Source organism: Punica granatum, chromosome 6 (genome assembly GCF_007655135.1).
Source record: "Punica granatum isolate Tunisia-2019 chromosome 6, ASM765513v2, whole genome shotgun sequence".
Taxonomy (NCBI): Eukaryota; Viridiplantae; Streptophyta; class Magnoliopsida; order Myrtales; family Lythraceae; genus Punica; species Punica granatum.
In genome coordinates, this window is record NC_045132.1 from 13,843,162 (window position 1) to 13,914,940 (window position 71,779).

General features: G+C 35.3%; 5 protein-coding genes, 2 long non-coding RNA genes and 1 pseudogene across 10 annotated transcripts; 2 read left to right on the forward strand and 6 right to left on the reverse strand.

The window, feature by feature from the left end:
• Nucleotides 1-4,768: 4,768 nt before the first annotated feature.
• LOC116211364 (8-hydroxygeraniol dehydrogenase-like) lies at nt 4,769-6,639 on the reverse strand. Its single transcript, XM_031545719.1, has 5 exons — nt 6,472-6,639; nt 6,207-6,320; nt 5,543-6,056; nt 5,255-5,408; nt 4,769-5,130 (listed from the first exon to the last, which is right to left on the reverse strand). The coding sequence occupies exons 1-5, from the start codon at nt 6,567-6,569 to the stop codon at nt 4,925-4,927; spliced, it is 1,086 nt and encodes a 361-aa protein (XP_031401579.1). The 5' UTR covers nt 6,570-6,639; the 3' UTR covers nt 4,769-4,924.
• A 5,012-nt stretch (nt 6,640-11,651) lies between these two features.
• LOC116211366 lies at nt 11,652-13,488 on the reverse strand. The gene is made up of 3 exons (XR_004157651.1): nt 13,338-13,488; nt 12,585-12,652; nt 11,652-11,880 (listed from the first exon to the last, which is right to left on the reverse strand). It is a non-coding gene; the product is annotated as an uncharacterized LOC116211366 (long non-coding RNA).
• Nucleotides 13,489-19,163: 5,675 nt separating this feature from the next.
• Nucleotides 19,164-24,981, reverse strand: LOC116211363 (8-hydroxygeraniol dehydrogenase-like). Of its 3 annotated transcripts, none has more exons than XM_031545718.1 (6): nt 24,964-24,981; nt 20,874-21,018; nt 20,618-20,731; nt 19,973-20,486; nt 19,684-19,837; nt 19,164-19,577 (listed from the first exon to the last, which is right to left on the reverse strand). In XM_031545718.1, exons 2-6 carry the CDS (start codon nt 20,969-20,971, stop codon nt 19,372-19,374), a joined length of 1,086 nt encoding a protein of 361 aa, XP_031401578.1. In that variant the 5' UTR covers nt 20,972-21,018; nt 24,964-24,981; the 3' UTR covers nt 19,164-19,371. The 3 variants fall into 3 exon arrangements, with proteins under 3 accessions (XP_031401578.1, XP_031401575.1, XP_031401576.1); XM_031545715.1 differs by lacking the exon at nt 24,964-24,981 and adding an exon at nt 22,926-23,028; XM_031545716.1 differs by lacking the exon at nt 24,964-24,981 and adding an exon at nt 22,633-22,682.
• A 294-nt stretch (nt 24,982-25,275) lies between these two features.
• LOC116211365 lies at nt 25,276-27,795 on the reverse strand. Its single transcript, XR_004157650.1, has 3 exons — nt 27,648-27,795; nt 26,278-26,345; nt 25,276-25,907 (listed from the first exon to the last, which is right to left on the reverse strand). It is a non-coding gene; the product is annotated as an uncharacterized LOC116211365 (long non-coding RNA).
• A 1,620-nt stretch (nt 27,796-29,415) lies between these two features.
• Nucleotides 29,416-31,410, reverse strand: LOC116210569 (8-hydroxygeraniol dehydrogenase-like). The gene is made up of 5 exons (XM_031544474.1): nt 31,191-31,410; nt 30,935-31,048; nt 30,288-30,801; nt 29,999-30,152; nt 29,416-29,892 (listed from the first exon to the last, which is right to left on the reverse strand). The coding sequence occupies exons 1-5, from the start codon at nt 31,286-31,288 to the stop codon at nt 29,687-29,689; spliced, it is 1,086 nt and encodes a 361-aa protein (XP_031400334.1). The 5' UTR covers nt 31,289-31,410; the 3' UTR covers nt 29,416-29,686.
• A 14,178-nt stretch (nt 31,411-45,588) lies between these two features.
• Nucleotides 45,589-47,529, reverse strand: LOC116210568 (annotated as a pseudogene).
• An 8,294-nt stretch (nt 47,530-55,823) lies between these two features.
• Nucleotides 55,824-57,717, forward strand: LOC116210572 (probable mannitol dehydrogenase). The gene is made up of 5 exons (XM_031544478.1): nt 55,824-56,036; nt 56,183-56,296; nt 56,440-56,953; nt 57,076-57,229; nt 57,356-57,717. Exons 1-5 carry the CDS (start codon nt 55,939-55,941, stop codon nt 57,559-57,561), a joined length of 1,086 nt encoding a protein of 361 aa, XP_031400338.1. The 5' UTR covers nt 55,824-55,938; the 3' UTR covers nt 57,562-57,717.
• A 5,810-nt stretch (nt 57,718-63,527) lies between these two features.
• On the forward strand, nt 63,528-71,279 carry LOC116210570 (methylcrotonoyl-CoA carboxylase subunit alpha, mitochondrial). Of its 2 annotated transcripts, none has more exons than XM_031544475.1 (16): nt 63,528-63,964; nt 65,090-65,211; nt 65,560-65,707; nt 65,968-66,105; nt 66,750-66,845; nt 66,920-66,979; nt 67,191-67,283; nt 67,371-67,482; nt 67,870-67,974; nt 68,195-68,331; nt 68,838-69,072; nt 69,155-69,321; nt 69,469-69,588; nt 70,140-70,385; nt 70,491-70,586; nt 70,661-70,970. In XM_031544475.1, the coding sequence occupies exons 1-16, from the start codon at nt 63,611-63,613 to the stop codon at nt 70,676-70,678; spliced, it is 2,247 nt and encodes a 748-aa protein (XP_031400335.1). In that variant the 5' UTR covers nt 63,528-63,610; the 3' UTR covers nt 70,679-70,970. The 2 variants fall into 2 exon arrangements, with proteins under 2 accessions (XP_031400335.1, XP_031400336.1); XM_031544476.1 differs by lacking the exon at nt 70,661-70,970 and adding an exon at nt 70,993-71,279 and having other exon boundaries at nt 63,529-63,964.
• Nucleotides 71,280-71,779: the final 500 nt, after the last annotated feature.

Genomic DNA, 71,779 nt, shown 5'->3' on the forward strand with positions numbered 1-71,779 from the left:
AGATGTGTGATGATAACATGCTGTCATTATAATGTGATTGGGATTGTGTTTGTGTATGATGACATATGAAATGAGATGGCATGGTTGCAATTAATTATGCTTGTGTTATTGTTTGACTATAGCTATGGGACCGCTGGACCCGGCGGAATAGAAAGTGGGGCACAAATGGCCGCTGGACCCGGTGGAATAGAAAATAGGGCCCAAATGGCCGCTGGACCCGGCGGAATAGAAAAAATGGGTTTGGATGAAACGTGCGGGGTCACAGTACCATCTTAAATTGTCGTAAGGGAATGCAACCCTATGGCTATAATGATTGGTTTTGTTGAATATTGTTTATCTTGTTTGATTGCTGGAGATGTGATGATTGTTGAAATTGTCTGAGGTTGTTCTGTGAAAATCGTGTTGTTGCTAAAACTTGATCCATCAAGTGATTTGCTATGAAATGCTAAATGAATGAATATTTTATATTTATGTGCTATTGGATATTAGAGAAATGGTTGAAAGAGTAGTGTGTATTTGTTAGTAGGATTAATTTAGTTAGGATAAAATTATTCTTTATATAATATTTATACATATATATACCGTATATGTGTGCAATGGGTTGATAGTGGGATTGGATGTGATTGTATTATTTATTTGAATATTTAGTTATTTGCAATTAAATATTTATTTAATAATAGATCATTTTGCTTTGGAATATAGTACTCACTGAAATGCAACTCACACCCTGCATATATTTTTCCAAATAAGCTTCTAGCTGCGCGGAAGAACCACCTTTTTGATATCAAGGATCAGCTCGGACAACTAGATAGGGACCTTAGTTATGTGATAGATATTCTTTTTGTATAGAAAGGATTTGAAATGTTACGATCTGAAAATTTTATTTAATTGTATTACTGATGTGGGTGCGAAAAAGTAATTTCTTGAGAAGTATATATATATATATATATATATATATTAGAGTTTGCTGGATTTGTTATATATATATTTTGGGAGTTATGAAAAGCAGGTTTTCATGTGAATAGTTTATGTGATAATGGATATCAAGGAAAATTTAGGAGAAACTCTGCTGAAATTTTGGGTCGTGACATCAGGTCAGGTCCCCGACTGTCAACAGATTAACGCCACAGCTTAGCCACAAATCATGTGCTCCTGCAACGTCTTTTGCGTCTCACCAGTGGCCGGTTCTTGATTTTTTTTGCAGCTTATTCCTCTGGGAACCATCTGCTCTGGCATGACTCCCTCCTTGGGAGAATAATCACATAAAAGAGGTACTCGGATCATTCGATTGTGAACTTTTCCTTCCTTAATCAATTGAGATTCTGGCAACTGAGTATGAGTGCGTAGGATCAAGCAGACATGGCAAGAAATAAAGTCCCAACTTTTCTATATTTTTCCAAGGTTAGAAAAAGGTAATTGAAAGCTTCCCTGATGGATATTTTGTGTTCTGCTGGGATCCCCTGAGATTGCCGTGGGGATCTTCGTCGATGTTTGCTATTCACACGATGTGGAGTGGCAGCCATAGCATGTTAATAGAAGAAAATTAACCAGGAACCTCCCCCCGATAGCTGCTTCACTGCATTTTGCATTGACTCCCGGATGAAAGGACCACTAATCGACATTGTTGTTCCATAGTCGCTGCCCAGAGGTTGAGGGATGCTATGACAAAGCGATCACAGGGACTCTGCTGCTTTATGTCTGTGTCCTATCGTGATGAAGTGGCGTCTCATCCATGCATACACATTGATCGTCGTCCAAGTCATCATGAGGGTATCCAACTCCATACATGAAGCTGATCATTCTCATGGCTAAAAATTCGTGGCATCCATTCTTCTTTCCTCAAATATTACCGCCTATTCTTTCGCCAATCCATGCTAGATAAGTCGGTTTAACGATTCAAATATCAATAATGGCCTTTATCTTGCCTCGTGGGGTTCGCTATTACATATGCTTTTGATTGAAGCTCACGTGAACAACAACCATCATTGTGGTTTCATAATTTAGCTTTATCATAACCTATGCACGTATATTTTCTGCATTCCATCAAGACCTTGGTTAATTCAATTTGTTTAAGAAATCATGATCTAAGCAAAAAGATGCCAGCAAGAGAATAATTGAATAATCTTCCTGAAGAACGTGAAAGCCTGTATTGTCGGCTTGCTGCACCCGCTAAGCACAAGCATAGAGATCGATGGTTGTCCCGAACGTGTCTCTACGGCTGCCATTCGACGACTGTTGCTGATAAGCATGACCATGATGGCAGGCCGATGGGCCGGTACCCCTTGGGAAACGCTCAGCGCAGAATTAGGTCTTGTTAATCGCAGTCAACCATTCGTTTTTGTTCTCTCCTTGATTCTCAGTGAGAAAAAGAACACAATCAAATATAGAATACTGGAGATAAGCTTTCGATTTGAGAGCTAGAAACATGAATCTGACACTTTGCCGAAAGAAAATAAATTTACTTCCTTCCCCTTATTTTCTTGCGAGAATTTTATGATACTTGAAAGCGGGAATTAGAAAGGTTCTCGAGAAAATCCACCAAATTATTGGTGGAACTCTCGATCTGAGTGCTCAAAAAGTTTTGATTTATTTCCAGTAAACAAAGGATAGAGACTTAGCTGGTTTTGGATATGGAGTCAAAACACCGTATACCATTGTTCAAAACGTAGCCTTTTGTTTCGCATCCCACAAAAGGCGCCAAATGATGGAGTCTGGATTCGAACTTCAAGTCTCGATGGTCTTCATGATCCTAGGTCTTCTTCCTTTGTTGCCCCAAAACTTGCAAACAAGGGGAGATCGAGCCATTTTCCTCAATTTTCCCCTCCGATGCTTAAGTCAACATTGCATATTAGTGAGAATAATATTGCTTCGAATGTAATGACGTACCTAAAGAGATTTATATAAGAAGGGGTTTGAGGTGATATATTCGGGATTTGATATATTCTAGAGATATTTGATGCAATCTTCTCCAAGACATATTAGGAAAGTGGATATTATTAGAGATAATTGTCACTCTTTACTCGGGCTAGGCGTGCGGATATTAATTAATTGGCTTAGACGCATGCCTTGTTGGGCCTGCATAGTGGGTCCTGAGGGCTGACTCCATCACCCACCTGGTTCAGAGATAATCATAAACCCCGAGTTTACAGGTGCACGATTTAACGTTATTCCATCCGAAAAGATGGAACATCCCACCGCTCACGAATTTGTTCGACAGGACAGCAGCTCAGTAGAAAACGTCCTCAAGATTCGTCTATCACAGAAAGACTACGAAGACACAGCTATTTTGGACCCCTGCAGCCTCAGGGAAACAAACGGTGAAATCATTCTACTTGAGAAACCAACATGAACGTTTCCAAAGCAACAGCAGTGGAAAGCAATTTACAGTTTAAAAATAAAGAACGATTTAAAATTCATTTGTGGAGATTAGTTAGTGAATGCCTCCCCTAGTTACCCGAAGAAAAGGCACTAGTTGCCGTCTTTGTCGAACCTGCTCCGATAATCCAGCCATCTCTTCAGCAACTGTCTTTTCTATTGTATTGCTTGGGGGAATCACCTTGGGATATGCCCACCTGCTACTCTTTTGCGTTGTTCATTGGATAGATTGTCTTTCTCCCTTTATGGGGCTATTGCTCTGTATAAATTGTGGAATCTGAGGAATGAATTTTTATTTGCAGGAAATGGCTGATCTCAGCAAAAAAAAATTCATGGAATCAAGAGAGCATTCGAGGATCACAGGGGGACGGGAAACAATTGGCAACAGGAGGGACTACTATCAGAATCGGCGAGAACAGCTGCACCCACGCACAACCCAGGCTCAGACTGGTGCATTGTCAACACAGATGCAGCCCAGAGTGCCTCCAAATCCTGTCTTGCAGGCACACTGCAGCAAACTGACCAGTCTATATCGTTATCCTGGTTCCAAGCCTCAAACGAATCAACACCGCTGCAAGCTGAGGCTAAGGCAGCCTACCTACCTCTGGTGATTGTAGCAGATCGAGGTTGGCAGAAAATCTGGCTGAAATGCAACACTCTGCTACTTGTCGATGCTATTCTCTACCCAAACACTCACCTTGGGAAATAAGGAGCTTAATCTCGGATATTTTTAATTTGCTTTCTTTTTTCTCAGATTGGAAGTGTACTCGGATATAACGTTCGGATAACTTTCATTCTCGTGACTTTGGCCACCGTGGCTTCTTGTCCAATTTTCAGACTCTCTGTATGTTCAAAGGTTATCCGAGCTTTGATGTAGTTCCCAATAGTAATACAAGTCTTAATTCGAAAAAAGTATTCTGTTTGAATTAGAACGTTTATTTCAAAAATAATTCAGTTGCTTTGAGAATGAGGGTGTGGTACAATAGCAAATGCTCTCGGTTAGAGTATATTGCAATGTCGGATAAAAAAGTGATCCTCTTCTGCCGCAAACACTTCCCTAAACGCAGCCTAAATTCCATTTTCAAAGAATGTATGGGTTCATAAGTGAAAACAAAGAATGGTAAGATTATGGATTGTAATTAGGATTTTACAGTAATTCTGTCAGAATGGTTGATCCGGGATAGTAACATAGAATGAAGATCTAAGCACATTACAGTATCCCATTGGTATCATTAACTCAGTTCGTCCAGGCATGTCTAATAGAACTGTATTCACTTATAAATAACCCGATATGCTAATACGAAGAGTCGAGGACTAATGGTCTAACAAGATCGTAAATATTAACCGAAAAAAGTAGATTGTAAATCCTACCGCTTGGAAAAGTTAAAAGAAGTATATGAACATACGGATAACATCCATTAAATATTGTAGAAATTACAACTGGACATATTTCGGAAAATTTGAAAGAACAAGTGAATGTGAAACATCAAGGAAAATGTAATGAACATCATAGGACATGTGAAAAAACACGGAAAACCAATGGATAATCCTAGGCAGTAGGCTTCAGTGAATTCCCAATGTCAATGACGAATCGGTATCTGACATCCGCTTTCTCAAGTCTCTTCATGGCAGTATTCACATAGTCCATCTTGACAAGTTCGATGTCCGCCGTGATGTTGTGCTTGGAGGCAAAATTTATCATCTCCTGCACCTCCTTCAGCCCACCCATTAAACTGCCCCCGACGAGCTTGCGACCTGCAATTTATTGCATATTGTATTGTTAGCTCTGCATAGCTGATTACATCAAAAGTCTAATATGGTCTACTTCATGAAATTACAAATTCAAAGTAATAATAATTTGCGATAAGAGCAGGCATACCTTTCAGCAAAGGGAAGGCCGGTAACTCGAGTGGCTTGTCTGGTATACCGACCAAAACTAGCTTTCCGTGCGCCTTCAGCAGGAGAAGCAAAGGTTGGAGAGCATGAACTACCGGGACTGCATCAATGATACCGTCCAATGTTGCTATTCTAGCCTGTATTCATAGTAAATGTAATTAGGCATCTATACACACAGTTTAAAAAGGAGGGAAAAGAAAATTTGTGAGGATATATGTATCTATATATATGATGATTGTAAATTGTTAGGATGTTCGTATCATTCATGTACCTCCATTTGTTCCTGGTCTTGACTAAGGAAGAAATCGTCAGCCCCGAGGCGCTCAACGGCCTCCTGCTTTTTAGCCGGGTCGACATCGATGACGGTCACCTTCATTCCCATGGCCTTGGCGAACTTGACGGCAATGTGGCCCAATCCGCCAAGCCCAACCACCGCAATATGAAGCCCTGGCTTATTAAGTCCATAGTACTTCATTGGACTGTAGACGGTGGTCCCAGCACATAGGAGTGGAGCCACCGCATCGAGCGGCAGATTGTCAGGAATACCCACCACGAAGTGCTCATCCGCCACCATCATGTCGGAGTAGCCACCATAGTTCATGGTGCCATCATGGTATATGCTATTGTAGGTGGGAATGAATTTAAGGCAGTAGTTTTCAAAATCACCCTTACAGCTATCGCAGGAGCCGCATGACCCGACTAAGGTGCCAACACCAACCTTGTCACCAACCTTAAACTTCGTCACCTTGGAGCCCACTTCTGTCACCACTCCCACAATTTCATGCCTACACGAGCAGATATTAAGTACACATCATCGTTAGGCTTCAATCGATAAAACGACTCATTCCACCCCACCTATTGAACTTATACTCACGGATTTAAAAAGATCGGTCATGTCAACAGACCAAAAGACATATTTTCGTATATATACATACCCGGGCACCTGAGGATACATGGCATCTCCCCATTCGTTTCTAATGCTGTGGAGGTCGGAGTGGCATATCCCACAATATAACACCTTGAAGGTAACATCCTTCTCACCCGTTGCCCTGCAAAAAATAAACCATACAAATCAACCAGATTATCCATATATACAATAATATAACTACACCTAATTACGCATCGACCGCGCGCGCAATGAGAGATCGAAATCAGATTTCTAAAACGGTCGGGTATAAGGACCAATGCATGAAAAAGTACCTTCGAGAGAAATTGAAAGGAGCGAGATAGCCAGAGGTGTCCTTGGCAGCATAGCCAAAGGCCTTGACGGGATGCTCTTGCTCGGGGGACTTTGCCATTAGTGATCGGATGATGTTAGCGTGCTCCGGGAACAGAGATGCCTGCTTTGGTGATATGAGAATGTACAAGACCAGTGAAGAAGGGTGAGAGGCAGTATGCGCGCATAAATAGTGAAGGGAGGTGAGCTAATTATGGTAATTACTTAAAAAGAAAAAGAAGAAATTACTATTTTATGTTATCGATTAAACGGTTTCCTCGTTGACCATGCACAAAATTGGGAGAGAATTTTCGCATACCCATTCACACAAGAAACACTTGTCAGTTATCAAACAACTAACAAAATCTTCGACCATCCCTATCCACCATCTTATGATGACGACGGCGATTGAAGGGAAAATACTACAATTGATACAAAATCTCTTTGAAATGTAACATTTGCATACAAAAATTAAAAATTATAATGATTTTATAGAAAGCGTTTATATTATGTTTCAATGTTTAATAATTCATCAATTTATGCTGCCGTGGCTCTACGGTGGCTATTGACATATCCAACAATGCTGATATGGCGTGCCACAACGTTAATATAAAAATTTTAAAAAAAAAGAGAAAATACAATAGAATTTCCGAAAATGATAAAAAAAATTCGGAACATATAACAAACTCTAAGAAAAATAACTTTTTTTTTTTAAAAATACTAAATTTTTTTAAGAAAATTTTTTAAAAACTCAATAAAATTTCACGAATTTTTTTTAAAAGTGCCACTACATATTGAAAATTCAATAAAATTTTCAAAAAATAAGAAGTTAAAATACATCCTTTCAGAAAACTTTTAAGAAACAGCACTAAATCTAAAAAATAAAATAAAAATTTATGAAATATAAAAAAATGTAAATATACAATAAAATTTTAGAAATATAACAAACTAAATTCGGAAAAATACAAAAAAAATTCAGAAAAATAACAAAGTTTTTCAAAAAATATAACATTTTTTCTAACATTTTTATAATTAATTTTTTAATATTAAATTTCCATCTACTTTCACATCTATATATACATATATATATATATCCTAAATAAATTAACATATTTTTCAATATTTACAATCATTGTACAAAACCAAGTTGAGTTGAGTCATTTATTCAACTCGAAAACCAAACACAAGCTTAGTATTTTTCAAAAGTTTTTTGTTATTTTCTAATATTTTATTTTATCTTTTCAATTTTTGTTATTTTTCTAAAAGTTTCATCATATCTTTAATATTATGTGATCTTTTTAAAAAAATTATAGAAAAAATTTCTTTAATTTTAGTATTTTTCGAATTAATTTTTTTATTTTAAAAGAAGTTTTGTACTTTATGGATACCGTGGTGATTTTAAATTTTCTTTAAAAAATATTTTCATTTAGCATTTCAGGGATTTTTTATATTTTTGTGAAGTTTTATTGATTTTTTTATTTAGTGGTGTTTTTAAAAATTTTCTGAAAAAATAATTTAAATATTTTTTGAAAGACTTTTGTTATTTTTCTGAGATTTTATTGTTTGTTTCAAAATTTTTATCATTTTTCTGAAATTTTATTGTATTTTCCCAATTTTTTATTTTTTTAATATATTAATGATGTGAAACTCCATATTAGCATTGTTGGACATATCAACTGCGGCCATGGAGCCACGTTAGCAAAAATTGGCGGCTCTTTCAACATTAAAATATAATATAAACCTTTTGTATAAAATTGTTACAATTGTTTTACTTTTTGTATGAAAGTATTACATTTCAAAAAGATTTTGGACCAATGGTAGAATTTCCCATGATTTAAGACAAGCAAAAAAAGCAATTAGAGGTGGATAAACATTGGAGAAATCAGAGGGGGTTTTTCACTGGAGAAGTCAAATATCATAGATGAGTAAAATTTTCTTTTACACCCGCACATGTAATATATGAGCCGCTTTACCCATACTTTTATGCGAGTTGTTATTCTTGATCAAGTTAGTATACTATATTTTATTATCTAAAACCGATCTTCATAAATAATTATAGATGATTGGTATAAGAGAATTATTTTACATGATACAAATTACGACATAATTCATAAAATATAGTGAATTTTCATATTATTCTCAAATCTATCATGAAATATATCATTTTTATCTGTAAAAACGCCAATTTCTGTGTTTATTTCACATCTATCATACAATTACATTTTTTTTATTTTTTATTTGATGTGGCATTGCCACGCCACTAAAATATAAAAGAAAAACTAATTGCAGGGGACTAAGTGCTCACTTCCCCTATTTCTTTCTCCTAAATTTCAAAATAAAGATTATTTATTTCCAATCAATTATACAGAATAATAAAATTTTCAAAGTCGTTTCAACTTTCAAATATAAAAACCTCTATAAGATAATTATTTTCAGAATTAGATAATTGGCCCATGCCACCATTGTTCGCCAGTGAAACTATGGCTAAACGCCATGGTGGCATAGGCAGAAAATAGTTACAGAGGCGTAAACGCGGCAATCTCATACATATTCAATTGTTTTCAAAATTTACAAAATTTCATGAAATCAAATTTTTCTGGACTTTTTTTAGTCAAAATGTTTTTCTCGATATGATTTTACTATAAGAAAAGAATATTAGTCTTACATTTAAAAAGAAATCGTTAATTACTTTATTACAATCACTTTCGAAAGCGACATACCAAAAATACAAAATAAAATTTCTAACAAGTTTTGATTCTGGCTATATTTAGGAAAGGAAAAGAGGGCAGAGTTTAGATCTTCTGGAATTGGCCTTAAAGTATATGATAGAACGGGTGAAAGAACAAAGGTTCTCAACCATTACAATACTATACAATACATAAGATCAAAGAAACGTTGTGAGAAAAAATGATAAGCATACGCACATGCCAATATGGTGAGATCTTCTTAACGGAGAAAATCAATAATGTGAGAACTTTATTCCTTTAATGGGCCGACTGGTTTGATTTAAATTAGTTGTAGGCCTATTGGATTTTTGAATATCATGGTACATACAAAAAAAAAATCGTCAGATCGAAGAGCATGAATAAAAGGGATGCAAATACTTTGTTCCCAATTCTTGTCCCCTTCACCAGGAGATGACATGTGTCCTCTCAAAATATCCATGGTGTATATTTTCATCGAATGCATACGGATGCACATATGAGATTCATTCTTCTTTTTTTTCCCTCAATGAAGTAAAAAATTAAATATTTATTCAAAAAATCTTACATTAATTCAAAAAATAACAAATTAAAATCTAAAAAATACTAACAAAATAACACAACATCAATTTAAAATTTCAAAGTAAAAATTAAAAAAATTAAAGATTATTAAAAATTATAAAAGAATCCATAAAAGTATCATATTAAAATCTGAAAATCAAAAAAGGTACTAAATAAATAGACAGCAATATAAAATTCATAAAAGTAAATGGTAAATTACAAAAAAAAACTCAAGTTTTGTAAAATATCTCAATTTTGTCCTAAATTTTGTTTTGTAACAAAAAAACCATAAGTTTTCTAAAATGTCTCAAAAATGTCCTCCGTTATAACTTCCGTCAATTTTTGCTGCTGATGGTGAGTCCCTTTAACAGTCCACGTAGGTCACACGTAGGCTAGTGGGTCCCTTTAACAGTCCACGTAGGTCACACGTAGGCAAAAATTGACGGAAGTTATAACGGATGTCATTTTTGAGACATTTTAGAAAACTTATGGTTTTTTTGTTACAAAACAAAATTTATGACAAAATTGAGACATTTTACAAACTTTGGGTTTTTTTTTGTAATTTGCCCAAACGTAAAAATATGAGAAAGGTTTATTGCACCATATAGCTTAACGTTGACAGATATTCTTCGATCTATCCCAACGTCGTTTTTTTGCCTGAGATATCCCAACGTTACTATTTTTGTTTCACCAACTATCCACTGGGACTAGATGGTGACATCAAATTAGCAATGTTGGGATACCTTAGGCAAAATATTGATGTTATAATATATCTAAAAATATCTGTCAACGTTAGGTTATATGGTGCAATAGATCCCATAAAAAAAAGTTATATAAAAATAAACGGCAGAAACAAAAAGTTAAAAACATTAGAACACTATGAAAAATTGTCATTTCTTAAGTAATGTTAGAAAATTGAGAATAAATTTAAAATAAATTTTTGAAAATAAGTGAAAATTATTTTTGAAAAGTTAAAAATTTATAGTAAAAAAATAAATGGAAATTTAGCCTAATGAAATAACAGTAAAAAATAAATATAATTTTGGAGAATAAATAAATAAATTTATGTGTGCATCATATTTTTCCTCTTCCTCACTCTCTCTTTTGTTGTTTATGATGCCCATAAATTAACAAATCAATTCTATATAATAAAATAATATTTATCTTGCTTTCTTATATGAACTTGTAGTCATTTTCCTGAAACCAAAAAAAAAATTCCACCTCTTTTCACCTAAAAAAATTCAATGTTTTCTCACAAAAAAAAAATCAATCTTTCACCAATGAGATGAAATCCTAGAAATTTTAAAAAAAAAATCATCACTACACCAACTAATGGAAGAACATGAAGAACACTATAGGGACCATTCTTGCACACCATGTCAAGGTATGCCTTTGTTTTCCTCTTCGTTGAGTTGCTTTCTTACGAGCAATATTTGTATGAAATTTGCTAGGTCATAGTCGGATTCTCATATGAACTAAGCTATAAAAATATCAATCCTAATGTGTACATGGATGAACTAAAAGAACAAAGTCGATTTTTCCATTTCTTAAGCTTTTTTATATAATTAAGCTCGAAGAGGCTTTTTTTTTTTTGGGGGGGGAGGGGGGGGGGTGGTGAACCTCCTAAAGTTGGTCTTCTTCTTAGCATGAAAAGAGTTGATTAATTGTGCGAGTCAATCCTGCAGGAGACTTGATTTTGACTTAAAGAAGGAAGACATTTCTATTAAAAAGGTGATGATATTCATTTCAATGTCTCTAAAAAAGACATGTCATGACCCGAAATTTCAGCAGAGTTTCCCCTATGTTTTCTCGATATCCGTTATCACATAAACAATTTATTCATAACATGTTTACCACCTCCCAAACAGTTAACCAATTCAGCAAGCTATACCAAAAGTATATAACCAATTCAGCCGGTTCTGATATATATATATAACTCTCAAGAGAGTACTTTCCACAACCATATCACTAACCCAACTAAACAAAAGTTTCAGGTCGTAACTTAATCATAACATTCTACAAGAACTTACTACTTATACTAGGAGTGGGCCCTACTGCAAAAAGATCCTCCGCACTGATCCCCGTTGTCCAAAAAGATATCCTGTGCGGTTAGTCTGGCTCCTAGCTCATCTGGAAAAATATATGCAGGGGGTGAGCTGCATCTCAGTGAGTATGAAATTCCACAATAAAATGAAGTATTAATCTTATTTATGCATTCACAGCACTGTTATAGTAATATTATCTATTTTAAAACTTCTAGTGGTATATGTATCTACTTTCCAACTTGAAACATTTCTCTTATCGACCCATTTAATATCACATACTTCAAACAATCATTCTAAGCAACAAGCAATAGTAGCCATAGGGTCGCAATCCTTGCGACAGAATTACGACGGTACCGTGACCCCGCATTCATATCCACAAACTCCTCATTTCATTTCTCATAAGCGGGGGCTGCCTTTTATCCTCCGGCAGTAGGAGTCTAGGCGTCCATTTTGTATCCCGCCGGATCAGCGGTCTAGGCGTCCATTTTTATATCCCGCCGGATCAGCGGTCTAGGCGTCCCTTTTTGTATCCCGCCGGATCAGCGGTCTAGGCGTCCCTTTTTGTATCCCGCCGGATCAGCGGTCTAGGCGTCCCTGTTTATATCCCGCCGGATCAGCGGTCCCATGGCTACAAACAATAATTTCACCACATCGCAATCAACCGAATTCATTTATAACAACTCCTTGAAATCCTGATACTATCTTCATTCAACTTATTTCAATCAAGCAAGCATTCATATAATTAATTTAAGATTTAGTTTCATTCTATAGTGGAATAAAAATACTCACAAAGATCCCCCCAAACATAACTCAACGAGTTGAGCTTTCCGGTTGTATATTCTCGGTCTCCTCAGCCCCTATTAATGTTCAAGCATAATTAGAACATCCAACATAAATAAATAAATATACATATGCTTATTATTTTCAACTTAATCTAGCCATGGATTTCTCATGATGAAATACAACTTAATAAGGATAATTCACACCAAAAATGGAAAATCTCAATCCAATCAATGTTAGTACAAGGCAGCAAACCGGCTCTTGAGAAGAAATGACATACCAGTATATATATAAAACAAAAGTCAAGAACAGGAGGTATACATCTGTTTACATGTGTACATATACACGGCGAAAGATACCCAAATCTCCACAACGTAACAACTGTCAAAACAAATGCAAGCTTAACAAACATGTCCATCCCATTTCCTACTTAAAGTTAAAAGAGCCTACTGCACATTTCAATTAAATTCGCAACATGAAAATGCAATCAACTAAAAAAGAAAAACGTACATACAAGTCCAGCTATATATATATATATATATATATATAAACATGCCAGCCCTTCTATTCTATTTCTATTCTGCTCCAACCCATGTTACCACCAAATTTCAAGGAAAAGAACGAAAAGGAAGAAAATCGAACAACATCAGCTCAACAATACATACCTAACACGCCCATTAATTAACCAATTGCAATCTAAACTCTATCCTTGGAATAACTTCAAATTTCCCAGCCACTATACTGTCGGCATAGCCATCATACCTGGGGTTCGTTTTTGTTGTCACCCCGAATTCTTGCTCCCCTATCGTCCTATCAACTTAGCTCCTTCTTCCTCTACCGTAATCCAGCCCAAACTCTCGATCGAGTTCTCACCTTCCCTCTTCTACTCTATTTCTTCTCTCCCTCACTCTCTTGTGCTCTGTTTCTTTTCGTTTTCCTCAGCAACCCAAAACAGAATAAGAAAGGAAGATAAAGAAGTCAATGGCGGTGGGAAAAAGGGGTTGTTGTGGGGGAAGAAGGTTGGACCAAGTGGGGTCCATGCCAATTCCTTTCTTTTCTTTTCTTTTCTTTTTTTTATTTTTATTTTTAAAAAAAAAAATTCTCCAGCCACAAAATTTAGTATATAATATGCATATGTATATATATGTATATATATGCATGTCTTAGAAAATAACCCGTGTCTCACAAGACATCTCAAAAGTCGATATGGAGTTCGGTAGTGAACAGGAAGCATAGGATATTTACAACTATGCTAGGAAAGTTGGGTTTAGTATTAGAAGGAGCAAGGCACACAAGGACAATAATCACGGCCGGCTGAAGGATCGATTGTTTTGTTGTTCTTGTTAAGCCACGCTACTGAAGGACAAAGGAGATGTCGATGTCCAAGTGTCCTCGAACAGTGACCAGATTCGATTGTTTAGCGCAAATGAATATTCATATACAAAGCAATGGTAAGTTTCAAGTTATCAAATTCGTTCTCAGCATACTCATGTTTTGGATTCTCCCAGCAAGCGCATGTTCTTAAGGTCTCAAAGAGCTATCAATCCTATGCAAAAAGTTTAAGTAGAATTAGTCGATAGTTCAGGAATTGCACCCAAGGCCAGTGTATAATTGATGTCAAGAAGGGTAGGTGGGCTTCAAAACCTTGATTTCATTCCAGAGGATTATAATAATTACTTACGAAAAAAGATAAGTAAAGCGATGAAAGTTGGAGACATTGGTGGAGTGCTTGAGTACACGCAAAAGAAGCAGCCAGAAGATATGAACTTTGCATATGCTATTCAGGTAGATGTTGACGATCTTATCACATATATTTTTTGGTTAGATGGGCGAATGAAGTCAGATTACGATTATTTCGGTGATGTGGTATGTCTTGACAACACATACAGAAAACAACAAGATGGTAGTCCACTTGCATTTTCCTAGAGTGAATCACCATAAGCAGAGTATATTCAAGTGGTTATTTGATTCTTGTTCATCTGGCATATGTACCAAAACACAGCAAACCATCCTAGCTCTGTATTTGAGAAATTTAGTAGTTTTGTAAAAGATTTTAGTAGTTGTGTGTATGACTATGATGAGGAGGATGATTTTGTTGATGCTTGGAATGCGATGCTTGAAATATTTAAGCTTCATGATAATAGCTGGTTGCTAACGTTGTACGAAATAAGGGAGAAATGGGTATTGGTTTACGGGTGAAAAACATTTTGTGCCGACATGTCTTCTACTCAAAGAAATAAGAGCATGAATAAGCAGATCAAAACTTACATCAACTATAACTCCAATCTTTTGCCTTCTTTCATTATTTTCATAGATTTTAATGATATATAGACATTATGCAGAGAGTTAAGAGTTGCTCTTAGAGCTTCTCAAAGTAGGTCATTCTTACATGAAAATGTGGAGATATTATAGCATGCAGCGAGACAATACACTCCAGAGGTGTTCCAGTTTTTTCACTGGGAACTGTGGCTTACATGGAATTGTGAATTGCATGAGGTTGAACAGTCAAGAAAAGTGAGCACGTATAAAGTACTTCGTCCAAGTGAGACTCACCCTCATATTGTTGTGTTTGATTCCTCCTATTGCAAAGTGGAATGAAGTTGTAGTATGTTCATTTTAGGTGTATTATGTGCTCATGCGTTGAAAGTTCTTTTAGTTCCGAAATATCAAGAGGGTTCCTTATGAGCACATTTTGAAGAGATGGATTTGAAGAGATGGACCAAAAAAAATGAAAAGTTGGGGCTATTGTTGCTTTTAGTTTGGCGCTCTCACAAGATCTGGATGTCAATATCGGTCATAGTTACCAAGTGTCGGCCAAACTTTATGTTTATATGGCTATGAAGGTTTCATTGACAGAGGAAGCATTTTTTTTTCCTTTGTTAACCCGGGTTGTCGAGGCTTCACCTGACTAATGTCCGGGGCTCCATGAGCCTTTGGCAATGCACGAAGTCTGTAATCACGTCAAAAGCACTCCGGTGGTTCCAATGGGTTTCGAAATCGAAGTTTGATGGATACTTGAGGTCCTCCTTAACTACTATGCCAAACCCCTTGTAGTTATAGAGGAAGCATTTTACAATATCACAAGGATACACTAAGTGATATTGAAGCATGCTTGATGATATTATCGCTTGATGAATGCAGTGGAGGTACAAAATCCTCCAAGAAAGATGAGGTTGTTCTCGATGGTAATGGAGATAATACAATTAGAGGCATAAAAGTCAAAGAAACAACTAGAGGACCGCAAAGGAAAAAGTGGGCACTAGAGAGAGCTATACATAAGAAAAAAATTGCTGAAGGTACGCAATTATGTTATGTTTTATGTTCGTTTAGTCCTACTATTAGAGCATAGTAATGTTATATGCAAATAACTTTATGTAGAATCAACTGCAGCGTTTAAGTGATAATGCTTGCAATTCTGGACCTGCCTTTGCTAATAGAGCCGCCCAAATGACTCAATCTTCGCGATAGTACGTAAGGTCAAATGATAGACATTTTTCTATGGAAAAAAAATTATAGACATTTTCCTATAATATTATATAAACTTTACTTCTATATGTTGAATTGGCTTCTTACCAAATCTTTGTAGCATTCAAGTGATCACATTGTTAACAACTCAAGACCAGAAGCTACCAATGGGGCCACTCAAATGATTCAATCTTCCCAATTCAATAAGATACAAAAGCTAATATCTTTGTACAAACAATTACTATGAAAATTTTCCAACTTCTTTATTTATATGTTAATTGTGAAATTTTTCTAGTTTCTTTGTTATGAATTGAATATTTTATTTGAGACCAAGAGCTGTCTAATTCAATTGATGACGGCATGGATACAGTTAGTTTCACTAAAATGCCTTTGTCACCTTATTTTATGGAGGTGAACACTATTAACTATGCATTAGCCGAAGAAATTAACCACTGTTGTATTATTCTTTTACTATAATTTTTAATTTATTTACTTTTTCCTGAAATTTTAAATGGTGACACCAATATCAGCTCTTCAATGATGATGACAAATCAGTCCAAGAACACATTTCATATGGACCAGGTATTAAAGATTTTTTCTTTTTAAATTTAGTAGTTTATGTTGAAGTACTGTTTTTTAATTGTCATTATAATTCCCGTATAGGAACACCCTTACATCTGGAGACCAAAGAGAACGCATTGGAGGAGGTACGTAAGAGCATTGAGAAGGATGGATCCGGGACGTAGGAGTAGGGATGAGAATTATTAATATTAAAAAATAAAATGCTGGAACATATCTTCACCAAAGCAAATTTTAAAAAACTATGGCTTGTTTCCCTTTTACGATGAATTCAGATATTCGAATACAAGTTTACGTTGAATTTGCAATGTTAGATTTCATTTTGTCTGAGAATTTTATCATGTAATGTCGTTAAATGCCCATAAAGTATTCCGTAATAGTGTTGATTTTGCAATATATTTTTTTCGATTTAATTGCTTTCATTTTAACCTTTCATTTCAATTTTCAATCATACTTTAATTTTTCTAATTCTCCTTCTTCTTTTTTTAGACTTTCTGAATTATATGTTAGTTTTTCCTTTTGTTATTTGAATTTTTTTAAAAATTGCTTATTTTTTAAAATTTATGTTTATTTTATTTCGAATTTGCTCACATTTCTTGAGCAGTGATAATTTTTCAGAGTTTTATTATATTTTTTGTTTCAGACCTTTTTTTATTTTTAAAATTGCATTTAAATGTTTTGAATCTTCCTTGAGTTTATATTTTTTTACCCATTTTTTAAAGTTTATGTTACTATTTATTTTTAGGGTGAACTATGTCACTATTTATTTATTTATTTAGTCTCTATTTATATTTTTTACTTTTTGAATTTTATATCACTATCTAATTATTCAGTATTTTTAAAAATTTTCAGATTTTAATATGTTACTTTTATGGATTGTTTTATAAATTTTCTTAATAATATTTATTTTTTTATTTTTTTTATTTTTTGTTTGAAATTTTATATTAATGTTGTGTTATTTTGTTAGAATCTTTTAGATTTTAACTTGCCAGTGTATGAATTTTTAAAATATTTTTAATAAATATTTAATTTGTTACTTTGTGGAGAAAAGAAAAAAAATGAGAGAAGAAAGAATCTCATGTGTGTGTCCCTATGCATTCCATGGAAATATACACCATTGGTACTTTGAGAGGACACAAGATGGGGACTAGAATTGGGAACAGGGGACCTGCATTCAAATAAGAGATTGTGAGAGCTATCCCAAACACTAAAAAATGAAAAAAGAAAAAAGAAGAAATAGACAAATGACACCAATGCATCTCATAATATGCAAAAGAGATAAATAGAGCAAGCACTACAATTTGCAATTGCGAGAAATAAAATTAGTTGTGCAAGGATTATTCTGTTTATATAGAGAATTCAAAATCATTCTATGAATATTTATAGGCCATATTCCTTGACGGGGTGCGACTGGCATCGCATTAGATGTAACAAATTAAAGGCAACTAGTTAATATCCACGGGTTGTTATTTTTTTTGGATCAAAAGTCAATAATTAATAAATATGAAGAAAAACTATATTATTAAAAATAACATATATTACCAAGTAGACTTAATAAATAATAGAAATCATTAGTGCAAACAAATACGTAATCTTTTGGTCAAAAAAAATATGTAATCTAGCCTAGTAAAAATGCGAATAACAAAAATTCTTTAATATAAATCCAATAGGATTGGCATGTTCGTAATGCATATGCGACTCTATGCTTTGCTAGAGAATACTCGTTGTAACTTCATGGATCAAAAATTTTATAGATAACTCCATTTTATCAGGAAATATTGATTGTAAAATTCAAAATTTTGTGTTACATTAAATAGTATCATAAAATCAAATATAAAAATATTTTAGTATTTTAGATTTTTAGATAACATTTTAAAATATAAAAAAGGAGGAAGATGGAGAAAGGAAGCAACTTAATCAGTGAAGATTCAAGAATCTATGTCTTGTATTTGTAGTTTTATATTGAACTGAAACAATTTCATATAGATCGATGAGTTTTTTAAAATTATTGAGAAAATTTATAATTTTTCACTAAATTTAATTATACATTAAGGACATGTAACTAAAATGCATCAATGCACAAGCAAAATATAGTGTAAGTTCATTGAACTAAAAGTGAAAGGTCAATGTAATGTGCACTGACAAATTTGTAATTCTATTTATGTGGCACTTTTTCATCTACACATCCGAACTTTTATATATTATAATTTTTTGATAGATTTTCATATATTATAATTGATAATTGACGTAATTAAGTTCATTAATTAGTTCAGAGTTACGTCAATAGTTAATGCGAGAAAAAATTGACCTTTCATCGCCGTATACAAGCAGGTAAAGTATAAGAATGAAGAATCTTTACACCTTTCCGAAAAAAATATGAGAAGAATCTTTTCAAGAAGAAAGGTGAAAGTGACCTGTAGAATGAAAATCTAAGCACATTCCACTAACAGATTGGTATCATTAACTCAGTTCGTCCAAACCTTGACTAATAAGATTGCTTTTACTTATAAGTGACCCGATATAATAATACGAAGACTAATGATCTAACAAAGATCATAATTAAATCCTACAGAGACAAATCGAAAAAGTACAATATGATCCGGCGAACATTCATTAAATATTAATGTAGAAATTGACAACTAGTCTTATTTTAGAAATTTGAATCAACAAGCCAATGTGCAACAACACGCAGAATTTATGAATGTCGCAGGACAAGCGAATGTGAAACAACAGGGGAAACCAACAGATATTCCTAGGCAGTAGGCTTCAATGAATTCCCAATGTCAATGACGAATCGGTATCTGACATCCGCTTTTTCAAGTCTCTTCAGAGCAGTATTTACATAGTCCATCTTAACGAGTTCGATGTCCGCAGTGATGTTGTGCTTGGAGGCGAAATTTAGCATCTCCTGCAACTCCTTCAACCCGCCCATTAAACTGCCCCCGACAAGCTTGCGACCTGCAATTTATTACATATTGCATAGTTAGCTTACATCTCATATGGTCTACTTCATGATAATACAAATTCAAGGTAATAATAATTTGCGATAAGAGCAGAGGCATACCTTTGAGCAACGGGAAGGCTGGTAACTCAAGCGGCTTGTCTGGTATACCGACCAAAACTAGCTTGCCGTGAGCCTTCAGCAGAAGAAGCAAAGGTTGGAGAGGATGAACTACCGGGACTGCATCAATGATACCGTCCAATGTTGCTATTCTAGCCTGTATTCATAGTAAATGTAATTAGGCATCCATACACAGTTTAAAAAGGAGGGAAAAGAGATATTGTGAATATATATATATACACATATATATATGATGATTGTAAATTGTTAGGAAGTCGTGTCATTCATGTACCTGCATTTGTTCCTGGTCTTGACTGAGGAAGAAATCGTCGGCCCCAAGGCGCTCAACGGCCTCCTGCTTTTTAGCCATGTCGACATCGATGACGGTCACCTTGAGGCCCATGGCCTTGGCGAACTTGACAGCTATGTGGCCCAACCCGCCGAGCCCAACCACAGCAATATGAAGCCCGGGCTTATCAAGTCCGTAGTACTTCATTGGACTGTAGATAGTGTTCCCAGCACATAGGAGTGGAGCTACCGCATCGAGCGGCAGATTGTCAGGAATCCCAACTACGAAGTGTTCATCCGCTACCATGATGTCGGAGTAGCCACCATAGTTCATGGTGCCATCATGGTATATGCTATTGTAGGTGGGGATGAATTTAAGGCAGTAGTTTTCGAAATCACTCTTACAGCTATCGCAGGAGCCGCATGACCCCACTAAGGTGCCAACACCAACCTTGTCACCAACCTTAAACTTTGTCACCTTGGAGCCAACTTCTGTCACCACCCCCACAGTCTCATGCCTACAAGATAGAAAGTATACATCATCGTTAGGCTTCGATCGATAAAACGAACTCCTGTATATGTACTCACGGATTTGAAAAGAACGCTCGTGTCAACAGTTCAAAAGACATATATATTTTCGAATACATACCCGGGCACCTGAGGATACAGGGCATCTCCCCATTCATTTCTAATGCTATGGAGGTCGGAGTGGCATATCCCACAGTATAATACCTTGAAGGTAACATCCTTTTCTCCCGTTACCCTGTAAAAAGTAAACCATACAAGTCAACATAACAATCCATATATATAACAATATAAACCTTTACGCATCGACCGAATGCAATGAGAGATCAAAATCCGATCTCTATTCGATCGGGTATAAGGACCATTGCGCGATAAAGTACCTCCGAGAGAAATTGAAAGGAGCAAGATGGCCTGAGGTTTCCCGGGCAGCATAGCCAAAGGCCTTGATGGGATGCTCTTGCTCAGGCGATTTTGCCATTAGTGATCAGATATTGTCGCGTGATCCGGCAAGGAAAAACTCGATATCTGCTCAAGGAAGGAAGAGAATGTGCCTTGGTGATATGGGAATGTGTAAGAGAAGTGAAGAAGGGTGAGATGCAGGATGAGGGTATAAATAGTGAAAGCTGGTGACCGTATAAATAGTAAGTGGTCAAAGGATGTGGAGTCCACGTTGGCAACACGCAGAATTGGAGGATTATTATTTTCCCATATTCATTACAATGATATATATATATATAAACGGTATACCATATGCAATTTGTCAATCCCTCAATCAAGAAACAAAGAACAGATAATGGAAAGTAATTAAAGACAATATCTCTACCAGGCAAGTGGTGGATAAACATTGGAGAAATCAGACGTGGTCTTCACCTGGCAATATCACCCGCTTGCCACGTCACCAAAATTAAAAATAATAAAAATACTTCGATATGCTTAATTAAAAATTAACGAATACACAGTTCATGGAGGCGTAAACGCGATCATCCATATAGAGTCATTTATTTTTGAAATTTACAAAACTTCCTGAAACCAAATTTCTCTAAACTATCATTAATTAAACTATATTTTCAATATTATTTTTACCGAAAGAAAAGATCATTTAGGCTTGCATTTAAAAAAAAAGAAAAAGAAAATCATTTAGACGGGACAATCGTTAATTACTCCATCGCAATCACTTTATTATTAATTAGTTCCTCAATATTATATTTTTTTCGATATGAGGCCTGATATTCGAAAGACCATGAGTTCCGACTAATCCCGTCGAGTGGAATTAATCCACTAGGAAGTAAAACTCTTTCAATGTGAATTATTTTTATCTACAAGATTTAAATCCGTAACCTTGCATAAAGAGAATAAGCGTCGAACCGCTTGACTAATTTATATCGGTAGTTGCACAGTATTATCATTGACATGACGCGGCCAGTCAATGCAAATCCATATTGTGACTGACGTGGTAACGGAGATTCGCCGCCAATAGAAAGTCATTTCAATTGATTTGATGTAACCTAAATCCGCCACTAATTTGTTTGTTGCTTGACCCAAAACCAATAGGCGTCCATTTTTATATCCCACCGGATCAACGGTCTAGGCGTCCCTTTTTTATATCCCGCCGGATCAGCGGTCTAGCGTCCCCTTTTGTATCCAGCCGAATCAGCGGTCTGGACGTCCCTTTTTGTATCCCGCCGGATCAGCGGCCTAGGCGTCCCTTTTTGTATCCCGCCGGATCAGCGGTTTAGACGTCCCTTTTGTATCCCGCCGGATCAGCGGTCCCATGGCTATAATCAAACAACAATCATAAGCATAAATAATTGCAACCATGCCATCTCACCTCATATATCACTATACACCAGCACAATCCCAATCACATTACAATGATAGTATATTATCATGACACATCTCATATTCAATCAGCATACACAATCACACTGCATATCTCAAATCAAAATAAAACATAAAAGACAATATCTCTCAAATCAATACACACAACCTAACAAGACCGATTCTTAATCCCTAACTATCACAATATTCTTCTTAAATAATTTATATAACTATAATACATCATTTCACAAGAGAATAGAGTACTCACGTAACATATATACATATATATATATCATTTCACAATGGAATGAAAGTACTCACCGATAACTCCAAGAAAGATATACCATTCAGCCTATATCTCAAGCCCCACTACCAGCCATAGAAATTGAATAAACAAACACAAACCGATTAATGAATTATCATCCATCCCAGCTGCTATCTCAAACTCAATTTCAAATCACCATAATCATGCTACATATACTCAATTCTATCAAGAGTCAATTTGTCAATCCCTCTATCAAGAGCCTAAGCCAACTATCCCGAATCGAGCAAAAAAATTGAAGTGCAACTCAGACCAAGTACAAGCAGCAGAGCTCGGAATGGATAAGGCTCACCTTTTTTTTTCCTTGCTCTCTCTATCTCCCTATCTCCCTCCTCTGTTTCTTTTTCATCGACTCCCCCAGCAGAGAAAAACAGGGCAAGGAAGGAAGGGAATAAACAAATGAAAAAAAAAACAAAGAAGAAAAGAAAGAAACAAATATGGCGGTGGAAAATGAGGGGAACAATTTGGGCCACGTGGAGCCCATGGCTCCATTCCTTTTTTTTTTTTTTTTGCTCCAGCAACTTCTACATTATATATATATATATATATATATATATATATGAGCATATGTATATACGTGTATGCAAATACCGGGTCTCACAATCTCCCCACTAATAAAAATTTCGTCCTCGAAATTTGTTTGAGGAATTAGAAAAGATTATAAAGGTTCATTACACCCTCAGGTCCCCAAGTAGCTTTTGTATTAATTCCTCTATAGCATCATGGTTCCGCTGCCACTCTCTCTGTATTGCTCTGACACATTAGAAGTCTGAGATATACCATCACAGATGTGAAATCAATTATAAATTTCACGACACCTGTCATACAGTGGACGCAGCCTTGATCCAATATAAACTTAATATGAATTTCCAATATTGAAAATTGGTCAATCTCAATCTGATAGCTTTCCTGTGGAATGATTATCCATGCCAAAGTAGGATGCTGATAGCAGTAATTTAGAATACCAAAAACCCATGCTGAACTCACATGATGATGCCAGACTAAAAATATGAAGCTAAGCAATAATAGGATTCCAAGATCAATGATGAAAGTCAAGTAAGATCTTGTTCCCTAAGCAGAGCAACAACTTTCTCGATCTTGTCCGATCATTCTCACAGCAACATAAACCATGACTGGTTGCAAATATAAAGGAGAAATTAAACTGGAATCGCCACTTGGTAGAATCGAAGAACGTAGGTTGACAGACAACATTGGTTAATTGATAGTCCAAGAAATATTCCACTGAAATAAATCCAATATGTATGCTCAAAAGTCGCAATAACTTCTTGAAAAAATTACCTCTGAACCTGATCTATAAGGAATACTCGTGAAATCATATATGCTTAGCTGAAACACATATCGACTCTGATACTTAACTTATTTCAAAACTTGTTTGGAGCTCGTGACGCTGATTTCCATGAGAAACTTAACCAATGGGGAACTTAAGGTGCTTCCCTCAACCCAATTCTTATTATAGTAATTATATAGATAGATTTCGAAAAGTATACTTAAGTTCCAAGCTTATTCCTTAACCAAACACAAAGAAATTAAATAGCATCAACCTTTGGAAAATCTTACTAATATGTTAGTAAAATAATTAAAATTACTAATAATTAAATCGAGCAAATAAGACCGAAACTAATCGAATAACTAACGGAGCAACTAAACAAAGAAATCACAATTAACTGCCCAAGGAAAGAAGTAGATTACAAACATGACACATATATTGAATTCAATCGGTGACATAAACGATATTCCGACAGAATAAACGTAGTGTATATATATATATGTATGTATGTATATTCAAAGAATTACAAGAACTGCTATAATACCTGATATGCAAAACCTGATTATTTAATGGTGTTTCCAATCTGCAACTGCTTAATATCAATTTCCTTATTGTGCAGTGTATGTGTAAATTTCAACAAACACACCTAAGCCCATGCTTATTCATTAGCAAATCCAAACCATAAATAACTCAAATGTTTAATAAGCATTTAAGTCTACAGAATCTCCTAACCTTTGCTCTGATACCAAAATTGTCACGACCCGAAATTTTGACAGAATTTCCCATATATTTCTTCGATATCTTTTACCACATAAACTAGTTATATAAAACATGCTTTCCATAAGACCACCAAAAATACAAAACCAATCCAGCAAGCTTCTAATATATATATATATATATATATATACACACATCTCAAAAGAGAGTAATTCTCTTTTCTCAACCAATCACTAAACCAAAACTAAACAAAAATTTCAGGTCGTAACATATTCAAATACATTCTATACAAAAAGAATATCTATCAAATAACTAAGGTCCCTACCTAGTTCTCTGAGCTAATCCCCGATATCAAAAAAGTGACTCTTCCGCGCAGCTAGAAGCTTATTGGAAAAATATATACTGGGTGTGAGCTGCATCTCAATAGTATATATTTCAAAGCAAAATGAATTATTATTAAATAAATATTTAATTGCAAACAACCTAATATTCAAATAATTAATAAAATCACATCCAGTTCAACTATCAACTCATCGCACACATATACGGTATATATATAAATACAAACTATATTAATAGTCATATTCAATATAATAACTAAATTTAAGTTCTACTAACAAATACACGCAACTCTTCCAACCATTTCTCTAATATCCAATATCACATAAACATCAAATATCCATTCATTAGCAATCCATAGCAACTCACAACACAATGACTTGACATATCCAACTTTAGCAACAACACGACTTTCACAAACTAATTTTAGACAATTTCAGGAATCATCACATCTTCAGCAATCTCAATAATCATCACATCTCCAACAATCATACTAGGCAAACAATATACAACACAATCAATCACTATAGCCATAGGGTTGCATTTCCTCGCAACAGAGTTATGACGGTACCGTGACCCCGCACATCTCATTCATATCATCCTCAACTCTCAATATCCATATCTCATAAGCGGGGGCTGCCCATTATCCTCCGGCAGTAGGAGTCTAGGCGTCCATTTTATATCCCGCCAGATCAGCGGTCTAGGCATCCATTTTTATATCCTGCCGAATCAGCGGTCTAAGCGTCCCTTTTTTATATCCCGCCGGATCAGCGGTCTAGGCATCCCTTTTTGTATCCCGCCGGATCAGCGATCTAAGCGTCCCTTTTTTGTATCCTGCCGGATCAGCGGTCTAGACATCTCTTTTTGTATCCCGCCGGATCAGCGGTCTAGACGTCCATTTTGTATCCCGCCGGATCAGCGGTCCCATGGCTATAATCAAACAGCAATCATAAGCATAAATAATTGCAACCATGCCAGCTCACCTCATATATCACTATACACCAGCACAATCTCAATCACATTACAATGAAAGTATATTATCATGACACATCTTATATTCAATCAGCATACACAATCACACTGCATATCTCAAATCAAAATAAAACATAAAAGGCAATATCTCTCAAATCAATACACACAACCTAGCAAGACCGATTCTGAATCCCTAACTATCACAATATTCCTCTTAAATAATTTATATAACTATAATACATCATTTCACAAGGGAATAGAGTACTCACGTAACATATACACATATATATATATATGTATCATTTCACAATGGAATGAAAGTACTCACCGATAACTCCAAAAAGATAGCTCACTGGGTCGAGCCTTCAGAGTACAAGAATTCAGTCTCCTCAATCCCTATGATTTGCAAACATAAATTTAGAGAATAATTAACATAACACCATTACAGGGCTTCTAATACCTCCCAGGATCTTCTTTAGACTTATTATTTCCAATACATCCCGAGTTATACATATATATCATATTCATTATGTCCATTTCTCATCTATGTCAAAACTACTTAAACAATCTCCATAATTCCTATTTAAACAAACCTGATTGTTTCTTGTCAATTTCTAGGTAAATGGGAGATTCATAAAAGACCAAAAATATCCAATCACAATAATAGCAACAACCAGATAATACTCCATACAAGAAATCCGACATCATGAAACTCAAGGCAGCAAAGCGTAATCTCCTAGCATTGTCTACACAATATTATTTATAAAAATTTACAATAATTTATCTAAGCTAAAATAGCAATACTAGAACTCTAATAACTTAACAACAACAAATTTTGTATAAGTGAAGTCACTAACCATATCTAGCTAATACAAATTAAATAACAATCATTACTCTTCAGTTACTTCGCCAACTCCAATAGCTAGCTAGCTTCCAACTTCCTCAAATATGTACATTACCTATTCCTCTAAAAGAAATGGCAACCGAGTATGTAAGGCATTTCATAGCACGAAATATATAATATATATGTAATTATATGTTGTAACGAACATTTACCCAAACTTCTAGAACAAGGCAATTTAAAGCTCCCTTGGCCATTTAAGCATCAATAATAAAAAAAGAAGAAGACAGCATTGAATCAGTTACTGGTAGAGCGGTAACCAATAAGAAAAGGAAATTCTACTTTTACGAACTAATAGAATAGCTGAACCACGAAAAGAAAAACAATTCCAGCTATAAAACCCATATAATTTAGCTTCCTTGTTCATTAGTTTACGACTCAAGAACCATAACTAAATACACCCTTGAACTTTGTCAATCCAATTGAATGCAAGAAAGTGGAAGAAAAGAATTTAGTACCAAGCAATTCAGCCGACGACAAAAATTCCTCATTATATCTCCAAAATCAAGCTAGACATGCTTAAATCGATTAATGAAAAATCATGCATCTCATTCCATATCTCAATCTCGGCCTCAAGCCTTCAAAATCACTCCAAATGACCCCAAATCAAACAAATAATTGATATACCATTCAGCCTATATCTCAAGCCCCACTACCAGCCATAGAAATTGAATAAACAAACACAAACCGATTAATGAATTATCATCCATCCCAGCTGCTATCTCAAACTCAATTTCAAATCACCATAATCATGCTACATATACTCAATTCTATCAAGAGTCAATTCTACAACTCACCCGTATATCAATATGACAACGAGGTATCGAGCCTAAGCCAACTATCCCGAATCGAGCAAAAAAATTGAAGTGCAACTCAGACCAAGTATAAGCAGCAGAGCTCGGAATGGACAAGGCTCACCTTTTTTTTTCCTTGCTCTCTCTATCTCCCTATTCCCTCCTCTGTTTCTTTTTCATCGACTCCCCCAGCAGAGAAAAACAGGGCAAGGAAGGAAGGAAATAAACAAATGGACAAAAAAAACAAAGAAGAAAAGAAAGAAACAAATATGGCGGTGGAAAATGAGGGGAACAATTTGGGCCACGTGGAGCCCATGGCTCCATTCCCTTTTTTTTTTTCTCCAACAACTTCTACATAATATATATATATATATATATATATAGCATATGTATATATGTGTATGCAAATACCGGGTCTCACAAGGGATGAGAATTATTAATATTAAAAAATAAAATGCTGGAACATATCTTCACCCAAGCAAATTTGAAAAAACTATGGCTTGTTTCCCTTTTACGATGAATTCAGATATTCGAATACAAGTTTACGTTGAATTTGCAATGTTAGATTTCATTTTGTCTGAGAATTTTATCATGTAATGTCGTTAAATGCCCATAAAGTATTATGTAATAGTGTTGATTTTGCAATATATTTTTTTCGATTTAATTGCTTTCATTTTGACCTTTCATGTTTCATCTCAATTTTCATTCAAACTTTAATTTTTCTAATTCTCCTTTTTATTTTTTTTATTTTTTAGACTTTCTGAATTATATGTTAGTTTTTCATTTTGTTATTTGAATTTTTTTAAAAAATAATTTGCTTATTTTTTAAAATTTATGTTTAATTTATTTCGAATTTGCTAACATTTCTTGAGCAGTGATAATTTTTCAGAGTTTTATTATATTTTTTGTTTCAGCCCTTTATTTTTATTTTTAAAATTGCATTTAAATGTTTTGAGTCTTCCTTGAGTTTATATTTTTTTACCCATTTTTTAAAGTTTATGTTACTATTTATTTTTAGGGTGAACTATGTCACTATTTATTTATTTATTTAGTCTCTATTTATATTTTTTACTTTTTGAATTTTATATCACTATCTAATTATTCAGTATTTTTAAAAATTTTCAGATTTTAATATGTTACTTTTATGGATTGTTTTATAAATTTTCTTAATAATATTTATTTTTTTTAGTTTTTTTAACTTTTGTTTGAAATTTTATATTAATGTTGTGTTATTTTGTTAGAATTTTTTAGATTTTAACTTGCCAGTGTATGAATTTTTAAAATATTTTTAATAAATATTTAATTTGTTACTTTGTGGAGAAAAGAAACAAAAATGAGAGAAGAAAGAATCTCACGTGTGTGTCCCTATGCATTCCATGGAAATATACACCATTGGTACTTTGAGAGGACACAAGATGGGGACTAGAATTGGGAACAAGTTTGTAATTCTATTTATGTGGCACTTTTTCATCCGATCCGAACTTTTATATATTATAATTTTTTGATAGATTTTCATATATTATAATTGATAATTGACGTAATTAAGTTCATTAATTAGTTCAGAGTTACGTCAATAGTTAATGCGAGAAAAAATTGACCTTTCATCGCCGTATACAAGCAGGTAAAGTATAAGAATGAAGAATCTTTACACCTTTCCGAAAAAAATATGAGAAGAATCTTTTCAAGAAGAAAGGTGAAAGTGACCTGTAGAATGAAGATCTAAGCACATTCCACTAACAGATTGGTATCATTAACTCAGTTCGTCCAAACCTTGACTAATAAGATTGCTTTTACTTATAAGTGACCCGATATAATAATACGAAGACTAATGATCTAACAAAGATCATAATTAAATCCTACAGAGACAAATCGAAAAAGTACAATATGATCCGGCGAACATTCATTAAATATTAATGTAGAAATTGACAACTAGTCTTATTTTAGAAATTTGAATCAACAAGCCAATGTGCAACAACACGCAGAATTTATGAATGTCGCAGGACAAGCGAATGTGAAACAACAGGGGAAACCAACAGATATTCCTAGGCAGTAGGCTTCAATGAATTCCCAATGTCAATGACGAATCGGTATCTGACATCCGCTTTTTCAAGTCTCTTCAGAGCAGTATTTACATAGTCCATCTTAACGAGTTCGATGTCCGCAGTGATGTTGTGCTTGGAGGCGAAATTTAGCATCTCCTGCAACTCCTTCAACCCGCCCATTAAACTGCCCCCCACAAGCTTGCGACCTGCAATTTATTACATATTGCATAGTTAGCTTACATCTCATATGGTCTACTTCATGATAATACAAATTCAAGGTAATAATAATTTGCGATAAGAGCAGAGGCATACCTTTGAGCAACGGGAAGGCTGGTAACTCAAGCGGCTTGTCTGGTATACCGACCAAAACTAGCTTGCCGTGAGCCTTCAGCAGAAGAAGCAAAGGTTGGAGAGGATGAACTACCGGGACTGCATCAATGATACCGTCCAATGTTGCTATTCTAGCCTGTATTCATAGTAAATGTAATTAGGCATCCATACACAGTTTAAAAAGGAGGGAAAAGAGATATTGTGAATATATATATATACACATATATATATGATGATTGTAAATTGTTAGGAAGTCGTGTCATTCATGTACCTGCATTTGTTCCTGGTCTTGACTGAGGAAGAAATCGTCGGCCCCAAGGCGCTCAACGGCCTCCTGCTTTTTAGCCATGTCGACATCGATGACGGTCACCTTGAGGCCCATGGCCTTGGCGAACTTGACAGCTATGTGGCCCAACCCGCCGAGCCCAACCACAGCAATATGAAGCCCGGGCTTATCAAGTCCGTAGTACTTCATTGGACTGTAGATAGTGTTCCCAGCACATAGGAGTGGAGCTACCGCATCGAGCGGCAGATTGTCAGGAATCCCAACTACGAAGTGTTCATCCGCTACCATGATGTCGGAGTAGCCACCATAGTTCATGGTGCCATCATGGTATATGCTATTGTAGGTGGGGATGAATTTAAGGCAGTAGTTTTCGAAATCACTCTTACAGCTATCGCAGGAGCCGCATGACCCCACTAAGGTGCCAACACCAACCTTGTCACCAACCTTAAACTTTGTCACCTTGGAGCCAACTTCTGTCACCACCCCCACAGTCTCATGCCTACAAGATAGAAAGTATACATCATCGTTAGGCTTCGATCGATAAAACGAACTCCTGTATGTGTACTCACGGATTTGAAAAGAACGCTCGTGTCAACAGTTCAAAAGACATATATATATTTTCGAATACATACCCGGGCACCTGAGGATACAGGGCATCTCCCCATTCATTTCTAATGCTATGGAGGTCGGAGTGGCATATCCCACAGTATAATACCTTGAAAGTAACATCCTTTTCTCCCGTTGCCCTGTAAAAAGTCAACCATACAAGTCAACATAACAATCCATATATATAACAATATAAACCTTTACGCATCGACCGAATGCAATGAGAGATCAAAATCCGATCTCTATTCGATCGGGTATAAGGACCATTGCGCGATAAAGTACCTCCGAGAGAAATTGAAAGGAGCAAGATGGCCTGAGGTTTCCCGGGCAGCATAGCCAAAGGCCTTGATGGGATGCTCTTGCTCAGGCGATTTTGCCATTAGTGATCAGATATTGTCGCGTGATCCGGCAAGGAAAAACTCGATATCTGCTCAAGGAAGGAAGAGAATGTGCCTTGGTGATATGGGAATGTGTAAGAGAAGTGAAGAAGGGTGAGATGCAGGATGAGGGTATAAATAGTGAAAGCTGGTGACGTATAAATAGTAAGTGGTCAAAGGATGTGGAGTCCACGTTGGCAACACGCAGAATTGGAGGATTATTATTTTCCCATATTCATTACAATGATATATATATATATATATATATATAAACGGTATACCATATGCAATTTGTCAATCCCTCAATCAAGAAACAAAGAACAGATAATGGAAAGTAATTAAAGACAATATCTCTACCAGGCAAGTGGTGGATAAACATTGGAGAAATCAGACGTGGTCTTCACCTGGCAATATCACCCGCTTGCCACGTCACCAAAATTAAAAATAATAAAAATACTTCGATATGCTTAATTAAAAATTAACGAATACACAGTTCATGGAGGCGTAAACGCGATCATCCATATAGAGTCATTTATTTTTGAAATTTACAAAACTTCCTGAAACCAAATTTCTCTAAACTATCATTAATTAAACTATATTTTCAATATTATTTTTACCGTAAGAAAAGATCATTTAGGCTTGCATTAAAAAAAAAGAAAAAGAAAATAATTTAGACGGGACAATCGTTAATTACTCCATCGCAATCACTTTATTATTAATTAGTTCCTCAATATTATATTTTTTTCGATATGAGGCCTGATATTCGAAAGACCATGAGCTCCGACTAATCCCGTCGAGTCGAATTGATTCACTAGGGAGTAAAACTCTTTCAATGTGATTTTTTTTTTATCCACAAGATTTAAAATCGTAACCTTACATAAAGAGAATAAGCGTCGAACCGCTTAAACTAATTTATATCGGTAGTTGCACAGTATTATCATTGACATGACGCGGCCAGTCAATGCAAATCCATATTGTGACTGACGTGGTAATGGAGATTCGCCGCCAATAGAAAGTCATTTCAATTGATTTGATGTAACCTAAATCAACAACTATTTGTTTGTTGCTTGACCCAAAACCAATAGCTCATTTATTGAGATGATGATGATGATGATGATGATCCAATAAAAATCATATGTATAATTTATTTTTTCGAACGTTATATGATATTCGTGTAGAGTTAGGGGTACACTACCGGTTGATGTCGCGGGACTAAATTGACCTCTTGATAAAAACATGTAAAGAATTATTATTAGACCAAAAGAATTAATTGAATTCCTTATTATAACATTGTGAGGCGCGTGCATTCCAACTTACTTCCTAATCTATCTATTATCTATTATAATATACAGAAGCCAATAAGTGTTTACGAGATGACATTATTTTAAAACCTTCAGCTCGTACTTAATCGTCTTTTGGACTGTTCGGAGAATTTAATTTCAAATATGAAAATTCATGTATTTACCTTTTCAAATCCGGTAAAACGAATTTTTGCCAAGTGCTATTTGATTGATCATATTCAATGAATTTGTATATAAGTTCTCAATGTTAATTTAATGTAAATTTACTATATATATATATATATATTGTTCACATTCATAAAGATTAGAGTACGTATTTATTTTATTTTCTTATATTTATTTATTTACGTAATATGTATTGATTATTTACATTTTATTATAAAAAAGATAAAATATTATCGTGTAAACCATGAATATCACCTAATATCTATTAATTATCTCTCATTGCCGTGTTCCACGTGGCCTTGAAAACAAGAATTCCTAGAGGAGGACGATCGATCCATCTCATCATGCATTAATTGCTTAATTAACATATGGTAGCTACGTACCACTGAAGTTGCATGATTTCCGGTATAAAGGATCCATTAGGGGGAATTGCCATGGAAGCTGCCGAAGAGGAGACAAGAAAAGCCTGGAAAAGCAAAGGCAAGGTCGAGAATTTCGAATAAAGAAATAAAGATAAGAGAACCATTTACATCATCATATCTCATCTCATTTTCAAAATTAAACCCGACTTCGCAACCCCAAGACTACGGGTAGCGTGGGGCCCCTTCTGAAATTTGGTCCCAAAGAGAAACGATCCTTCAAGTTGGAGAAAGCCTTCGATCAAGTTGATTTGTCTACTCGTTGATATTCCATGTAAGTGATACTCCTCCTCGATTCCATAATAAGACATGTATATGATTCAATTCTCATAGTAGTATTTTATTTTATATATTTGTCTATATCTCATTTTTCATATAATCTATTATCATAAGTATTTAAAGTAGGCTCCCCGAGTCTATTTAATGAGGAGCCTCCATTCGTATGATGTGAATATGCCACATAAGATTTTTAAGCAATTCCTCATCTCCTGATTGAATGTCATTTTATTTATCTTCTTTAATTTAATAATTCATCGAAAGTAATTAATAAAAAATTAAAAAATGTGAGAGGTGAGCATAAGTTTATTAGTATTGTAGTGATAGAAAGATGACTAATTGTGTCAACTATCTTGCGTTCGTAACTTTCCATCTAACTTTTCTTATTTTTAGTATGCTCTTTTTTCATATTTTATTTTTGAAAAAAAAAGACATTTTTAATGTGAACTTGACAACATTAATTTTGCCTACGTGGTAATTTATCAGTGGTTGCAAATTAAAATTATTTAAAATGTAAAAGATAAATGAGAAATTACAATAAAATAAATTAATTAAACCTTACAAAAATAACGCCGAGAAGCTGGATGATCGCCGAGAGGGGGACCATATCAGGGGCTCCTCTTCTGGGCCCCGCAAAGTGACACATATATCATATGTCCAATATGTTATATTGATATGGAACTTTTAAGATAAAAGTTGCAAATATGTAATTCCTATTACTACACAATGTACAAATTGTCATATTTCTATAATATCGATACGCGAAATATGTATTATTTAATATAACTATTCATATCGAAAGTTGTATTGGATTTAGCATTATGTATATTGTTTCTGAATAAATTTCTATGAAAAAATAAATAAAACTGTCTATACAAATATATTACAAATATATTTAAATTTTCTATTAAAAAAGAGTAACATATAACAATAACAAATCTATAATCTCAATTAATGTTACATCTATTAATATATAATACTATATATGCGCCACAAACATAATAACTTATAAAAACATAAAGATTTTATTTATTTATTTACGGTAAATTAACAAAAAAATCACAAGCGTCCACGCAACGAGTTGGGCTCAAGTCTAGTTTCATATTAACTCCGTCTGCCTTGTCTCCCGTATAATTGAAATTTTCGCACTCTTGTATGATAATCTATGGCGTATGAGGAATTGCTTCTATTCAGTTGTTGAACCGCTCCTTGCCATCTTCTTTTTTATTTTGGATTGCTTGCTTCTTTTCAATGTAAGATCAACACTTGAATGCGTCCCCATTGTCGTCGAAAGTTTTCTTTCTTTAAAACTTGGTCCCTGAAAAATTCTCTCTCTACAATTTAGTCCTTGCATCCAAATTTTAAGCAAGTTATTGACCGAAAATTTTAATGTGGCCCATTATCTGCTTATTTGGCACGTTAAGTGCCAAACACAATTTAGTCCTTCCATCCAAATTTTAAGCCAGTCATAGACCGAAACTACTAATGTGGCCTGTTATCTGCTTATTTGGCACGTTAAGTGCCATGTTGATCATATAAGACCCAAAAATGATGTGATTTTTAACCTTTTTTAAAAAATCATTTTTTTTTGGAGTAGGGCTCAATGGGGCGATCCGCCCCACCCCCTCTCTATCCTCTGAGCCAAAAGAGTAGTAAGTATTTGCTTATCAACATGATTTTCTCTTCTTTCACTCTCATAACATCCTCTAGGAAATCCCACTCTACTTTATCGTACGCTTTGTTCATAACCACCTTTATCGCACATACTCCTTTTGTAAAATTCTACTAGGCCTATAAGCAACTTGACAAATCTTCAATTCAAATGCTCGAGCTGGCATGTTGTGAAACTCAATCTCTTATAAACTTATACTTTTCTATTATATTTATCCGTATGGGATTAACTCTCAATACCGACCCTCACGTGGCAATGTGTAGCTTTGACATTTCACCTATGCGTGCCACGTGAACTAAAGAACCTGCTCTCAAGAACTGACTATGAGCTGGGCATTTAAAAAGAGACAATTAAAAAGACTTGGCGTGGTGTGAGCCTACATCAGCGCATGGAAGCCTAACCCATTATGATACCACGTGGCGGTTAGATTGTCAAGCGTGTCAGGACGCTATCCCAAGGTGTAAGTGAGGGCGAAACCACCAACCGTCCTCACTGGGTTAAAGCATTACACCACGATCTCTAGGGTCCGTAAGATTAGCCGATAACTGGGTCTCGAAAGTGAAGGCATGATGAGGTTGGTTGGGAGATTGTGGAAATGTTGCAGATAATGTCACAGCTTCGAGGGTTAAGTCGTTTAAGTTCTCACAAACGTGTGCTTGATGTATAGCCCAATACTTCTATGAAGATGGCTCGAAAGCTAATCTAGCTAATAATGGTAACGGCACCTAAAAGATTCGTAAGAGTGAGTCTCGGCTGGTGGTAGCAAAAAAGGATGAGTTTTCGCCCAAAAGTCTCAACTCGGGGAATGCCTCCTCGATGATGGGTCTCAACTAGAGATAGCCGAAAAAAAGAATCCTAGGCTGGGACCTAGAATCGAATGAACAACCCTAAAGCTGATCGTAGAAGCATGAGACTACGACCCCCGAAAGATCTCTGTATAGCATGTCTAGTCTACAAGTCTGTATAATCCCACACGAAAAAATTGAGTAAAAAAGTATGAGTTTATAAGAGTTTGGGTTTCCTAACCTACCAGCTCTAGCTTTTGGATCAGACATGGGTCCAATCGCTTATAAGCCTAATAAAATTTTACATGGTATCGGAGACCAAGTTACGCGTATACGCCCACGCCATACCAGGCCTAATGTTCCGAGTGCAGCCAACAGTGCACCTCGTATAAACACCTGCCTTCAATAACTGACCATACACACATAGGCCCACATACACGTAACTTGGGCCCATACCAAGCCCAGTATATTCGAGTGTAGCCAACAGTGCGCCTCCAGTAAACACCCGCCTTCGACAACTGACCATACGCGTGTGGGCATATATGCATAACTTGTGCTCTGATACCATGTAAAATTTCACCAGGCCAATAAGCAATTAGACTCGTCTCCAACCCGAAAACTAAACCTGGTAGGTTGTGAAACTCAATATCTTATAAATTCATACTTTTCTATTCTATTTTTCAAATTAACTCTCAACTCCTTTCTTACCTCTCTTTCTCAGTTTCATATGGTGAAAAGCCTCGTGTGCCACTATGGTGATATCCTGAACTTGTCATCCTGCATCTAATGCACTCTGAAAAAGGGATATGGTTGATGGAAGGAAGAACTTGAGCCTATTCACTAGGATTTTGGATATAATGTTATAAATAAAATTTCAAAGACTGATAGTGCGAAATTGGGATATAAATTAAGGAATGGACACCATGGGAATTAACACTATTTTTTTTATTAATGTCTCAGGGGATTTGGCCTGAGATCAAATAATGACAGACTGTCATAGTGATCATAGACCTGACAACTTACCAATACTTCTGAAAGAATATGCCAGAGAAACCATCTAGGCTCGATGCTTTCAAAGGTCCCAGCTGGAACATAGCTTGTTTGCTAGTGATATCCCTCACGAGCTCTTGGCTCATCTGTGCAGATATAACTTTCTTTACATAGCATAGGACATCATTGTAATCTCTACTTCCTCTTGAGCTATATTGATGTGCTTCGGCACAAATGATGGGATGTCGAACCAAAAGTGAATAAGGAAAGAAAGGTAAATGGTAGGGACAACTAGCCTCGCTTGATAAGATAACTCGCCACAAACAATAATCAGCCACTTTGATTTACGAGGTTCAAAGATAGACGATAAGAATCGGGGTTTTAGCCACTAAACAAAGGAATTGTTTAGATAAGAAGAAAATGAGAAATGCACAAGGCAAATTCATTCAACATCATATTTGATCTTACATATTTAAAAAAGAGCTTATATAGCTCATGCACCAATGAAAGTAATTAGAGTTAAAGCCTAGTATAGATATTTAGTCCCCAACCACATGAAAGAAAAAGCACAAAAGTCTTCAACTACATAAAAAGTCTTCATGTGGTCCCAAAAGTCTTTTCAACTACCAAAACTCATCCAAAACCCCTTGTAGCTGTCATTAGGAGGCTAAATCAAGGTGACTGCAGTGTAATATCACCTTCTTTAAGGTATTAGAGTATGGTCATAGGTTCCGCCCTTGCTGCAAGTTTCCGAGCCATTGATCGGGTGATTGGTCCTGAAACAAAGTTGGTAATATCTTGGGATAATTCTTGTGGCACATCATATACAGCTTTTGAAGTGATCCGACAATGATTCATCATCAATTTCTCCTCTTCCATCCATTCTCCATTGTTCTTTCTTATCTTAAAAGTCTTCAGTTGCATAAAAAGTCTTCATGTGGTCCCAAAAGTCTTCACAACAACCAAAACTCATCCAAACCCCTTGTAGCTGTCATTAGGAGGCTAAATCCAGGTGACTCCAATGTAATATCACCTTCTTTAAGGTACTGGAGTATGGTCATACATCTCGCCCTTACTGCATCGAGTTTCCAAGCCATTAATCCGGTGATTGGTCCCGAAACAAAGTTGGTAGTGTCTTAGGCTAACTCTTATGGCACATCATATACAGCTTTTGGAAGTGATCCCGACAGTGATCCATCATCAATTTCTCCTCCTCCATCCATTCTCCATTGTTACTTCTTATCTTTAAAATCTTGTTCTTGGCTCGCCTCGATAGTGTACTCTAGTGGAAAAAACTTGTATTCTTAATTGATCCAATTGACTCTTGATCGCTAATGCCAATACATCTCCTTCTTCACCCATGTTTCATTCAGCAAGCCGATTGCCTCTTCCTCTTCATTCTTGTTGTAATTCTCATTGTCTGGGGATTGAATTTCCTACAACCTCTCTACTTAGTGCTTAAGAAGAATCTGATTATTATGGAAACTCCTTTTACTTCGCTCTAGAAGATGTCTTCTCCTTTGACTCCCGCGAGCTCTTGAATACATCGACACATTCTTCTATCAATGTCCATTAGCATTCAAATTTGAATTGTTTCTTTCCTTTTATATCACATTTGTTGGTATTGATCACTGAAGGGCTGTGATCTGAACACACAACATTCTCATGAATTACCTGCATTCTTGGAAAGTCTCTTCGCCACTCTAAAGTAACGAGAGCTCAGTCTAATATCTCTCGTACTCTCCCATCTCCATTCCTCTTATTACTCCAAGTAGAGGTGATCGGTTATGGGTACTTTGTTTTTTTTCATGATATCCGGACCCTATCCTATAAGGGACCGGTTCCAAGATTTTGGAACCGAATCCTACCTTGTTGAATCCTGGAATCGGAATTTCTATTATACCACAGGTTCCGGGTACCCTGTTAGAACCTATAAATTTTTTTGTTCCCGTTTGAAATCTACTCGATTCATTACAAGTCCCTAAAGTGAATTGACTTACCTTCCGAAGCTTCTCCTATGCCCTTTCCTTCTTTATCTATTCGAGCTCTTCCAACCGAGCCATTGTATCATACTCATCCTCATCATCATTTCATCGCTGCTAACATGAAAATATACAAGTATGTGAAGGCATATCCTACAAGCCATTCTTGAGCTTCTTGCACATTTTATCTATACTTCTCAGTTCCCAGCTGATCAATGCCTAGTTACTTGCAAAAATTTTAAATTCGTCTTTGTAACCTTCAGAACATGGATCTCACTCTATTGAAGCAAGACTATGCAACACGCATGCAGAAAATATTTAAGTTATCTCTAGAAGACCAATAAGCATTAGGCAGTAGGCACAAATATACAGAACTGTGAGTCTCATCAAAAGCTGTCCCAAAGAGAGATACCCGGTGAATGTTGAGATTTGAAACTGGACTGAGCTTAGCAGCATCATTAGAGATAAAGCAATCTAACATATCTATATTTAGGAATTGGAATCCCCTATGTGGCATATCAATCAAACCACCCGTTGTAATTACTCAAAGTTTGCAACTTACTTTAAATGATCTATGAATATCTAACTGCATAAAGGTCATCATTACCTTCAAGTTCATCCCCCCCAGTGAACATGGCAATCATGTAGCTAACTATCTTGTTTCCAAACAAAGTCCTCAGGGTATGGAAGACAGCTTCTTCCTCCTCCGAAAAGCGACTCCTAATAGAGAGGACCAAAAGCACAGCATGGATCCCATCCTTGGCCAGATCGATACACCTGACAATTTCTTTTCCAACATCGCCGATTCCAGGATTCAACAAGGTGCTTGTCACCCCCAACTTGAAAGCCCTCCTCCCAAGAATAGAAAGAGAGAAAGAGAAAAATCGAAGTCTCGGTCTCGGAAGATGGCTGGAGAAGAGACAGAGAGAAGAGAATGGAGATTAGGTTTCGATTGTTTCGGTTTCGACTGAGTTCATCCGATTATGAGAGAAAGAATGGAGATTAGAAGAAATTTTCGCGACTGCCTGCAAGTGCCAAGGGCTTCTGTTAACTTTACTCTTTCTCTTCTTTTTTTTTTTTAATATCTGGTTCCGAATACCGGTTTCGGCTCCGATTCTGGTTACCTTGTAGGCAGGAACCCGAACAGGAATCGGTTTTCACCGGTTCCTGATTTTAATACCCCGACCCTATCATATTTTCAATATGAGCTAACCGGACCCTACCCCTACCGGGTAGGTTCCAATCGGTTCCAATCGGTTCCAGATATACCCGGTATCCGTGCACATTCCTAACTCCAAGTCATAGATGAGCATTTCAAATTGTCTGTTTGGTTGCAAGGGTTGCCAGTACTCCACTCTTCTCTGACTGTATTCTAACATCATTGAAAACCTAAACTATCATCCAAGATTTTCTGTTACGAGTTACCATCCTTATCAGCGGATCCCGGATGGTTTGGCGAGCCGCAAAGTCTGTATCTATATACAACCATGTGACCCTGCATAAGCAATTTCTGCATTTAGTTCTCCTTTCAGGGGTTAAGCAGCACTTCTTCCTCCCCTCTATTATCCTCATCATCAGTTGGCATTTCCGCAAAATAGTTGTGACCTCTTGTTTGGATCGAACTGACTGAATTAAAGGTAATTTAACGAGCTATATACATCACTACAAAAAAATAAGGCTTGGGCCGACGCGCTGGGCCAAATCCCCACGCCCCAGCTAAAGGAGCTCAGATAAACAGGACCACTAAGAGGGTTTAGAGAGAGAGGTGAATGGCGTTGTCTTTAACTTGCATTATATATATATATATATACACATATATATGTATGTATATGCGCATCCCATTCGATTTGTGACAATTTGTGTCATGGGTTGAAAGAATCAACCTTAGAAGGCCTAATAACTAACTGGGGAAGCATCTAATCAACTTAAAATTTGGGTCACGACGCATATAATTATCTATATCTATATTTATATGTATATATATATATCAATATCTATATCTCTATCTATATATATATATCTATATATATCTATATATTAGGCTAAAAGAGAGTAACAAAAGTGCTCTCTACTGCCACCATATGTCATTCATAAGAAGAAAGAAATATATTGTTTTAATTTATTTGAAAAAGAGATCTTCTATATATATTAAAAAACTAGTAGATGACTCGCGCGTTGCGCGGGTGCAATTGAATAATTTTTTGTTGCAACTAATTTAAATAATTTTACTTGTATGCGTAAATATAATTTAATTAGAACGAGTGAATTATGTTAAGGATATCAACAAATTATAAAAATCATTCAAACCTACTAAGCAAAATGATATCTTTACTTGAACATCAACTGAACGATACTTCGATGAGAGCGTTATTAACTTGAAATTATTTATTGAGTATAAGCTTTTTCTAAAAGTAAGGCTCCGAAACAAATCAATCTGAGACTTTCTTATACTTACATGCATCAATGAATCCTAATTTCATTAGAAACAATAAATTAGTAAAAATTCAATTTTGATTAATAAAAAAATATACTTGGTCAAACATACAAAATGTACCTCTTTATCAAGGACAATCATATCAAAATTGATAATTTTCTTACTTCTTTTAGTCTCAGTTCTTTTAATATAAACCGTTGTACTACCTCACAATCTATTAAGGTATAGATTAAAATTGAAAAAATTCATGCAATAACTACAAAAAACAAACATCCAAATAACATCTTTAAAAACTTACTTTTTTAGAAAAAAACATGAATTTGACAATCATGAATTTCGAGAAAATCTGACGAAATCTAGTGAAATGCTAGTGAAGTCTTGCGAATCGACCAAATTGATATAAGATATCGGTGGTAGCATATCGAATAAACATGTACAGTATATATAATGCAAACATCACACATATTAATATGAAAATTTTCGATCGAATATAAAAATTCCAATATAATGAAATTTTTATCTCAGGAGATAATAGTCTAAGTTCCACTACACGATATATATATAACATATATATGATCGGTAATAATAGTCTAAGTCTCAATATATGATATATACTGCAAATATATATATTTCTAAAATGAAAAACATATAAATATATTCTACTATAAATATTAGATAAGAAAATATAATGAATATTTAATGTTAGATTAGTAAAAATAAATAAACAAACAATATAAATATTATAAGAATATATTTGATTGTATAAACAAATAATATTATATAAACATGAATTCTATTGTGGTTAATATTATATATATTTGTCCCATAATGCAAAGGGCAACTCTATAAATATTATAAACCTTCCTTAATATTGGTTTCCAACTCTATATTTTCTTACAATATATATGAACGACAATTTGATCTGTACAATATAAAAAATTTCCTAAGTAGCAGCTAACGTATATAGTATATACTATGTTAGGTTATATGCAAATAATATATATATTCTACTGCATCATTAATGATAAAAAAATTTCTTTAATACGTATGTGATGACGTGGCAAAGCGAGAGAGTTTTGTTTCTTATCTTTGATAATGTGGTGGCGTGAGAATTCGGCTCGGGCTTTGTTTTCATATATATATATATATATAGAGAGAGAGAGAGAGAGATAAAGATTAGGTGGTGGGAGTTTAATAATATAATATTTCAAAATAATAATAGATTTCTACTTTAAGACCTATTTGTTAAAATTTTTTAAATTTTCAAATAAGTCACTTTTTTAATTAATGACACTTTTTTTAAATATCAATAAGGAGAATTTCATATTGAACAATAAATTTAGTTACGTTTAACTTTTGCGAGATTCAACCATGTTAAAAAAATAATCAGGAGTCCACCGAAAAAAGCTATTAAGGAATCTAATAACTTTTTAACATATATAAATGTGTCTAAATTAGAATTTTTTAGCCAATTTCTAAATTAAGATATTTAAAACAATAATTCAAGAATATTTTCTAAATAACATGATATTTCAAATTATATTAATTTCTTTATAAATTGTTAACTATTGTTGATTATATCATTGAAAAACATATTAATTTATATTTATATGTCATTGGTAACCTTTTTTGTCACTATTAAGGTGTTTATATTGTATATAATAAAAATAAATTATTTTTTCGGTGCGAAGCGGGGGGGAGTTTTATAAGTTAAAGGAGAGCTTTTAGAAGCTCTCCTAAGGTGTCCATGTCTGAAAAGATCAGATTTTTTATTTTATTTTTTATTTTTTTATAACAAATGGAGAAGGGAAGAGCAAGTCTCCTTGAAATCTACATAGAAAAAAAAAACTTATATTTTCTTCCGTACTTGGAACTCAAGAAATAATGATAAAATAAATATGATGAAAATGAAAGGAGTACATTAGAGGATTCCATGGGATTGTGTCTGTTGGTAGTAAAAAGTAAAAAAGGAAAGCTATAAGATTTTATAAAATTTTATGAAAATACTAAAATAAAATTTTTATGGATAATGTAAATTAAAGAAGCTATTGTAGAGAAGATATATTTTTGGGGTATTCAAATTAATTTAGGTTATCTATATCTATATCTATCTGTATCTATATACTAAAAAGAATTCTAAAGAGTTCTTTTAACTAACCATATCATCTATGAGGATATAAAAGGATTATATTTTGTTTTTTTCGGTTTCAAATTATATTTTATTTAGATAATGAATGGGAATGGAACTCTAAATAATTTATTTTAATTTTTAGATTATTTTCTCAATGATAAAAAAATACAAAGTAGATAATGAGTTTAAAAAATGGCCCTCTAATCTATCTAACTACCAATAGATATAGTTTTCGCTTTTACCTCTTACCACCAACACAATCCCATATGATCCTCCTATCTACTACTATTTTTACTTTTATTATATTACTTTTTTCTCATTCTTTCTTGAGTTCCAAGAATTGAAGAAAAGTATTTATACTATCTATATCTATCAAATCTATTTATAGCACTTTATAAAAATGTTAAAATAATTATTTTTTAAAAAATATTAATCAAAGAAGTTATTGTAAAGAATATATATTTTAAGGTGTTGAAATTAATATATATTACATATAATAATGCAATTTTCATAAAAATTATATTTTCTTCATTTTTTTCAACATTAGTATAATCATATAGCATTTTTCATATACTATGAGTATAATTGTAAATATATTATGTGGTGAAATTATATTACAAATAAAATAAGCGGCAAAAGTTACATTAATTTCAAATTTAAAATATTTTAAAAGATGTATAATTATTTTAAGAAATCTATCCGCGGCCAAGTGCGAACTTCTTTCTAGTTAATTTATAAAGTCTAGTTGTTACCTTTTGCAGTCTACATTATAATCCCCAGAGTAAGTGAGACAAAAGTAAAAACAGATCCATTGTGATCTTTCCTACTGATGAGACAACAAACCAATTTTAACAATTAATAATTAATCATACCTGACAAATTTTATATCCGGGGAAGAGGGGAAGGTGAAAAAAGTTATACATGATGGGAAAGGGCCAAATCACGGAAGTAGAAAATAATTTTCTATAGAAGAATTGTTATAATAGCTGGACTTATTATTTATAAGCTAAGCCGTGACTTAAATAAGGAAATATTAAAATCTGATGGATATACTCGTGATTGGTACAATTTCAATATAAAAATAATTTTAAATCCCTAAGAACCTAAATTTCAATAGTTATTAGTTATTAAATATAATACTTTTCTACTAACAAGTATTGTACCCAACAATTAAAAAACGATCCCAGTTGGTAGGATCTCTCAAATTGGGATTTTGGGATGTCCCCTTCGACCACCACCCCCGATGGAGGTCGTCAGTGTAGTTTGAGCTAGACAATGAACTCCATCGGGGGTTGGGTGGCCGGCAAGGCACCCCACCCCTTTTCCGATATCGAACCACTATTTCTTATATATTTTTCTTTAATTTCATTATCTTTAATTTCTATAAATTTTGAATTTTTTTATTTCTTTGAATTTTGTTAATTTTAAAATTTTTACAAATTTTTTCCCTTTACTTTTAAATTTTCTTTTTTTCCCTTAGAATATCTAAACTTCAAATTTGAAAAAAAAAATCTTAGTTTGTTTTGATTTTAAAAAGCTGTTCTAATTCTTTAGTTTTTATTATTTTTCTAATGTTTTATTTAAATTTTTCAGATTTTTTTTTATTTTGTTAAAAATGTGGCATTCTTTGATTGGTAACGTAGCAAAGGTAATTCATGGACTCGCCATATAATCATTTAATGGCAAAATTAATGGACATTTGAGACAACATAAGTAATTGTAGCAACATTGGAACATTCTATATTGGTTCCTTACATTTTTTTTTTTTTACCAAATGATTACATGTATAATACTTCTCGCACCATGGGGGAACTTTTCCCTGAAGAGGAGTAAACGGGTTTAAGGTAGAGAAGCGCTTTTGTCCTTGTGTTAAAAGTGCATTGTGATAGTCATGTGACAATTTTCCATCCGGAATAATGGCTAAAATAGTATAAAGTAAACGTTAATGCCCAAGATACTTTCTAGTAAGAGAGACCCGATAAAATAATTTAACCACGTCCCACCATCACATTGGTATCATCAGTTCAGTTCGTCAAAACCTTGCCTAATAGGATTGTTTTCACTTGTAAGTGATCAGATATAACAATACGACGACTGATAATTTAAAGATTGTAAATCCTGGAATATTTGAAAAAGTTAAAAGAAGTATATGAACATAAAGAGAACATTCATTAAATACGGTAGAAGTTAACATTAACAGCGTAAGCCTCGGACATAATCTCCGAAAATGACAACTACCCGTGGGACCTCCATTGCAAATTAATTCATAGGACATGTAAATGTGAAACAACACGGGACATCCGAAAGAACTGGTTGTGAACTGCTGGACATATTCTTAGGCTGTAGACTTCAATGAATTTCCAATGTCGATAACGAATCGGAATCTGACATCGGCTCTTTCAAGCCTCTCCAGTGCAGTATTCACATAGTCCATCGGAATAACTTCGATGTCCGATGTGATGTTGTGCTTTGCGGCAAAATTTAGCATCTCCTGTGTCTCCTTTAGCCCACCCATCAAACTTCCCCGATGAGCTTCCGACCTGTAATATTCATTTATTGCGTCGTTAGTTCCAATTAATAGCTGATTACATCAAAAGTCTCACGTGGTCGGCTTCATCATGATATTACAAATTCAAAGTGATAATCCATGATAAGAGCGGGCATACCCGATAGCAATGGGAAGGCCGGTAACTGGAGTGGCTTGTCTGGTATACCAACCATCAGTAACTTGCCATGGCTCTTCACCAGACGAATCAAAGGTAGGAGAGGATGAACTACCGGGACTGTATCTATGATACCATCCATTGTGGACATAGCGGACTGCATTCATAGCAAAACATTAGAAATCAAGACAAACACAGATGTTTATGAAGGAGGGGGGAAAAGAAAAAAGATTGTTAACATATATCATTGTAATTAAATTGTTAGCATGTCATATCATCATGTTAATTACCTGCATTAGTTCATTGTCTTGACTTAGCATGAATGCGTCAGCCCCGAGGCGCTCCATGGCATACTGCTTTTTTTCGGGGCAGATATCGATGACAGTCACCTTCAGGCCCATGGCCTTGGCGAACTTGACGGCAATGTGGCCCAATCCACCGAGCCCGACCACACCAATATGAAGCCCGGGCTTATCAAGTCCATAGTACTTCAATGGACTGTAGACAGTGGTCCCAGCACATAGGAGTGGAGCCACCGCATCGAGCGGCAGATTGTCGGGAATCCCCACCACGAAGTGCTCATCAGCCACCATGATGTCGGAGTAGCCACCGTAGTTCATGGTGCCATCATGGTACATGCTATTGTAGGTGGGAATGAATTTAGGGCAGTAGTTTTCGAAATCACTGGAGCAGCTGTCGCAGGAGCCGCATGACCCGACTAAGCACCCAACACCAACCCTGTCACCGACGTTGAAGTTGGTCACCTTGGAGCCTACTTCTTCCACCACTCCCACGATCTCATGCCTACATCATATAGAAAGTAAAATGATCTTTAGGCTTCAATTGATCAAAGGGCTCGTGCCGCCCACCAATGCTTACGGATTTAAAAAAGGATGGCTCGTGTTAACAGATCATAAGACGCATATTTATTTTCCTGCATATACATACCCGGGAACCTGAGGATACATGGCATCTCCCCATTCGTTTCTAATGCTGTGTAGGTCGGAGTGACATATCCCACAGTATAATACCTTGAAGGTAACATCCTTCTCACCCGTTGCCCTGCAAAAAACAAACATACAAATCAACCAAACAATCCATACATGCAACAATATAGCTACACTTAAGTACGCATCAACCGCGAGCAATGAGAGATCAAAATCAGATCTCTAAATGGTCGGGTATAGTGACCAATGCACGAAGCAGTACCTTCGAGAGAATTTGAAAGGAGCGAGATGGCCGGAGGTGTCCCGGGCAGCCCAGCCGAAGGCCTGCACAGGATGCTCTTGTTCGGGCGATTTTGCCATTTGATATTGGTGTTGTAACGTGCTCGGGGAAGGAAGAATTCGGTATCTGTTCAAGGAACAGAGATACGTGCTTTGGTGATATGGGAATGTGTAAACCGAAGTGATGAAGGGGAAGAGGCAGCATGAGGGTATATATAGTGGTGGTGAGCTAATTATTATATAAATAAAATTAATGAAAAAAATGAAGAAATTAATTATTTTTATGTTATCGGTCAAATTGTTTCCTGCACTTGCTACGTTGACAGTGAACAATATAGGGGGAGAGAACTTTCGCATACACATTCACTCTTCGATTACAAACTATATTTGCATGTATTTACAGTTGTCAATCAAATCAAGAAGCAAACAACAGATTATAGGCAATATCATCCACTTGCGAAGCCAATTGTACGCAAGAGGTTGATAAACATAGGAAATTCCACGGGCTTTTCACCTCGCAATCATATATCATCCACTAGCGAAGCCAAACGTATTGAAAATATAAATTACATTTTGTCTCATACACAAGCGCGGACATAATGTATACTAGCCACATTACCTACGCTTTCCACAAGATTACTATCCGTAATATAATTGAGTATATATATTTTATTATTTAAGTCGATCTTCCAAAATATAATTGATGGTTGGCATAAAAAATTATTTTACATGTCATAAGGTAGGGCGAATTTCCTACATAACTTTCATATTTGTCTCAAATCTATCGCAAGATATTTTTAAAATTTCAATCATAAATTACCCTCGTTCATTTTTATTCCAAATCTATCGTACAAATATGTTCTCTAGATTTTAAGCTGATATGAAATTTTTATTGTTGTCTTCTAGCTAATGTGTCATTGCCACGTCACCAAAATATTAAAAATAATAAAAATACTGTAAACTACTGCACAATTCAAGATCACGTCACCCAGTTGGGTTGGGGTAGGGTTGGGCCTCAATGCCTACCTCCACCCACTGTGATGTCGTCGCCGGCAACCACAAAAAAGTGCCAACGACCTCCCAACTCTGCAATTAAGCTCAAGGCAGAGATTCAAGTCTCAAGCCTAATGGCAGAGGTAAGGGCCTCGCGGACGGCCTCAGACGCGTTGTATGAGCTAAAAGACCTGAACATAAATGCTCATCGGCTAAAAAATCAGAAAATACATTTGTATCATATATATGAAATCAATATTTTACTTAATAAGTGAATTAATTCTCATAAAACGAAAAGTAAATTGTTTTTTTAATCATAAAAAAGACTAATGAAATTACTATAAAATGGTAGAAAATAAGGCAAAAAGCGAATTGATTTCGCCTACACGAGAGTCTTATGTTTCTTTAAAAAAAAAAAAAAGCCTTGTCAGCTCCGACACATTCAGCTGCCTGTAGTTACGTTAAATTCCTATCAGTCCAGCTAGCGCACACAAACAACATGCATTGCACACATATATCGTTTTTTGTTTTGTTATATGTTGTCTTCAAGTGAGGTTACATGGATACACATCAGCTTGAGCTGTCAAATATATTTTAAGCCGTGAAAGAGGATATGCTCATTTAATCAACGGTGGGTCGGACAAGGTATCAATGGGGTAATCTCGACAAGGACATGGATAAAAAAAAAATATCAGCCAACTAACCTCTTTTTCCCCACCTCCCAATTTGGTTTTAAACAAACGAAGAAGAGCTGCATGATAGATGTCTGTCGCTTTCTCGTTCCTGCGTGTCTGTGGCCAAGTTGGTCCATGCACCAATCATGAATGTTTCCGTACGATGAATAATCTTTTTTTTCTTTTTTTCATATGTATCTTAATAATCAAAAATTCAATGGGATCTGATTAATTCAGTCGAGAGATCGAGCATTAAATGTTATTTTCCCTTCCAATAAGTGCACTTCTCAGGATTCGAACTTGTATTATTTTCCTTACGGGTGTGAGTTACTTATCACTCAGTCAATACTTTTGTTATCTTCTATTCATATGTTGGAAATCTATCCTACAAATCTTCCTATAAAAAAGAATAACATATAAACTTGCTATTTGTAATTCTTTTTAAATTTTTTTCACTATTTTCATAATTTATTGCATTAAAATATATATTTTATTTAATCTTTAATAAATAAAATAAGAAAATAGCAATTTCATCAATATATTTGTTTTATTAAGCTATTTAAAATTAAAAATTAAGACATTATTAAGTTAGTTAAAAAGGAAGAGAAAATAATAGATCTTATTAGCCTTTTTTTCTGCCCTCAACCCCCCTAATTAGTTCTGTCATAATAAACAAAAATGAATTATATTGTATGCATCAAATTCGGGATGTGACCAAAAGTTAATGATTTTGTAGGTAATATATCATAATATTTATTTTTCTCTTTCATATCCTACAAAAATGACAAATAATTAAAAATTAATATTATAACATCAAAATTCATTTGTAAATTATAGTGTGATAAAAAATAGTGAATATAAAAACCCCTGTGAAGTGAAAAACAGTGTTGTGCAACCCGTGGCAAATCACGCGTAGCAATATACTAGTTATATAATATATGTTGTCTTATCTTCAACCCCATATGTCAAATCACATTTTAAAAAAACAAAACAAAACAAAAGAATGTGCAGTGAAACAAGATTTCTCACATGATAATTTAAATATTTTAGATTATATTTTTTTGATAGGATTATCGATATCCCTCTATTAGATAATTTTATTTCCTTATAATTCCACTTGGGTCTCTTTATAACAAAAAAAACAAAATTCCTATGTATGTGTACATGCATATATATATATATATGTATATATATATATAGGAGGTGAAATTAGTTCACTTTTTTTTAAGAATTAATTCACTTAATAACTAAAATATTTTTTTGGTGAAACTAATTCAACTTTTTTTAGTTTTTCTTTAATTTTTAGTATTTTGTATAATTTTTATTATATATGATTTTTTGGGTAAATTATTACTCTTAATATTTTGGTGATACGGCAACGTCACATCCGTTGAAAGACAACAACACAGATGCCACATCAGTTAAAAAATAAGAAAACATATTTATATGATCGATAAGAAATACAAATGAAGGTGTTTGTACGGTTAAAAATAGAAAAAATATTTCTTGATAAATTTGAGACAAATGTGAAAGTTTATGACTTTGTATGAAATATGCTCTATCTCATGTAATGTAAAATCATTTTTTTATACCAATCATCTATACTTATTTTCGAAGATCAACTTAAATAATAAAATAATATATATATAGTAAAATTATATCTTGAATAATAATCCCGCACAAATCGTGAGTAAAGTAGCTTGTACATTATACATGTGTCTGTTTAAGGGATAAATTTATTGATCTAATATAAATATATTTGGCTTCGCTATGAATATATTTGGCTTCGCACGCGTATGATATTGCCCGCTCAGGACTCCGTGGGATTTCTCCATTGTTTATCCACCTCTTGACTTTTTTCCTGGATTCATTCCCATGATGACGGAGCACTGCGTGTCAAGATAAGATAGTCAACTCAACGCGAGGTCTTAGGTCCATTATTATAAAGGAAATGTAGTTTATGTCCATTATTTTATAGGGAAGAAAAGGGAAATCAGGAAAATATCTTGCCTTCTTTCCCCTTTTTATACCAGAATTTTAAAAATAAAAGATATTTATTTCTGATCAATTACAGAAATTAAGTATAATTATGCTTGAGGATCGTTTCAAGTATATAATTATTTCCTCAATCTGAGATCCGGCCCATGCCACCATTGATGACCGCCGCTAAAACCATTACTAATGGCGACAGCGACAAATGCAGCAAACAGTTTGATAGAAGAGTAATCACGCCCATCACATATAGATTCATTTGTTTTCCAAACGTAAAAAACTTCATGAAATCAAGTTTCTTTAAACTCTTATTCATTAAATTATCATTTTGATATTATTTTAATGTAAGAAAAGATCATTTAGACTTGCATTAACCATTGCTAATGCCGACAACAGCAAATGCAGCAAATAGTTTGCTAGAGGCGTAAATGTGCCCATCTTATATAGATCCATTTGTTTTCGAGATTTACAAAACTTAAAGAAATCAAATTTCTTTAAACTATCATTAATTAAATTATCATTTGATATTATTTTAATAAAAGAAATGATCATTTAGGCTTGTATAAACCATTGCCAATGCCAACAACAACAAATGCAGCAAATAGTTTCATAAAGGCGTAAATGTGCCCATCTAATATAGATCCATTTGTTTTCAAGATTTACAAATCTTCGTGAAATAAAATTTCATTAAACTATCATTAATTAAGTTATCATTTTGATACTATTTTAATATAAGAAAAGATCATTTAGGCTTGCATTTAGAAAAAAAAAAAAAATTGGTTTGGCGGGACCATGTTAATGCCTTTATAACGATCACTTCATTAATGTTGCTTGGCTTCTTTCCCATGCTGACGGAGCACGGCGTGTCAAGATAAGATAGTCAACTCAAATCAACACGTCGCGAATCTACAGGAAAAGCTCAACACAACGCGAAGAAAACCCTTGGATTTAGTGCAATTTACAAAAAGTGCCATTGTCTCTATTTTCTGATGAATTCGGGGGATTGATTCGCAGAATATACCATATGTTCTTAAAATATAAAAGATTTTTAAAGAAGACACGTGGGCTAATACAATGATAAAAAAATATAGCTAAATAAAGAGATATATAAGTGCCAATGAGGAAAATGAAATCCATAACTTTTACATTTTGAGTCCGCACTTCATGAGTTCAAATTTCTCTAAACTAGTTTTGTTTTCAAAATTTACAAAACTTCGTGAGAACACATTACTTTAAACTATCCGTAATCAATGTATTTTTTTCAATATTATTTTACTTTTTTTTGGCAATAATATTATTATTTTACTTAAAGAAACATCATTTAGGCTTGTATTTAAAAAATAAGGAAAATCATTTAGGCTGGACAGTGTTAATTACTTTATTACAATCATTTTATGATTAATTAGGTTCACAATTGAGACAGAGAGTGCAACTTAACGGTCCATTCTTTAGGTAATCAAGATATTTCAAATTTAATTTTCATAGAATTATTCATAATATTTTATTAATTATAAAAATTTATATTTTATTATATTAGTCTTATGAATTTTTCTGGTAATCTAAAATTTAGTATCATCGACATGATGTGACCAATCAAAGCAAATTCTTATTATCACGTGGCAATTGAGTTTTGCTCCAGGCAGTAAATCATTATTATTAAAAGATGGTGTAACATGATGACACACGTTTTCGTTTGGTAATTAAGAAATTTCAGATTTGATAAGTGGGACTCTTCATACTCATTTATTTATTACTAAAATTGATTCAAGATCCCCAATTGTAATCTTAAAAAAATCATTATCACTTGTGTCTAACTCAAATTTAGCCCCACCTGAACTGGAAACCGGCGGCACACGAATTTACCAAGCCTACATGGTATCCTTTCCTCTCCTTCTAATAACATAAAATGTGAGAGGCGTTCAATTATAAAAAAGCACTTGTCCCATTATCATAATAATAATGATAATATTTATGTCACCGGCCTTCCCACTTGCTTTCCAGCAAAAAAAAAAAACAAAAGTGGTTAGAATTAGTAAAGTAAAAAGGCCTAGTGTATGCACTTGTGCTTTTTTTATTTTTTTGGACGTATATGTTGTGCTTTGTCTGGCAACTTGATGGCCAAGAAGGGGTATTAATACCTCACGGAGGGGGACAGGCCAGTAGAAAAGGGAAAAGGGCAAGTAAAGAACAGAGGCCAATGGAGTGAACAAAAGAAGGGATAAAGAGGGAGTATGAGTAATAGGGGGGATATAAAGGGAATTAGAGCCCTCATTGTTCGGGGCGCATTCCTATTTAATATACGTTCATAGATCCGATTTTTGTATCGACAGAAACCTAAACCAACCACTAATCAATAACTCATTACTAAAAGATTAATCTGATGACCTTTTTTTTGTTTGAGATAATAATAATAACAAAACCTATACCATAAAAATTATAAGTATAGTTTGTTTTTCTCGAATGTTATCGGAGATATTCGTGCAATGCTAGGAATACACTTCCGGTTTATGTCACCCAACTAACTTGCCAGCGTATGACATAACATGTACAGTAATTATTATTATTAGATAGAAAGATTTAATTGAATGCCTCAACCACCTCCTAAGTACAGCGTCCTAATATTGATTATTACATGCATGAAGTGCCAACCACCTCTAAGAACTTGTCCGTTCCTAATTACATGTCCGTTACTATGAGGAAAGGAACCATAGGAGAGACGAAGGAGGAGGTGAGAGAGTAAGAGAAATCGAGAAGTTAGAAGTTAATTAACATTTAAATTGACTAAATTATTCTTTTAACTGCTCTCATGATCTAGCATTTCCGAATAAATTAAATTATTTTACTATGGAGACATTTAGGTAGAAGAAAAGTTAAACAAACTACTTTTCATTCTCCCTTTATATAAACTAGTCATTTTTCGCTCAATGTTGCACGGGTAATTCTTTTACAAAATTTTATTGAACTTTTGCGCAAATGTAATATTACAATATTTATTTTTTCGAATGCAGTTATGTAGATTTTACATAAAGTAATTTATGTAAACTATGGATCGAAATATAAGTAAATATATTGTAAATTGAGAGAAACACAGTTAAAGTCTTATAAGTTTGAATGTTTTGAAACTTTAGTCTTATAAGTTATATTTCGAACTTTTCAATCTTATAACGTTTGCTATGCACTTTTGATCTTATTTTTAATTGGTAGTTATGACATTGCCGATGATGGACTTAACACCATTAAAATTGTCCTAGGTAGCCACTAATCATCCACATGACAATTTTTTATTAGCTGAAAAAAATTTAAAATAAAAAAGTTAAATAAAATAATGACAAATAATTAAAAAAAAAAAAAAAAAAGAATGCCAGGATACTATCAGGGTTGGCCTCTCTTTCTGACTGCCCCCCCCCCCCCCCCGTCGGCGAGGTCACTGGGGCCGAAAAGGGAGCATACCTCCGATCTAGTTCTTCGCCCCTCTCTCTATTGACAAAGGAAGAAAGGGAAAACAAATCTGAGAGACCTAGATCAGGGGGCTCCCCCTCCTGGTCACCTCTTCCAGCAAGGTCACCAAAGGCGTTGAAGCACCCAATGATCTTAGGGGGAGGGATGGGTGGCCAGAACAGGAATCCCCCCTCCACCCTTCGTTTTGGTCCTTCCATCTCCTTCTCTCTCTGTTGAACACAGAGAGGGTAAGAGGGAATGATCAAATTGGAGGCTCCGGCGACCACACCTGTGAGGAGAGTGGCCAGAACGAGAGCCCAACCTAATAGCATCCCCCTCTTTTTCTTATTTTTAATTGATTTTATTTAATATTTGAATTTTTTGATGTTCTTAATTTTCAGTCAATAGAAAATGTCCATGTGGACAATTAATGGCCAGTTTGGACAATTTTGACGATACATCAGTAATGCCTTGATAACCATTATGAATATGATCAAAAGTGTGCTACGGAGAGAACAATATTGGTGCGTTTGGTTTCAGAGTTAAAAGTAATTTTGATTTTGATTGTGGAAAATGACAAATAATTGTGTAGTGTGTTGAGTAAAAGTTAAAGTTAAAATATTTCACATGGAAAATGTGTATTTTTATTGTGTAGTATGTTGAGTTAAAGTTAAAGTTAAAATTTTTGTGATTTTAACTGCGAAAATGGTAAAAGTCCAAAATGGAACCTCTGTAATTAGGCTTGAGACATTGATCTCGGCCTCGGGTAGTGGCCCCCACCGGGGTGGATGCTGCCATTGAGGCCCCGTCCTCTGTGACCTAATTTTGAATTCTTTTAGTATTTTTGTTATTTTTAATATTGTGGTGACGTGGTAATGACACATCGCTAAAAAATAACGATACATATAGCACATTAATTAAAATATTAGAAAATATATTTGCTCCATAGATATGAAATAAAGATGAAAGTTTATATCATGTAAAATAATTTCTTTTGTGTCAATATCTATTATTATTTTTGAAGATTGACTAAAATAATAAAATATATATACTAAATTATATCCTAAGTAAAATCTCGTACAAAGTGTGGTCAAGTGGCTAATACGTTATATATGTGCGCGTCTATAGAATAAATTTATTTATTTAATATGTTTGGCTTCGCCAGTGGATGATATAAAATTGCCAGGTAAAAAGCCCGTCGGATTTTCTATGTTTATTACCTCTTGCTTACAGTTGGCTTCGCAAGTGGATGATATTGCCTGTAATCAGTTGGAGAAGGGGCAGGATACAATTTGACCGATAACATAAAAATAATTAATTTCTTCAATTTTTTTCATTAATTTTATATATATAAAAATTAGCTCACCACCACTATATATACCCTCATGCTGCCTCTTCCCCTTCATCACTTCGCTTTACACGTTCCCGTATCACCAGAGCACATTTCTCTGTTCCTTGAACAGATACCGAATTCTTCCTTCCTCGGGCACGTTATTACAACACCGATCCCAAATGGCAAAATCGCCAGAACAAGAGCATCCTGTGCAGGCCTTCGGCTGGGCTGCCCGGGACACCTCCGGCCATCTCGCTCCTTTCAAATTCTCTCGAAGGTACTGCTTCGTGCATTGGTCCCTATAACCGACCATTTAGAGATCTGATTTTGATCTCTCATTGCGCGCGGTTGATGCGTACTTAGTCTAGCTATATTATTGTATGTATGGATTGTTTGGTTGATTTGTATGTTTATTTTTTGCAGGGCAACGGGTGAGAAGGATGTTACCTTCAAGGTATTATACTGTGGGATATGCCACTCCGACCTCCACAGCATTAGAAACGAATGGGGAGATGCCATGTATCCTCAGGTGCCCGGGTATGTATATGCAAGAAAATATATATGCGTCTTATGATCTGTTGACACGAGCCATCCTTTTTAAATCCGTGAGCATTGGTGGGCGGCACGAGCCCTTTGATCAATTGAAGCCTAAAGATCATTTTACTATCTATCTGATGTAGGCATGAGATCGTGGGAGTGGTGGAAGAAGTAGGCTCCAAGGTGACCAACTTCAAGGTCGGTGACAGGGTTGGTGTTGGGTGCTTAGTCGGGTCATGCGGCTCCTGCGATAGCTGCTCCAGTGATTTCGAAAACTACTGCCCTAAATTCATTCCCACCTACAATAGCATATACCATGATGGCACCATGAACTACGGTGGCTACTCCGACATCATGGTGGCTGATGAGCACTTCGTGGTGGGGATTCCCGACAATCTGCCGCTCGATGCGGTGGCTCCACTCCTATGTGCTGGGACCACTGTCTACAGTCCATTGAAGTACTATGGACTTGATAAGCCCGGGCTTCATATTGGTGTGGTCGGGCTCGGTGGATTGGGCCACATTGCCGTCAAGTTCGCCAAGGCCATGGGCCTGAAGGTGACTGTCATCGATATCTGCCCCGAAAAAGAGCAGTATGCCATGGAGCGCCTCGGGGCTGACGCATTCATGCTTAGTCAAGACAATGAACAAATGCAGGTAATTAACATGATGACATGACATGCTAATAATTTAATTACAATCATATATGTTCACAATTTTTTTTCCCTCCATAAACATCTGTGTTTGTCTTGATTTCTAATGTTTTGCTATGAATGCAGTCCGCTATGTCCACAATGGATGGTATCATCGACACAGTCCCGGTAGTTCATCCTCTCCTACCTTTGATTCGTCTGGTGAAGAGCCATGGCAAGCTACTGATGGTTGGTATACCAGACAAGCCACTCCAGTTACCGGCCTTCCCATTGCTATCGGGTATGCCCGCTCTTATCATGGATTATCACTTTGAATTTGTAATATCATGATGAAGCCGACCGCGTGAGACTTTTGATGTAATCAGCTATTAATTGGAACTAACGACACAATAAATGAATATTACAGGTCGGAAGCTCATCGGGGGAAGTTTGATGGGTGGGCTAAAGGAGACACAGGAGATGCTAAATTTTGCCGCAAAGCACAACATCACATCGGACATTGAAGTTATTCCGATGGACTATGTGAATACTGCACTGGAGAGGCTTGAAAGAGCCGATGTCAGATTCCGATTCGTTATCGACATTGGAAATTCATTGAAGTCTACAGCCTAAGAATATGTCCAGCAGTTCACAACTAGTTCTTTCGGTTGTATCGTGTTGTTTCACGTTTACTTGTCCTGTGAATTAATTTGCAATGGAGGTCTCACGGGTAGTTGTCATTTTCCGAACATTTCTACCTTATTTAATGAATGTTTCTCTTTATGTTCATATACTTCTTCTAACTTTTCCAAGCCTTCCAAAATTTACAATCTTTATTAGATTATCAGTCTTCGTATTATTACATCGGATCACTTAGAAGTGAAAACAATCCTATTAGTCAAGATTTAAACAATCTGAATTAATGATACCAACGTGATGGTGGGACGTGGTTAAATTATTGTATCGAGTATATCATACTACTAAGCATCGTCAATTCTTATAATATATGTAACGCCAAGTATTTTATTTATAAGTTTACTTCAATCTATAATACATATAGTACAAAAGAATTGATGCATTTATTAAGCACTGAATATTTTAGTATATGTTATTAGTATTATTTTGTACAAAATGTTAATAAATTTCAATTTTATTTTCAAGAAAATGTCTCAAATACAATTTCTACCTCAATAATAACTGAAAAGATATTTAAAATAAATTTACTATATAGACTCATTGCTCTTATTTTATAATTATAGCAATAGAGTATATGAATATAGATGATTTAGGTGCTAAAAGGTATCCTTTAATGATTCAATGCAAGGCGTCACGAGTGTTGGAGTTCAATAATATACTAATAAAAAGAATTCTTGTATACCATAATTTAATAATTTGGTTATTATAATTTTAAAAGTTGAACAAATCTATTTTCATTTTTATCAATATTGTTGTATGATAAGAAAATCATCTCTGATATTTATGAAATTAAAATAAAATAAACATTCACGTGCATCATTATTGATCTAATTATGAAAACATATTTGATGCAAATTGATAAAAATATTATATTCATAATGATGATCACTTAATAAAACAATTTTAATCATATTTTTCTCATAATTGTATTATGTCATTTGTAGTTAGAATTTTATGAAATACCATTATATTAATATAGAAAAACTTTTAACTATACTTTTTTTTTATAAAAATTCTTAAACATAATAAGTTTGGATAAAATATCTACTATAAAAACACCCGCGTATCACACAAGCAGAGGCTAATTATACACTAAAGTAAATACGCTTTTTAATATTTTAAAATTTGTTTCGAGAAAGAAATTATGTTAGGCGGGCATTAGAGAGTTTTTTTAAACTAAAAATTCTCGAGTATATTTAGACATACAAACGGTATTTTCAAACCAACAAGTTATTGGTTGAAGTGGTAAGCAACCTCAACCCCCTAGGAGGAGAATATGAATTCAAATTCCAAGAGACGCACTTGTTGGAAAAGGGAGTAACTTTAATGTTCCATCGTAAAGATTGTAAGAACAATGTCCCTCACAATTTATCCACCAAAAAAATAGTATTTTCAACCTAATATTTTTATATTTTAACTATGCTTATTATTTATTTCCTTTTATGAAAGTACGATAATGTGAATTTAAGAGAAACCGAAATTGGCCCCTAATATTTTATTTATACATTTTTTTATAAGTATTATTATACATTTATCCTTTCAACCCTATATTATTTTGACAATTATCTTTCTAACTCTATTCAATGCATTATAGAAAACTTTATATATAGACTATTTTGCTATTGAAGAAGGAATGTTAGTGTAGTGACATAAGATATCGATTCGGAATCAAGAAGTCTTACGTTCAATTCTCACTAGTAGAATTTATGTACTGTGTATTTCGCTTTATTTTTTGTCCTTGTACGGCGTTATAGACTTCTCTTATGATAAAAAAAAAAACAATTACTTTGCTATGGGAATTTTAAAAGAAAAGAAAATTCATATCGACCATTTTCCTTCTCCCCTCATAATTGTATAGATGCAGTAGACATCGATTAAGTTCAAAATTTCTGAACATAATTACATGGATAGGTCCAGCACAGCATTGACTAGCAAATGTATGCTTAAATGGTAAAACCTCAATGAAATATTACTGTCAGTCTAAAAGGTGGCTTGGCTATCTATGTTAGTGAATATGTGGCCGGTAACTGGGTGTAAAGACATGACAAAAGACCGGAGAATCAACTCCACTCGACCCAACCTGACACAACCCGAACAGAAAAGCCCAAAAATGAAAAGCCAAGTTCAAAATCAGGCGGGGTTAAATGCAGCAAATTGGTTCGCGAGTTGAAAAAAAGTTTTATATGATGAGTAGTAACAACTGCCAATTTTGATCATTGTTTTCAGTTAGTCTAAAACAATTTGATATGATAATGGATTTTAAACAATTGTTTACGAAATGAATTTTGTTTAGAATATCCTCGTGATAGAGATCCAATAATTATGATTTGCATATATACAAATAATGTACTTTTAAAATTTTGGTATACATTACAATAGTACTATTACCGTTGGAGCACATCTTGATTGATTCTAAAACTAAATACGCAAGAAAATAAATAAATAGCAGACATTTTTTTTTTCTGTTGCTCTTGTACTTCTTATTCATCTCTTCCCTCTCTATCTCCCCGGTCTACCGTATATCTTCGTCAAAGTCTTTTATTGTGTTCATCCTAATTTGATTCTTAAAAGAAGAAATACACTTTAATATATTATTTCAATTTTAGATTTAAAAGAAATATTTTAGACCGCCATCATTTAAATAATATTTATGTTTTCTTTGACATACGTACTTAATTTATATTTGGTATGAAAGTTAGATGTCATACTGTATGTAATTATTAATACCGGTCATATATCCGTTGGATTTAGATTAAAATATTAAAATTTTACTCAATACATATGATATGTTGATTACAAATTAAGCTAGATATTCTATAAAATTGAATCAGGGTTGAAGTGAAATCAAATTCCTTCTGTCGCCATTAAATGTCGATTGTATTTTAAGGAGAATCATTCATTTATATCCAATATTTCATCTATAAAATTATATGGCTGATTGTAGTTTTATAAGTATTGTAACTAGATTATAAAATTAATATATAATATAAAGATTCACATTCTATCAAGTTATATAATTTTAGGTTTCATTGATTAATTTTATAAGAAAATATGCTATCAAATAAGCCTCAAAGTGACGGATTAGAGCACATAGCAGTCAAAATCATCTCTTATTCAACGGGAGACCAAGAGACCACGCCAACTCAAGACCAGAAATGACACCCAAAAGCTCAAAAGCAACAGGGGAGGCTATACCTGCATTATGCATAAACAAAGCTCAAAAATATATTTTTATCATTAAAAAATTTGAAAATCGAGAAAATATTTGCTGGTGCCATATATCTATATCTATATTTTTTAAATTTTTTTAGAAAAAATTAAAAACCGAGAAAATTACATTTAGTAATCGAGCAGCTTACTAAACTCACCATAGTTCCGTTTTATATTATATATATAAATAAATATAGATATAGATATATTTTTTATTAGCAGAGGAAAATGAAAAAAATAAAATAAAATAAAAGAAGGAACTTCTCACAGCAGAAAAAAGGGAGAAAAAGCAAAAGAAAAAAGGGGAGCAGAGGGATTCGAACGTGAAAAGTCTGGGCAAACGAAACAACATCGTAGCACCTGAGCAAAAGGAGCTTCTTTTTGCCTTTTTTTTTTTTTTGTGGTTGCCAAAAGGCCAATAAAAGGTCACCTAGGGTAAAGCGATTCGAACTTGGGAAGTTTTAGGCGATAATATAAGGCATTTTACCACTTCAACAACAACCAAAATCTCTGAGCTGCCAAGCTCAATGAATTTAGCCTAGTGCATAAGGAGAAGTTCACATATTCATTCGATTTTGGGTTCGAAATTCTTAGATGTCACCGGAACACTCGTAATGTGATTACCGCTCTGTGCACCGCTAGGATTCACAAGTCAGGGGATTAATCGCAGGAAGCCGAACACTCCAGATCATCAAAAGACAAAAAAAAATACCCTCTTTAATGATTTGGAACCAATTTTAATGTTTTAGTTGTATTTTAATTTCATAAATCTGCTGGATGCTGCCCCTGCTCCTCTTCTCATCATATCAACACCCTCAGCTCTGATTAACTACGAGACCAATAACACTGTCATCCTCGAATTTTCTTGTAGCCACCACTTTAATCCCAAAATTAAAATGGCCATCGATTCCGTCCTCACATTTCAATTCCGTCTTACACTTTGGTCCAGGCATTAAATGCCGAGACGGAAAGCTGACATGGAGCGTGAATTGGCATTGACGGCGTCAAGTGTATTATTTTTAATGATATTGCCCAAGAAAAAACGATGTTACTTATAGAAAATTTAAAAATTAAAAGAAAAAAGAAAACAAGGAGGAGCGAAATTTAGATAGTTTGATCACGAACCTAAAGAGTCGTCAGCCTCCTGGCCCGTGCTCCCGAGCCACCCAAGGCTCGTGAGTTTCTCTCTCTATGAATTCAAGGCTCCTGAGCCTGGGTTCGTCGAGACCGAGGGCTCGCGACCCCCAGGGCTGGGTTCGCAAGCCTCGCGCAAACCCAACCATGGGTCTCTCGAGCCTTGGGTGGCTCGGAAGTGGGGCTCCCTAATGCTACTGCTCATCTACTTGAAGAAGAAGATGAATTGTAATTTTTTTTTTAAATATCGAATAAGGCTAGGGTTCTCTCAACTGGGCAGAGAAGGTTAAGGTTTCGGGGCGGATATGCGGGCTGAGCCGACTGAAAATGGAGGGAGTGGGGCTGTCTAGAGAAGGGTAGGAGTGGGTTTGGTTGGAGAGGAAGAGGGAGGCGAAGGATGAAGCCATTGAATTGTGAGGGAGAGCTCTAAAAGCTCTGCCTCTTCCTCTGTTTTGGTATCATCGGTGGCTTCTTCTAGTACAGTAGACAGTAGAACACACGACAGGGAAAGGATGGTAGCTTCTTCTTGAGAAAGAAGATGAACAATACTTTTTTTAAAAAAAAAATCCGCTATAAACGGCGTCATTTTTGTTTGGGATAGAAGGAAAATGCAGAACAACGTCGTTTACGCCATTATGCGGCTCATCATTGGCGCTGTGAGTGCCAACTCACCCTCCACGTCAGATTCCCGTGTCTACATTTAATGCTGGGACCAAAGTGTAAGACCGAATCGAAATGCAGGAACATAATTAATGGCATAATTTGGGGACTAAAGTGGTGACTACGAGAAAATTCGAGAATGACAGTATTAGTGGTCTCGATTAATTAGTGAGTGGGCGACTTCTCGGAAAGAAACTCGTGTACAATGTGTTCTTTCTTACAGGTTTATTTTAATTAAGAAACTTGCAACACGTAACCCACTTATATTACAATCCTAATGATTATTAACTTAATTGACGAAGAATCCAGCTGAAATTCCATAATGTTCAGTGTGAAGATAATTGGGATTGAATATGTTTCATATTTAAAATGATAAAAGTTAAATGGTCGAGTAAAGTAATTTCTGTTATTTGTACCACCAAAATGATATTTTTAAAATCTTTTCCTTCTTTAGTACCTTCTTTTATTTTGTTACAAGAAGCACCCAAAACCCCCGATGTCGTGGAAATGAACATAATAGGTAAGCCACGTACACGAGCATGTAGCCATAAGGAGACTTAATTTTTTTTTTTACCTTGATACTTAGAAGTTCAATGGACACTGATTAATTTAGGACTAGTCAAGTCAACCCATTAAGAAAATAAAGTTCTCTCAATATGAGTTTTCTCTATTTATTATATTAGAAATAAGAATCTTATTTAAGGGAAATAAGATTGAACCGCTTGAACTAATTATGTTTATCTAAATCTTTATTTTATTAGCCACAACATTTTCAATGCCCACTTTGTCCTTTTGTCATGACTAGGAGGCAATATTTTCATTTTTTATAGTTGAGGGAGTGGGATTTTATTATTTAAAATTTACGGACTGCCTCTTACAAAAGGTCATAGTTAGTGCTTATCTCCAAGCTCCCTCCCTCTCCTATTCCGATTAACGGACAGCTCACTGTGTCTTTCCCTCCCCGTCTCTGCTTGACTGCTCCATGACTTCAATGGCCTCCATTCTCCGGCGAAACCTCCCCCGCCGATCATCCTCTCCCTTCCTCCTGCTCCGGCTCTTCTCTCAGCTCCCTGGCCAATCCGCCACAAGGCCGCCGCAACCCCCCGCCCCGATCGAGAAGCTTCTTATCGCCAATCGAGGCGAGATTGCTTGCAGGATCATGAAGACCGCGAAGCGCCTCGGTGTACGGACCGTTGCTGTATACAGCGACGCCGACGCGGAGTCTCTCCACGTTAAGTCCGCCGACGAGGCTGTCAGGATTGGCCCCGCCCAGGCCCGGCTGAGCTACCTCAACGGCTCCGCCATTGTGGACGTTGCTATTCGCACCGGCGCTCAGGTTTGGGCTCGATTATGTGTTCTAGATTCCTGTTACTCGTAGAAGATTAGAACTGAATATGTTAATTTCAATTTTGATGAATGCTTGCGATGTCGTGGAATCCCCTCCAAATCCCTCCAACTACCTCCTCCCGAATACAGTGCTAAGCGTAGTGAGAGAACATTTCGCTTTAACCCGAGAGAGATTGATGAGTGTCTGGCTACATGTAATTTGCACGATTGAGGTGCTATTCCGACTCTATTCGAGGGGTCTCTTGTTGCATAGTTTTATGTATTGTGGCAAATTACACATGACTAAAGTATATCTTCGATGCATCTGTTTGTAATTAATTGATAAGTTCTTGGTCGAGTGTAAGGTTTAAAGATCATACGCTTACATGAAGAAGACTGAAGTTTTAGCATTGTATTCATTGGTTAAGACCTGAGTCAACATATAGCATTGTATGCATCTGTTTGTAGGACTTTGTTTATTGAATTAGATGTATCAGTTAAGGATTTAATTGCAAGGTAGAAATTGAATTGAGGAATTAATTCTTAGATATCTGATGTTATCTAAGCGGATGATGGATACATTTTGTTGTAGTGTACTCTATACACACGTCACTCCCTTTGAGCTCATCCAAACTTCACTGCTTAACCTTTGATCGATACATTATGTGATTGACATCACCTGTTGGACAGATAAATGAGAATATAACGCCCCAAGGTTAGTCAATCAACAGAGATAAGACAGGAGATGCACTTGGTGGAACTTTGTATGAATCAAACAAGCACCTGGAAATTCTAAGTTACCCTGATAGTTATTATCTCATTCTAGTCCGATGGACTTGGTGACTCTGCTATTCTTCATGTTTTTTCCAGCATAATTTGGTTATCTTATGCATTTGGGTGCAAACTCTTAACCCTTTTCTAGTGATCAAAGATGATAAGCAATCCTATGGCTGTGAATAAGGATCATCAAATGGGTATATACACAGACAAATACTTCTTTCAGCGAGCTTTTTACTAAAAGTTTCTCAGACTTCTATCTGGGATTAATGTCAGAGCTCTACTTTGCAGGCAGTAATTAACTTTCTATATTCACGAGGGTATGTATCCCTAATTAGTCCCCCTTCTTTTTACGTAGGCCATCCACCCAGGGTACGGTTTTCTGTCAGAATCTGCACAATTTGCCCAACTTTGTGAGGATACAGGTGTTACATTTATTGGTCCTCCAGCTTCTGCTATCAGGGACATGGGTGACAAAAGGTACTGCTTATTGACAGTCATCATCTTTGCTTTTTGATTTGTGTTGTATAATCATCTTTATATTGATCGTCAGCTAATGATAGATCTAGTTAGTAAGATATAGGAATCCAAATAGGAGCCATTACCACTGGGAATTGTTCAAGTGTATGTTGCAATTTGGGGGGAACGATTCTTTTCTGTAAAGTACTAACTTAGGCTTCTGCTAGAAATTAATATAAGCTTGTAGCCATTTATTAGATTCTCTCTCTTACTTCGTACTTGCAAACAGTGAAGTAGGTGTAAATGCCTGAAATATGAGTCTTTATGATGAGGATTTGGTGTTATTAAATTGGCTGATATTTTCTTCAGTGCATCCAAGAAAATAATGGGTAGAGCAGGAGTTCCACTAGTGCCTGGTTATCATGGTGACGAGCAAGATATTGACTTTATGAAATCAGAAGCGGACAAGATAGGCTACCCAGTATTGATAAAGCCCACTCATGGAGGTGGAGGAAAGGTCTGCTTGTTCCTTATTTCAGATCTTCACTGATCGTATTGTCTGAATTTGTTTTTTGCTTCTCCTTTCTTTTGCATCATGGAGAGCTTATTGTTTTGATTTTGTTAAAAAGTAAATATGTGTCTAAGATCAAGGACATTTTATTGTTGATCTATGGTATAACTCTATAGTTTAATGCATTACCCTTTCTTTTTTGTTCTTCAAAAGGCTTTTGCAAGGTCCGAGGTGATTAATTATGACTGACTACAGCACGCATACAGGGTATGAGAATAGTACATAGTCCAAATGAGTTTGCGGAAGCTCTCCTAGGAGCAAAACGTGAGGCTGCTGCTTCTTTTGGCGTAGACACGATCTTGCTTGAAAAGTATATAACAAGGCCAAGACATGTAGAAGTTCAGGTACTGTTAAACTTCAGTCTTACTTTTGTGTGATTGCATTCCATATTTGTTCACTCACGGAATATCTATACTATCATAAAAGGAGAAGGATCCTTTTGGTTTAACATTTAGTTTCCTAAAATGCCCATGCAACACGTATTTCAATTTATAACATCCATTAGATTAAGGACATGATTGTAATTTTAACAAAAATAACTACCCCACTTCCCTTCTTTTCCTCCTCCCGCTTTTCTCTCTTTCTCTCTCTTCCAAATGTGTCATATCTCCAAGCCAAAGGAATTTGGAATTGCAATACCTCTTCTTTCCAAAAAAAAAAAGTTTAATATTATTATATTTAACACAATTTATTGCAAATACTTATAATTTTTTACGACGAACAAGTCACGTGGATTTTATTGTGCCTAGGAAAAAAATGAAATAATGGGGCACAATAATCCATTAACGGAGTTTAATAAAATCCGTGCGTAGAACGGTCATTCATCTAGTGTAACTGATAGCCCGAGGTAGTTCGGCTTTCTCCAATATTTTTCTTTGAACTGTAATATGTTATAGTAGATTTACGTGTGGCGGATAAATTATTTAAGCAATTTTTCTTGTAATAATTACATGGTAACCATCTAAGTTTTCTTTGCTTGCTGCTGTAGGTATTTGGGGATAAGCATGGTAACATCCTATATTTATATGAGAGGGATTGTAGTATACAGAGAAGACACCAAAAGATTATTGAAGAAGCCCCAGCAGTAAGATTGCCTCCACTGTTGTTGAACTTGTCATTGCTGTGCTTCTAAAGTTTTAATTAGTTATATTTATGCAGCCAAATGTGTCGGGTGATTTCCGTGTCCATTTGGGTGAAGCTGCTGTCTCTGCGGCCAAGGTAATGTCGCTTTCGTGTTTCACTCACTCCCATTCAGCGACAACCCAACCCCAACCCCAACAATTAAAAAAATAAAAATAAAAATCTCTTTATTGTACTATCCAGATAGTTTTTTTATTTAAGTTTTTATAATGTTGTTGGTTGCAACATTTTAAAAAACCTATCTTTCGCTGAATGGAAACTAATTGAATTTCCCCTGAAATCTTTAAAGGCAGTTAACTACTATAATGCTGGGACTGTGGAGTTTATCGTTGATACTACCTCAGGCCAGTTTTACTTTATGGAGATGAATACCCGGCTTCAGGTGCCTTGATCACCTTTATTCTAAATCCAACTCAAAATCACAATCTTCAAGGAATTTTCTTGATGTTCTCTTAATATTCCATGTTAGGTTGAGCATCCTGTCACCGAGATGATTGTTGGTCAAGATCTTGTGGAGTGGCAAATTTCTGTTGCAAATGGGGAAGCCCTACCAATTAGCCAATCTGAAGTACCCTTGTTAGGTAAGTTCTGTCCTTGGCCAGCTGCTTATTTTTCATGCATCCAGGACCCACTTAAATATGAGAGCTATGTGCTTCCTAGCTGAACATTAGATACTTAGTGAAATACAGGTATCAAGCTGTATAAGCTTGCTCTGACTTTCAATGGAAAAGATATCTTATTTGTTATACTTGATTTCACAAGGTAATTAAGCTTGGAGTTGATCTACTTCTGCTCAAATTATTACTGAATGCTTGGTCCATGTGGAGCACTTAAATCTTTGGCAAATCTTAGAGAAAACCTGAGGCCACCATCTTATTGACAACTAATTCTTTGAGTAGTTTTTTACAACACGTGCTTATATCCTCCTAATTTCTGGAAATATTATCCTTCTTTCTCTATGATGGCAGGTCATGCTTTTGAAGCGCGAATCTACGCAGAAAATGTTCCTAAAGGTTTTCTTCCTGCAACTGGAGTTCTTCATCATTATCAACCTGTTCCTACCACATCAAATGGTCAGTCCCATGAAGAATCTGAATCATACTTCTTATTGACCAGATAGTTCAGTCTCATTCTTTTATATTTCTGTTCTTGAGACTGTAATCATTCAGTAATGTCCAGAAGTCACTTTCTATGTAGTTGTCTGGATGCCCGCATACTAGCATTGGTTTGCAGCAACTGCTAGTAATCTTTGTTTTCCTGCTCTCTTCATGATTGGCGTGCCTCATTTGGCAGTCAGGGTTGAGACTGGAGTTAAACAGGGGGACACTGTTAGCATGCATTATGATCCTATGATTGCGAAGCTTGTTGTATGGGGAGAGAATCGAGCTGCAGCATTGGTTAAACTGAAGGATAGCTTGTCCAAGTTTCAGGTATTCCTCAAAGCACATTTTTTGATTGAGGTCGATAGTTCTAAGTAAATGTATGACCGGGATGTGTTAATGCATATGTAAACTTATTGCAGTAATGTTGGCTTGCGGCCCAAAATGTGCATCTGCCTTTGAGAAAGATTCTATTACATTTGATTTTTTTTTCTTTTTTGTGCTTGGCAAGATCAAGTTGGTGTTTTAATCAACTAATTTTTTTAATTAGCCAAGATTGAGACAGTGAGGAAATAGGTGTAATATATGATTGTCACCTTTGGGTTGTGATGCTATTTTGTGATCTCTGTTTGCGATTTTTTTAATATAAAAACTGAAAATAAATTAATACTATAGAAGCTCATCTTAATTAGACAAGTCGATAATCTTCGTGAATGTAATATTACTGCTTAACAAGGGGTTAGCTTAATCCTTGTCTTAATGTACAATACTGTGGCATAGTGAGAAATGGAATGGGTCATGTCTTCCTTTCCTGTGTTTTCCATGCCTAATGCCAGGTTGCAGGTCTGCCTACCAATTTAGACTTTCTCGCGAAACTGGCCAACCATCAGGCATTTGAAGATGGGAATTTGGAAACACATTTTATTGAACGATTCAAAGATGACCTCTTCATAGATCCTGCACATTCTATTTTGGCAGAAGAGACATATAACGATGCCAAACATTGTGCCGCGTTGGTTGCTGCATGCATTTGTAAAAAGGAACATTGCAGTTTACAAGACACAACTACCGGTAATTTCAAGTATCCACTTTCTATACTTATATCCAATATTTCCTCAAACTTCTTTCCTAAGTATCAATTGTTTACATTCAGGAGGCAATGCATTGCATTCCATATGGTATGCTAATCCGCCTTTCAGAGTCAACCACCATGTGAAGCGCATGATGGAACTTGAGTGGATTATGGAGTATGAGAGCAGCAGCTTGAAACTTTTGAAGCTATCCATCACTTATCAGCGTAATGGGAACTATCTGGTTGAGGCAAGTTAACTACTTATTGTTCATAACATGTTGAGGTGCAAGAGTCACTCCTGCAGCTCGAGTTCAGACCAAACATGTTTCCTATTGCGCTTGTGTTTTTCTGTTATATTCTTTGTTTTGTGAAAATCATGTTTTGATGTTTAACAGATGGGAGAAGAGAATGATTCTGCTTCATTGGAAGTCAAAGTGACATATTTAGGTGGCCATGATTTTAGAGTTGAAGCTGATGGCATCAGCAAACTGGTTAGCTTAGCTGTTTACCACCAGGTAGACTTGATTCTCTAATGCCTGCTTCTGTTTAGTTGAAATGCAGTGAAACAGAGTATTGGATTTTGTTGACGTCGGTGAGATAAAATAATGAGTTGTTGGCTGAAGGTCTGGATTGAATCCAGGTGTCCTAATTTCATTCTATTAGCTCCATCAAGTAAATCCCTCTGTATGAATTGACCACCTAGAATTTCTTCAGAAAAGAATGTGCCTCTCCGACAGGGGCGGAGCCAATGTATTGGCAGGGGGGGCAATTGCCGCCCCTGAAAGAAATTATTTATGTACTATTTATATCAAGTAACATTTTTGCCCTCCCTAGATGAAAATCCTGGCTCCGCTCCTGCTCTCCGAGATCTAGGTATCTTAAATGTCATTAGAAATCCACTATCATCTCGAGTGTTAGCACAAACAGCAGCTAAAAGGTGCCCTTTCACTTTGTACTTGTCAGAGAAGAAACTTTCAGTTCACTAACTTCCCAAGCCGTTGAGCTTTATGACCTTTCACTGTTCTGAAAACTAATAATCTGTTTGCATGACTTCTTGAGCTGGCAGGAACGCTCTGAGCACATTCACATCTGGAGTGGTTTGAAGCGTCATCATTACAAACATAAAGTGGGAATTGAATTGTTTGATAGTGGCGATGAAGCCCAGCATAGGCAGAACTTTGAAGCTGCATCACACTCCCCAGGCACGGTAGTGGCTCCAATGGCCGGACTAGTGGTTAAGGTTCTAGTGAAGGACGGAACAAAAGTAGAGGAAGGACAGCCTGTGTTGGTTTTAGAAGCGATGAAGATGGAGGTAATGCCCAACTCTCTCTCTCCGCCCCCGTTTCTTTGTTCTCTTCCTCCCAAACTTATAAAACAAATTTGCTCCGCTATTGTCCTGTTCTTATGTCTGTTATAGCATGTCGTAAAAGCACCATCCACTGGCTATGTCCGTGGACTTCATGTAGCAGCAGGGCAACAGGTTCCGGACAGCTCTGTCCTCTTCAGCATAAAGGTTAGTGCTGTGTGCTCAAATTCATTTTTGTTTAATCTACTTGAAGGATGTTTTGAACTTACATCTTTGTTCAGGACGATAAATATAAATAAAGAGCTCTTATCTCCGGATATCAAAGGACTACCATCTATAGCCATATTCAAGCCTCTGCTTAACTAGTCCACCATACATGGGTGCCGGTAACCTAATTTGATCGAGATCACAAGCACGATGCGAAATTCCCATAAGAGACTTGAGGCTTAGGATAAGCGCTTTCTGTCTGTAAATAGTAGTAGGCCAATTTATCCGATATACTAAGTTCGCATAGATGGACTTTCAAGTAGGGAACTCTAATTGCCTGCACTCCTTGTCTTTGGGATGCTACATGTTAGCAAATTCTGATGATTAGAACGATCTTCTGATTCAGGAGGCGTAAACAGGGCTCAGGTTTCTGCGGGAATGCTCAAGTTGGCTAAGTTTCAAGTGGGCGCAGGAAAGTGATCAAATTTAAAGGAGATTTTCTTGTACACAGAAGCTTAGCTCTGTATATAAAATACAGTTATTAGTGAAATGTGCATGTCTTCATCCTGGAACGTGTCATGGGACATTGGAAGTTTAAATGTACAATAATATGTAATGTCCCATTGGTACTGCATGCGCAATTATGGACGTTGGGAGGACTAAGCCTCTAAATAAAATAAGCTTTCAGGACCACAAGGCAACAACTCAAAATCTTAATAAAATCAATCAGTCAATATTAGCAACGAGCAAAGTAGTATTACAGTGGAGATCTTGATTAGAGCGGTGGCGGCTGGCATTGAGGCCACCTCTCTCCCCCCCCCCCCCATATCTCTCTCTCTGCCCCCCCTCCCCCTTCAGCCCCTCCCCCTCCCCCTCTCTCTCCCTCTCTCGCTCTCTCTCCCCCTCTCCCCCCTCTCTCTCTCTCTCCCTCTCCCTCTCTCTCTTGCTTGTGTCTAAAAAATGCAAATGGGATTGATTTGCAGATTACATAAAGTTGATGGGTACCACTGCAAATATTAAAAAAAGTCCTCAATTGAAAAAAAATATTTTTTAAATTAGATCGCGTTCCATATCACAAATAAAATGCTAAATTTTAATTCAGCGTTGAATATAATTCCTCTCTTTCAAAGTTGGGACTCCCAACTTGTTCTACTTAGCCTAGCTTTTTTGATAAAGTACAAAAAAGTGACTTA

Excerpts from the sequence above, each read along its gene's own strand:
- LOC116210572 (XM_031544478.1), top strand. The coding sequence starts at position 55,939 with ATGGCAAAATCGCCAGAACAAGAGCATCCTGTGCAGGCCTTCGGCTGG. Across the intron at positions 56,037-56,182 it reads CCTTTCAAATTCTCTCGAAG|GGCAACGGGTGAGAAGGATG; the intron begins GTACTGCTTCGT and ends TATTTTTTGCAG. Across the intron at positions 56,954-57,075 it reads AAGACAATGAACAAATGCAG|TCCGCTATGTCCACAATGGA; the intron begins GTAATTAACATG and ends CTATGAATGCAG.
- LOC116210569 (XM_031544474.1), bottom strand. The coding sequence starts at position 31,288 with ATGGCAAAATCGCCTGAGCAAGAGCATCCCATCAAGGCCTTTGGCTAT. Across the intron at positions 31,049-31,190 it reads CCTTTCAATTTCTCTCGGAG|GGCAACGGGAGAAAAGGATG; the intron begins GTACTTTATCGC and ends GACTTTTTACAG. Across the intron at positions 30,802-30,934 it reads CTGTATCCTCAGGTGCCCGG|GCATGAGACTGTGGGGGTGG; the intron begins GTATGTATTCGA and ends TCTATCTTGTAG.
- LOC116211364 (XM_031545719.1), bottom strand. The coding sequence starts at position 6,569 with ATGGCAAAGTCCCCCGAGCAAGAGCATCCCGTCAAGGCCTTTGGCTAT. Across the intron at positions 6,321-6,471 it reads CCTTTCAATTTCTCTCGAAG|GGCAACGGGTGAGAAGGATG; the intron begins GTACTTTTTCAT and ends TATTTTTTGCAG. Across the intron at positions 6,057-6,206 it reads ATGTATCCTCAGGTGCCCGG|GCATGAAATTGTGGGAGTGG; the intron begins GTATGTATATAT and ends CTGCTCGTGTAG.
- LOC116210570 (XM_031544475.1), top strand. The coding sequence starts at position 63,611 with ATGACTTCAATGGCCTCCATTCTCCGGCGAAACCTCCCCCGCCGATCA. Across the intron at positions 67,483-67,869 it reads ATCTGAAGTACCCTTGTTAG|GTCATGCTTTTGAAGCGCGA; the intron begins GTAAGTTCTGTC and ends CTATGATGGCAG. Across the intron at positions 69,322-69,468 it reads ATGGGAACTATCTGGTTGAG|ATGGGAGAAGAGAATGATTC; the intron begins GCAAGTTAACTA and ends GATGTTTAACAG.
- LOC116211363 (XM_031545718.1), bottom strand. The coding sequence starts at position 20,971 with ATGGCAAAATCGCCTGAGCAAGAGCATCCCATCAAGGCCTTTGGCTAT. Across the intron at positions 20,487-20,617 it reads CTGTATCCTCAGGTGCCCGG|GCATGAGACTGTGGGGGTGG; the intron begins GTATGTATTCGA and ends TCTATCTTGTAG. Across the intron at positions 19,838-19,972 it reads AAGACCAGGAACAAATGCAG|GCTAGAATAGCAACATTGGA; the intron begins GTACATGAATGA and ends CTATGAATACAG.